The 72,089-nt window shown below is 39.9% G+C and overlaps 1 protein-coding gene across 1 annotated transcript; it reads right to left on the reverse strand.

Annotated features, from left to right (window-relative positions):
- Window positions 1-7,987: 7,987 nt before the first annotated feature.
- Window positions 7,988-55,220, reverse strand: PKP2 (plakophilin 2). The gene is made up of 13 exons (XM_067307773.1): window positions 54,965-55,220; window positions 47,148-47,260; window positions 44,807-45,501; window positions 38,867-39,005; window positions 35,743-35,950; window positions 29,825-30,002; window positions 21,241-21,358; window positions 19,626-19,787; window positions 17,267-17,440; window positions 14,824-14,977; window positions 13,160-13,349; window positions 12,108-12,195; window positions 7,988-10,560 (listed from the first exon to the last, which is right to left on the reverse strand). The coding sequence occupies exons 1-13, from the start codon at window positions 55,176-55,178 to the stop codon at window positions 10,492-10,494; spliced, it is 2,502 nt and encodes an 833-aa protein (XP_067163874.1). The 5' UTR covers window positions 55,179-55,220; the 3' UTR covers window positions 7,988-10,491.
- Window positions 55,221-72,089: the final 16,869 nt, after the last annotated feature.

Raw genomic sequence — 72,089 nt, forward strand, 5'->3', positions numbered from 1 at the left:
TTTATGGGGACAATGTTTTAAAACATGATGGTGTCTCATATAAGGAGCCTTTGAAAAAATTATCAGACAGGTGCAAAGTGCTGTGTACTGTGCAATACAGGTGTGAGAAAGTTGTTGTATCTCATTACCTGAAGAATTACAAGGATCAGCGGAGGGCTCACAGGTTTGAAAAAGTCATAGCGTTACGAAGCAAGGGGAGAAGAAAACAGCATGTGATGAAGTATTGGGATGGTCTGCTAAACTCAACAGTTGGGGAAGCTGGTGACGGTTAAATGAGCTGCATTCAGGAGAGAATATGAGCATCCAAGATTTTTTGATATTACTTTACCCAGAAATACTGGAGCTGGGATATTCCCACAAGCACTGCCTTAGACATTGTGATACAGTTTCTGAGAAACAGATTTTGGGAAATATGAGATCCCTATGACTAGAACAGTATTACTGAAGACACTTCCTGCCAAAGCTCTTCAGGGAGTAATAAATAGGCATAAGACACTTGCCATGGTGCTTTTTTTTCCCTTCAGAAATTATGATGTTGCATGTAAAGAAAGATGGGTTAGACTTCATCTCCTGATATATATATTTCCAGTGAAGTGGCAGGTTGGAAAGTAATCTTGAGAACCTTTGAAACCTCTGACCACCTATAATGAGCTAACCCTTATTTTAGGGGTATCCCTTACAGAGCCCAAAGTCTTAAATCCCCCGTTGTCATATTGGAGGCTTTGGTTCTTTGTACGTAGAGGCAATGCAAAACACTGATGTGCATGGGGAGCTCTCCTTAAGCCTGCCCACCGGGCAGAGCTGTGCTGCAGCCTGCTTCCTGTTCCTGCGTGCAAGCTTCATATTAACTTTATTGCCCTTGTAATAAAGTTGGACCCAAGCAGATGCTTATCACTGTTTTGGCAAGAAAACTCTCAAGCCACACCTGCAACCTTCTTTGTTTCGGGTGTCTCCCTGCCTTCCACTCTGCCCTTGCTCTTTTATTTCTGGGAATGCACTTTGAAGTATATGGAGTTAAACAATATGTTACTGTAACTTCATTGCAATATTTTACAGGAGGTGGGCCCAACTTTGATTGAGAGCAAAAGTGGGGCTGCTGGATTATTTCCGGTCTGTACTTTGTCAGTGAAATGTCACCTTCAGAGATTGTCCACTAAGCTAGAGTAAAAATGACTGGCTCTGTATAGCATGTGTGCAGTTTTCAGCTGCCAGTTGTACAAATGTTCCCCCAAAAACTTTAAGAGATTTCTCTTGGAGGGGGGAGGTAACCATGTTTTGTTTATTTTAGGAGATGAATCATTGCTATCACCCAGGAAAGAGATAAAACACTGGGGAGATCTCCACAGAAACCCTCTTTTTCTGTTCCTCCTCAATTTACCCCTCTCTCCAAGAAGAGCTATGGTTAAATGGCTCGGATGTAAAAATTAAACTGTCCCCCCGCCAGTAAAGATGCCTCTGCTTAATGGGCAGCAGCACAGGTCAGTATAAACTATGGGTTATCTGCTGCCACTCTCATGAAGACAATGTGTTTAGCTGGCAACATTCAGCTGGGTTGTGCTGGGGCTTCCTTGCAGCCCGTGCTAAATATCCTGGGGACCGCCCAGGGGTGAAGGAATGAAATAGTCATGCCAGAGACTGTGTTGGCGGTCGTGAGGATGCCTTCTTGCCCAAGCCATTGGGTAATGAGCAGTCATTCCTTTAACAAGAATTTTGTTAAAAAAAAGTTCTCTGCTTTGAGGTGCTACTCTCATTTTTAATTTTGTTGAGCAAAATTTGTTGAGAACAAATCCTAGCCAAGCCCCTACAACTAGACTACACAAGTGGAAACTGTGTCAGAGGAAAATATTCACCTGCTTGGTATAAAAGCATGAGAGACCAGGAACTGTTGACTAGGGCTACACTTTATTTACCTTTGTTTTCTCTCCTGGAAGGGAATCAAGTAACTGCTATTTTCTAACTGTAACGGAGAACCTGAGAGCCAACATGCACTTTCCAAGAGTTTTGCCAAGTACAGCTAACACTATTATATCTAGGCTGCTAAGTGCATTTTTCCCAAGGAGTGCTTGTTCCTGGCCCACAGGACAAGCAGAAAGCAGTGGTTTGCACCCGTGCTCCTCAGAGCTCTGCTAGACTGCAAAGCTGAGCCTGTGCTGAATTGTTCAAGGAATCCTTGCCAAAGTGTCCGCTCCCCAGGCCACGCGTCTGCTTGCTCACTGGCCCCGACGTGCTCTCCCACAGGCCAAATAGCTCTTGGCTGAAGCCCCCACGCAGGTCTCCACTGTGGTGTTGAGGCTGCTTGGTGGCCTGCCCACGCGCTGTTGCAGTAGACGCCAGAAGGGAGCAAGCCTGGTGTGCGGCGTCTTGCTAGCCACCTTCCTGAGACCATCGGTTTTGCACTGGCAGCAGAAAAAAATAAAAAAGAAGGGACCTATTCACGACCATACACCCATGAGTGGAGCCTTGCATGGCTCAGAGCCATGTTTGAGGTGCTCCCTGTGAGCTGGGTGCCTCTCTGGCTCTGCTGGGGAAGGGGATGGGGCTGGCAAAGCTTGGCGCTGCTGGTCTACCACCTACTGGCAAATAGCTTCCCCAAAAGGTACTGTGTGGCAGTGCTATAGGAGCCACACAGGTGGCATCTAGCTCTTCCCTGCATGCTGGCTCTAGCCTGGACCTTGCCCTCCACTGCATGAGCCATGCCCTGCCTGGAAAGCCCAGGGTACACTGATGCCGGGCAGGGGAGCATGGCCCTTGTAGAGCTGAGACCAGGAGAAGACCCATTTGCTTGGGAGTGGTTGTGACCTAGGACATATGGGAAGGGTGCTGTGAGGATGCCAGTACCTGCTGCGACACAGACATGGGTCTTTTACCCTGTCCAGCAGGCTGCCCTAAGGGAGAGTAAGTGGTGACAGAGCAGCTGATACGCGCATGCCATTTTGTCGCTGAAGTCACACAATGAAACTTGAATGTCAAACTTGTTCTGCCAAAGCTGCTCCAGTGCTGTGCAACATCTTCTTTGATCAGGCCACCTCATGTTCTCATGCATCTTTTTTTTCTTTTTTCACTGCTTTTAGCAAATCTACATATGTAGACCCTGCAGTAGATGTAAAGGACATGAGGTTGCCTGTAAAACCCAGGCCCATGTCTTTCAGATCTACTAGAAACTTCTTCTTTTATTGGGTGAACATACTGTAGAGTACAGAATTCATTGTGCTCTATTTACTATCCACAGTTACCTTACTATCCACCATATTTTTAATTACAATCCTAAGCAGAAATAATGATGAACCTGTCTGTAGTTCCTCATAACAGTAATAAATAACTGATCCAATTAGAAAAAAAAGTCCTTAGTAGACAGGTAATACACACTGGTTTATTTAGAAGGCACAGCGTTGGTCAGCCTGCAGATGATCTTGTACAAAATGCTAATGACAAACTAGCACTGGTTTCACAAACCCAGTCTGTGCGACCTCAGAAATCTGCAGAACAAAACTTGTTGAAAAAGGCCCAGCCCTAAACCCTAGCAATATCAAATCCAGCTTCTCATTTTCTCTTCTCACATACGTGTTGGGCAGGGAGCTGCGTTCAGCCCTGTCAGGGTTTGCAGTTTGCACTGAGGGGCCCTTAGTGCAGCTGCTGGGGCAGGTAGGGGCTGGAAGCCCCTCTGAGGGACTGCCCACATGGTCTTGTTTCCTGCTGAGCTTCTGAAATTTCTTTTCTACACTGATTGCTTATCCTTTCTCACTTTTTTTCACAGTTTACTGATATCATACTTTTTTGCCAGCGTAGCATTTGCTGCCTGAACCTGTCTGATAACACTTTTCACCAGAGGCTTTCCATTCCTCCCTTGCTCATCAGGCAGAAGCCAGCTCCTTTCCCTCCTCCCAACTTTAACTTCCCTCTGCTCCAACCTTCCCCCGTCCCATTCCTTGCTGAACTGTTCTGGCACTCACAGCTCTTTCAAATGCCTCTGCTTTTATCCTTTGGACCAGAAGACAATTTTTCTTCCATCTCTGTGTGTCATTTATGCTGTGCAAAAACTTTTGCAATAGCACTGGCAATCACATTATTGCTATCTAAAGCATGAATTAACGTTGTCCAGGTTTTATGTATTTTCAAGTTAAGAAGCAATAACTGAAAAAAAAGTACAATTTGCTTGCAAATTGTAGATTTGCCTTTTAATCAGCATGTGGATTATCAGGCCTCTCTTCACAACCTTCCTTTGTTTTAAAAAGGAAATCTAATCTTCTTCCATATGCTTTACAAACAACAAATACATGCTTATTAACAAAACGTTATTTCAGGGCTGTATCTAGCACAAGTTTAGAGCGGATTTTTCCTAGTGTCATGAAGGAACAACTTAAGGATCTTTATTTTCATTTTCAAAAAGAAACACGAAAAGTCCTATAATCCCAGCCTTCCAGGGTTTTAGGCATGAAAGCAGAACCTGGCTAACATGCCTAAACCCAGCGTGCTGGTGAACAGGGAGCCCTGCCAGCCCGCGAGGACCGCCTATCCCTCCGCAGGGATAAAGGTCAGCTTTGAAAGCCTCCATTGTTCCCCGCTGCAGCATCCTGTGTGCGTTGCCTTGTCTTAATTGCAGTGCAAACGCAATGGTAACCACAGCACAAACACATACCATAGGACTGTCTCCTCCCCTGCCAAAAACACTTTTATTGCACAGGAAAAGTTTTACATAAAAAAGGCATTTTTTCCCCCTCTTTTTCACTATTTCCTGATTTTTTGCTAACAGCATTTTTTTCCTACAGGGTGTATTTTAACCTCTGCTACAAAGCATTCAGCCTGCATGCTGCATCCAAGGTTATCCAGCCTTGAAGAGCTGTGAGGGTTTTAAACTCTTGCACAGCTTTTAATTGGGCCATTCCTAGTGTCAGATGTTTGGAGGTAAATCAGAGTACTCATGTATCTCAAGGTGCAGTGTGCTTTCCAGACAGAGTTCAGCACTGATATTGCAACATTTCTGGTTTATTTTGTTATTATTCCAAGTTAAATACAGCTAGTCTGGCTGCAGCCATTGTTTTACGACCTTCATAGGCTTCAGAAAGTTTTCAAACTTTCTGAAAGACATCACTCTCTTAGCAGCTAAACTCACCCTAAAAAAGCCCCTCTTATCCTTCAACATTTTTCTGTGTTCACCCAGTGGCTCAAGCTCCACTATTTCAATTCCTAATGAACATCTGTAGGATGACGGTACCTCCATGGCAGCCTTTTGGTGTCTTCTGCAGGTTGTGGGCTCCATTCTGAGCAAAGCAAACTGAGCCCCATGTCTTCAATGTTAGGGTACCAAGCTCCCCCCATTATCTAGGGTCTCTATAAATGCCTCTTTTGAGGAGACTTCAAGAGAGAAACCTTAGTTATGGTTTTAATTTACCTGTAGCCAGCTCTTACCTCTCTCCAGTCCTGCCACTGTGCCCCTCGTCTATATAGTACCCACTATTTACTTGGCTCTTGTCTGAGGAATCGCCAGCCCCTCAGTGGCACCTCCCCTGGTTCATGCTTACTGAAGAGGGCATCAGCCTCTTGGGGGTTCTGATGTGAGCTGGGAACCTGGTCTTTGGTCTCATCTGGCAGGATGCTGCCAGGTTGAGGCATCCTGAAACAAAGTTGAGCCAGGTGGCTGCTCTGGGCAGGGTGCTGCAGGCCTCACCTTCTCCCACCTCATCCGCTCGCTGAGGTGACCTTTTTTTTTTTGCAGCCCACTGAAGACCCTTGGGGGCAAAGCATTCCCTTCGGGTCTGACAGGGATGGGGTAGGAAGTCATTTCAGCCTTTTGGGGCTAGGTACATCACAGGCAACGCACACAGTGAGGTGTGAGGTGGGCATACATTTTTGGGGGATCACGCAACCTCCCTAAACTTTATAATAGCGAAAGACCTGAAATTTCTTATCCTGAGCTGGTAATCCCTCTGTGTATAGCAAAATCTTTTTGGCTCTGAACATGTGAAATAAGATAAACTGGGTTTATTTCCTTATCATATGCAAACCTATTAAAATATACAAAGTATGACTGGAGAGAAGGGGAAAACCCCACCCTACATATACTATTTGCTAAAAACCTCTTCTTTTTATCTTTGATATATTTGAGCAAATCTCCCTGTTGGATTTTCACTGGGCAGATGCCATGCACCATCAAAACCAATATGCTACATATAGACTCACATGGTCATGTTAAAGCCAAGTTCTTCAAGCCTTGTCCTTGGTGTACTGTGATGTTGAGCTAAAATCTGCATTTTCTCCAGTCTCATTTCTGCCACTCTTTCCAAATCTTTGGCTCACTTTAAGTGGTGTGTTAAGTTCATGTTATCTAGCCCTTCAGCTGGGTCTAGGGCATGAGTCAGGAATGTGAGTTGAGGTTTAATGCAGCAGCTATTAAAGTGAAAAAGACTGGAGGGCAGCTGCTGGAGCTGAAATCAACAAACACCAGTCTAATCACTCTGCATAGCTAGTGTTTAATTCACACTACGACTGAGTTCATTTAGCTATCTCAAATGCAATCATTTGGCACCTGAGCTGTTACAGAGAGGACAAGTCCAGAGTGATACAGGTTTATGGGTCAAAAGATGCCACCTCCCACCTGAAGTCAGAATACAGTTTCCTGTGGCCAGCTACAAAGATGAGCCTTTCAAGTTTGCAGGTGACAGCAGAACAGCAGTACAGCATATTCTTGGTACTGCTGAAGCTTGGGGAGGGGCATACCCCAAATTCCCACCTACCATAGGGAGCAGCACAGGGGGGCAGAACTTGGCACAAGGGGACTTTCCTTGTGTCGATCCCTGTGACTCATCCCTATTTGCCATGAGGATTTCACTGTGAGGAGATGATAGCATCCCCACTTCTGGGAGGGCTGTGAAGTGAAACTATTGGGCTTTTTGGCCCTGAACCCCTAAGACAGGAAAATATAATGCTTTTGGCAAGCTGCAGTCTCAGAGCTAAGCACGGTAGCAAGCAAACAGGCAGTCTGAGATACAGTCCCTCAGCTTTAATGAGCTGCCTTTTGAAGACCTACTGCCAGGCTGAACAGCAGCTTGGGAAAAGGCTGGGATTCTTGTTTCATGGCTCATGGTGGTGTCAGCTCATCTCACCTGCAGAGTTTTGTATGGGCCCAGAAAGGAGGGTTGAACCTTTCTTCATATATAGCATGTTTCTACTCAAAAAAGCACCAATAACCCAAACCCTATGTCTGTGCACAGTCTAATGTAGTATTTTACAAAGAGTTTAATTTTATTTGGCCAGGGAGGGAGAAGAAAGAGCACTAATATTTAGCAGTAATGACATCAGAAAAAAGGTAGGAAGATGAAATGAAGAACAGAATGACTAATAACTTGGTAATGAATTAATCCCTATATTTTGTGGTATCTAGTACAACATTATCCATATTAATTAAAAGTTTCCACTAAAACAATCCAGTGAAAGGTAGCTCTATTTTGCTACTGGTTAAGACACTATCTCAAGATAGGAGAACCTTGGGTCAATTCCTGTTTCAGCCAAAGAATTGCTGGATGCCACTGAATAGGTTTAAATTCTGTGTCTCAAATCTTCTCTCTATAAAAGAGGAAGTGGGGAGTTTTTATTTCCCAGCTCCAAGGCTATTGTAAGGATAATTCTACTAATGTTTGGGAACTAACGTGGTGATGTGGCCCATGGCAAAGCTTACTGGTAAAGACCAGTTAAAGACTAGTGAAGACAAAGAATGGCAGATGCTTTGATATGTCAGTAATACTAGACAGAAAGATGTAACAGATCTTATAAGTGCAAACAAATTATTTGCAGGAGCACTCTGATACAATCAGTCAGGAACATTACACAACTTCCCCTCAGTAGCACTCTCCTGTTACAGAAAAGTCTATGTCTCTGTACCTAGATTTAATTTAAAAATCACTTTGTCCTTTTTATGGAATGGATAAGGGATAAAATGTTTGCTGCATCCCAGCAAGTAGTTTCACTAATAACAACAAAGACAAAAGACAGATTTTCTTCCATTAGAAAGAATGTTTTATTATTTCTCTCATTAACATTCTTGCTTTCTTTGGAGTCCCGCTGAAATGTTTTTGACTGCATACAAATAGGAGATCAGCTGTAATAAGGTGTGTCCTTGTCTCTCACCCATTTATAACCTTTCGACTGTTGGCAGGTCTGACATTCCTCTTTATGATTTTTGAACATCGTTGTGATTTTAAAGGGACACTAACAATAAAAACATCCCCGAAAGTTAGCATCTTATTCTTAATTACACCCGACTGGCAGTTAGGCATACTAAGTAGGACATCTAAAAATGCCCAGCATTGATCTTTCTCTTTTTTTTAAACAGACTGAGTTTCACAGACCAATGCTTGAGTATTTCTGAAAGCCTCCTTCCTGATCTTTAGATTGCAGTTCTCCATTCCTGTGCTACTCTGTCTTTAGGTTTACTCTTTGTATACTAATTTTGCCTACAACTGCTTTTTGGGCAGTAGAAGTAGACTAGTCCAGGTCTCCTGGTGTTTATTCATTTATGGTATATGCAGTGTTATTTGGGTTAACACATTAAAAGAAAAGCTTAGATTTTGTTTGTTTTCTGTAACATTTTAAAAAAAGCAAAACAAAACACTTTCCTCCACATGAGGTGCTGTAAGCTCCCTTCCCCTGTGTTGTTTTTGGACCTGGAGTATTTTGAAAATGACCTCTAAAAAAACAATAGTATTTTTAGAACCTCCTACTGGAATGCATTTGATATGAGTTATTCAAAGCAAATGAAAAGGAGTAACAAACCTACGAAAACGATCTGTGATGGCAAAACAGGGTTGTTTGTTTAACTTTCCAGGACATGTTCTGTTCTGGATGCACTTATGTGACCTCCTGGGAAGTCAATAAGAACTATGTGCATCTACAAGCAGAATTTAGCTCCCTGATAACCAGAGATACATTTGGGCATGGTGCAATGTCATAATCTGCTGGTGGTACATTTCTGGTGGGAGCTAAAACTTTGGTCAAGAGTGTTAAAATGAACAGGCCTGATGCTCTCCTCTTTGAGGTCCTTGCTCTAAGGATTATGTATCCCCTTCTGGATGAGAACAGCTGTAATAGCTCCTGTACCAGCAATTCGGAGTCGGGGTACAGTACAGTTTTGCGGGAAGGCTTGTAAATACATATGCCAAAATCTTGGTTGCCATGGATGTAGCTTAGTTCCCCTGACTTCATCAGAGTAATGTCAGATCATGTCAGCTCATAATCCAGCTTTATATATTTATGTCCAGTGGGTTTAATGGACAATTTAATGGCTGGTTCATTGAGATAATTCTCGCTTACAAAAGGTATCAGATGCATGTTTTTGTGCTTCTCTTCTCTTCCTCTCCTAGGATCCATGGGAACAGTGTTCAGGTGCCTAGGAATTTGTCTCCTCCTGTTACCTATTCCCACATGTGCAAACATACTCCTTCAGTTATCACATTGCAGGCAATCGCTGTAGGGAGGATCATGATTTCAAGTGAGAGAATATGAAGCAGGATCAGATGAACTCCTTAAGCAACCACGATCCTAATCTTGTGTGTGTGTGTGTGTGTGTGTGTGTGTGTGTATGTGTGTGTGTGTGTGTGTGCATCTCTCTCTTCAACAATAAAGACAAGACTCCACTCCCTTTACTATATATAGATATCAACAGAATTATTTAGAAAATGCATTTTTCTTAAAATAATCACTGAATCGCTAGCAACTACCTCTTCCACCAGTTAACAAAGAATGATGGATTTAAGTTCAGCCCAAAGTGTCTGACAGACACTGGTTCTATTTAAAACCTTTTCTGGACACAGTTATCAATTCCAACAGCTGTGTGAGGGAGGATGGGAGGAGCAAGGCATGATGAGACCTATGTAAAATCTATCAGTTTTTTTGCTGTTGCTGATAAAATCTCAAAGCAAAGAGGCTTAAGAACCAGTAAGCGCATGAATACAAGCAATACAAAAATAATCATTTTAACTTCCTTGGTGCTTTCATAATCCATGTAGTGAAACAGCTTCTTGTATATACTCACAAAGTCTGGAGATGCTTATTTAACATGTGTGAAGAAACAAAAAGGTGAAAAATTACTATGTCCTGAGCAGCACACTTGATGCTTACCCACTGTAGAATTCTATCTATATAAAGCAGTGTAAAGAATTTGCTGCCAATCAGCATTTCAAACCTCTCTGAATAAATGCCTGTTAGACTAAAAGCAGTCATGTGAAGCTCTGATTAGTGGTAAACCTGGACGAAACTTTGCCTCAGACATCCTGAAGAATCCGTCTTTGGTTATTCATGTATTGATATATACAAGTGACAACAATGTGATTCAGATAAAAAAGGTAGAACAGCTATCCTCTGGTCACTCAAGTCTTATATAAAATCAGCCTCTTTTTTCTGAGATACTTCCTGGTTTGTGGAGGAAACACCAATTGTGTGAAGACAGTTATATTAACTGACGTATCATCTCATTCCTCTTCAGTGGTGTTATGATCAGATTCAATCTTTTAGAGAGTTATAGGCTTTTGTGGTCCTGTTATTGACGAAATCTGTCTTCTTAAAGTCGGCCTTTGGAAAGAAAGAAATAAAAGCATTCATGATCTCCAGTGACAATTCTGCAAGGGAAGGAAAGGTTCACCTGTGTAAAAGCTAGGTCTCTAGCCACGTTAGGGGGGTAGGCAGGCTCATTTGCAGTCAACAAAAACAGAACAGCCATCTCGCTAGAGCGGTAGATAGGTGAGACAGCCACAGGTAGGTGAGATGAATCATTGTTAGTTGAAGATAGGTGAGATGAATCATTGTTTGGAGTTGCTTAAATCTCTCTACTGACTGTAGGGAGCCTACTCTTCTAGCTTAGCTCTGCCTCAGGATTGTATCAATATCTCATTTGATTAACTGATTTCTGTTGCTTGTTAGACTGACTTTGCAAAAATGACTAGACATTAAGGGGGCTGCAGTTTTCAATGCCCTACTTGATACCTCTAAGGGACCTGATTTACAGAGGAACAGCAAGTAATCAGAATTTCCTATTATATGCACACCCAAAGTAACATTGACTTCAGAAAACTCATGCCATCAGGGTTATTGCAGTACAGTAAAGTCAAGAATGTAGCTGCAAAAAAACAGAGACAATTAAATCTAGTTAAAGGTTATTTGGTTACAGCACTCTTACTCCTGAATACAGATTTCTGTTTTTTGGGCAGTATACTGCTGAGTATGATGCAAGACTGTTAAAGGTACTACTCTAAGTAACTTCTCTTGGGCAAATTTCAACAAAAAGATCTGTAGTTCTTACTCATTTTTAAATCTGGTAGCCTGCAGATGCATTGTTCCTTTTCTAAGAAACAAGCTAGCTAATAAATTTTAAAGGCTAGAGTTTGAAAAATGGAATAGTTTTAGTTTATAGGGAATTTTAGATGATAGAAGTTCTAAGCAGCAGGAAAATATGGAATGAAAATAGTTTAAAATGCAGAGTTCCACCAGCATTAAACAGGTTGAAGTCATCCGAGTTGTGGGTTCAAAAAGCAGTCAAAGAGCCTTGAAAGGAAAGAAACAATCTAGTTTGTTGGCCAATTTATGCTGGTCATTATTTGTTTGATTTTGACTCTGGCAGTTAACATTTGCCAACACCCTTCCCTGGCTCTACCTTTTTGTTTGTCTATAACTAACGCCTGGCCTTAAAGACCATACAAACAACAAGGAGAACAAAACTGCTCTGATTTTAAAGCAAGAAGCTGCCTCGCCCTTCCTTTGCTTTTGCTGGCACCTTCTTCCCCTTGCACCAGGTTGGTTCAGTCAGTGGAGGACGGACACCTACTGTGCATCACTTCTCACTATCTGACAGTTCTGGCAGGCAACATCTGTTTTTTTCACAAACTTTGCCAGTGCATATAAAAGAGAGAGAGAATAGGAGCACTGATGAGCAGGAATTAAGTGCATGCATTATTTGTGCAGGAATACGCACAAGTAATAGAAACACCGGTTTGGAGGCCGCTTAAACTCCTATCATGGGTTGGCTCCTAACAATGCAGAAATGCTGTGTCTCAGAGGACAAAGGAAAGGGTTCTCGGATTGAAAGGACAGATTAAATGTCTTTGCAACAACCCACATCTTACCTTTTTGTAAGCACTATGGAGATCAGTATGTGACCACAAGGAGTAGAGGAGGAGGGAAGCAGCCCTGCTAGCTTTGCTGAACTTGTTACTGCAATTTTATAAAAATGAAATGTTTAAAATCCCACTTCACAATCACAGTGCATATGCAGACTTCATCAAATGTAACCTCTTAGCATTCATTCTGTCTGTTCCCTCCTAGATGCTGTTTTATTGCTCTTCAGGTATCCAAGCACATTTCACACTGTCCTGACTATCACACCTAATGCAAGAAACATAACTTCCTGATTTACTTATTTTCAAAAATTAGAGAGAAATGAAGTACTCTGTAGCCTTCATTTTCAACAGCTGTTCATATTCAGTTGAGTAAAATATACCTCAGCATAACAAGCATTCAGAAGCATCTTTCCAGCAGGTATAATCTCTGTTTAGCTATGTAGGGTTTATACTATTCAGGGCCTCGTTAGGCCTCCTTTAATGAGATGAATTTCCTCTTTAAGAAGGCTCTTTCATTTTGTAAAAGAGAGGAAGGCAAACAGAATAATTATTCATATTCAAAAAGCATTAAGTATTCTCTTTCATTAAATATTGGTTGCATTTGATTAAATATTAAAGGATGATTAAAGAAGATTCAAAATGATCTAAAATGCCACTTTATAAATAGTTTTTAAGTATAGTTCTATCAATTCTATAAAACACATCCCTGCACTTTATTGTTGGAGATTATCATGGCTGTATTATGAAGAACAGGAAATACAGAAACTTTTTTGGGGTAGATATGATCTGCTGATCAGCCACTCTATAAGTTTATAGATAATATAGTGCTGTCATCCTCTGAGGAGCTATTTAAAATGCTGTAACATGGCCAATTTACCTGTGGATGGAACAGTTGTAAGAGATTTTTCTGTATGAGTAATTCTTTTCACGGCACAATTACTTAAGCTGTCTACTCCTTTAAGATACAGTGTCCCCCTCTCCCCCAAGTGGCAGATGTTGCAGTTTCCTTTTTTCCCTAGGGAAAGAAGGGGGAGGGAAAGACTTCTCACACATCTTACCTGTCATTCATGCTGATAGTAATAATCTTTGGTAGGCCACCAGTGTTCAGGAGAAGCCGTGCATTGTGGGAGCTGCTCTGTGTCAAATTGTACAAGGTGTAACAGATGGAAACTGTGGTTTCATAAACAATATCAGACTCTAAGACAGAATCAGGAAGTATCGAGACCAAATCAGGCAAAACTTCTCTAGCTAGAAGTAAAAAGAGAGACAAACAATTCCATTACTAACAGGTGCATTTTTATTTGAGTACCTACAAGAGCTTAGTCCTGCCGTTATCTTTTTTTCTTTCCATTGGTAAACCAAGTAAGGCAATTTTCAGAAAATCCACATTTGACAGTATCTTGAAAATGTCATTTCAGAACAAATGTTATTTTTTTTAGGTAAAACAGAAAATTTTGTGTTTTTTTCAATCATTTTATTTGTAGAAATGTTTTAAATTAAATTTGTCTCAATTTGATATCAAAGGTTCATTTTGCTTTATGAATAGAGACATTTTTGTCCAGGAAACATTTTACTCTTTCAAATGTTTGGTGAAAATAAACCTTTGGCCAAAATTACTTGGAGAATTTGACCTGAATCCACACATTTTTAGTCAACCAAAACCAACTCATTTTCATAGATAAAGAGTTTACCAGAAAAATTTCCTCAAGTTTTCTCTGCCATGGGTAAAGCAAGAAGAACATTGGGAAGGTACAAGATGAAGAACCTTTCTCAGAGCTTCAAGCTTTTCTTTCTTTCCCACATTCTTTTATAGATTATTTTTCCTGATGAAATGCTTACTTCTTCCTCTCAGGTCAATTCCTACTCTTTCTGTGGGATTCACCACTTGTAATTTTTGACACCACATGGATTATGTCTTTGAAATCAGGCCAGTGACATATTACAATATTTTTATCAATGGGGAATGTTTTCTAAGGATTAAACAGTGCCCAGGAGACAATTCGGTAGAATTCTGCAAGTTAATCTGTCACATGAAGCAGCTGTTTGCCTGTAATTTCCCTTACTCCCTTCTGCAGGAACATAGAAAAGGACAACAAATGAAGTGAATTTACTTTGTCGTATCAGTAGGAAAAATATTCAAATATATTTTAAATTGAAATAAAAATACTCAGAATAGAAATGGCTTCCAATGTGAAACTAATTAAAACATTTTAGAAATAAGGTCCTCCAAAAAGACTAAACTATTTTCTCTACAGCATGTTCTAGCTTCCTTTCTCAAAAAACTCATGCAGGCCAACTGTGAAAGATGCAAGCTTCCAAAACTTTGTATTTAAAAGAAGAAAACACAACGTTTGCTAGAAAAACTACAGATGTTCTATGATTTCTCCCAAAGGATTACATAGCTATGGCAGCAGAGAACTCAGCACTCCCCTTCCTTTACCCTGTTTTAAGCAGAAGAAAAATATTCTTCTCCAAATCTGTGTATATTTTACTTTCGTTAAGTATTTTTTGAAGTAACATCAATGGAAGTATCTGATAAGGCACGCACAATCTAGGGAAAACTCTTACTTTCAACCTTATATAAGGACTGCATATATCTGACCTAAAAATCTACTAAATCCATATAACAAGGTTTTTGCTTGTTTCTTTTTTGAAGAAGGAAAGCTTAAGGTGAAGAGAGCAGCAAAAGAAAGGCCGAGAGTCAATGTTAGCCTTTGCTTACCTATATCACTTTGCAGAGAGGTGTTGCGAGATAAGTTCCTGAGCAATGAGACCGCTGTTTTCCTTACTGTTGGGTTGCTTACATGCAGCATATTTCGAATGTTTGGAAGGCCATTTGCCTTCCGAACTACAGTCTGAGCCACCGCAAATGGCATCTGTTATAAGGCATACAACAATGATGTGTCTTTACCATGAATGTACAGACTCATAAATAACTGCAGTAGGTTCTCTACATCATTTTAAAGAATGTTTAAAATAGTTTTAATCCAGAGCTACATGTAAGTTGCAACAGGAAAGTAAGGTGATATAAAGGAAACATCAAGTCCCCTTTCTCCCACATGCTCTTTGGCCAATTCCTCAGCCAAAACATGACAGAGGTCATCAGTTTCTCCACCGTGAAATTGATCCATCATGGTGCCAAAGTGTTTCTCTCCCCATGGGACTTACCGGGAATGATTATGTTCCACAAAACCACTTTTTCATTCCTCTACCATTTACTCATCCCTCCACTGTGCAATGAATTAGGAAACTACACACATATCACAGAATCACAGAGTGATTGAGGTTGGAAGGGCCCTCTGGAGATCATCTAGTCCAACCCCCCTGCTCAAGCAGGGTCACCTAGAGCACATTGCACAGGATTGCATCCAGGTGGGTTTTGAATATCTCCAGAGAAGGAGACTCCACTACCTCTCTGGGCAACCTGTTCCAGTGCTCTGTCACCCTCACAGTGAAAAAGTATTTCCTCATGTTAAGATGGAACTGTCTGTGTTTCAGTTTGTGCCCGTTGCCTCGCGTCCTGTCGCTGGGCACCACTGAAAAGAGTCTGGCTCCATCCTCTTGACACCCTCCCTTTAGATATTTGTATACATTGATAAGATCCCCTCTCAGCCTTCTCTTCTCCAAGCTAAACAGGCCCAGCTCTCTCAGCCTTTCCTCATAAGAGAGATGTTCCAGTCCCCTAATCATCTTTGTGGCCCTTTGCTGGACTTGCTCCAGTAGTGCCACATCCCTCTTGTACTGGGGAGCCCAGAACTGGACGCAGTACTCCAGATGTGGCCTCACCAGGGCTGAGTAGAGGGGGAGGATCACCCCCCTCGACCTGCTGGCAGCACTCTTCCTGATGCAGCCCAGGATACCATTGGCCTTCTTGGCCACAAGGGCACATTGCTGCCTCATGCTTAACTTGGTGTCCACCAGCACTCCCAGGTCCTTCTCGGCAGAGCTGCTTTCCAGCAGGTCAACCCCCAACCTGTACTGGTGCATGGGGTTATTCCTCCCTAGGTGCAGGACCCTGCACTTGCCTTTGTTGAACTTCATGAGGTTCCTCTCCGCCCACCTCTCCAGCCTGTCCAGGTCTCTCTGAATGGCAGCACAGCCCTCTGGTGTATCCGCCACTCCTCCCAGTTTTGTATCGTCAGCAAACTTGCTGAGGGTGCACTCTGTGTCTTCATCCAGGTCATTGATGAAGAAGCTGAACAAGACTGGACCCAGTACTGACCCCTGGGGGACACCGCTAACTACAGGCCTCCTACTAAACTGCGCTGCTGATCACAACCCTTTGAGCTCTGCCATTCAGCCAGTTCTCAATCCACCTCACTGTCCACTCATCTAGCCCACACTTCCTGAGCTTGTCTATGAGGATGTTATGGGAGACAGTGTCAAAAGCCTTGCTGAAGTCTAGGCAGACAACATCCACTGCTCTCCCCTCATCTACTCAGCCAGTCATTCCATCATAGAAGGCTATCAGATTGCTTAAGCATGATTTCACCTTGGTGAATCCATGCTGACTACTCCTGATCACCTTCTTTTCCTCCACATGCTTAGAGATGACATCCAGGATGAGCTATTCCATCACCTTTCCAGGGATGGAGATGAGGCTGACTGGCCTGTAGTTCCCTGGGCCCTTCTTGCCCTTTTTGAAGACTGGAGTGACACTGGCTTTCTTCCAGTCCTCAGGCACCTCTCCTGTTCTCCAGGACCTTTCAAAGATGATGGAGAGTGGCTTAGCAATGACATCCGCCAGCTCCCTCAGCACTCGTGGGTGCATCCCATCGGGGCCCATGGATTTGAGGGTGTTAAGTTTGCCTAAATGATCTCTAACCCGATCCTCCTCGACCAAAAGAAAATCTTCTTTTCTCCAGACTTTCTCTCTTGTCTCCAGGGTCTGGAATTCCTGAGGGCTGGCCTTAGCAGTAACATGGAGATGCAGACACATGGTGAGAGAAGTAGCAGTCCCTATATTTGCCAAGCAAGAAATATCTGCAATGCTAGCTATGACTTTCCCTTTCAGTATTCTTAGATTTCCCTGACCATGTGTGTGAGCCAGTGACTTCTCAGTGGTTATCTGAGCTCAGCGCTGTCAGCATGTTGCACTGCAGCCCTTACCTCCACGCATCTAAATTCAGAAAGAAAGGATAACAAATAGAAAAAAGCTGACTTACTGGTCCAGTGCCAGCTGTGAGGTTCTGAAGTGCTCCCAGGGATGCTTCCTGGGTATAGTTTCTGGTACTCTTTGCTATTAAGGAAAGATATATCCTAATCAGTGTGGAATGCCAGAGTGATTCTACACCTCTGGGATTGCTCTTTTCCTCCGGTAGTGGGGTGTCCTGTTGCTTCTAAACATATAAACAGATCAAGCCTTTAGAACCAGTGACCTTATATAATGTAATGCATCACAATCTAAACTAGCTATTCTGTAACTCTCTAGGTATAGAATATTTTGCAGAGCTGAACACAGATTAATTTCTTCATGTGAACGAAACTGAATATGAAAGTAAGATAGAAATTTATCATCTCATTGTCACTCCTGTTTTAACAATTGAAGCATCTAAAAAACCTCAAATGAATTAAAGCTGATTGATGTTCTTTTTCCAAGATAAATATTTCTCTTTGTGGATTCATCACCCTTCCCTGTTAGCTGAATAGGGGAGTGCAATTGAAGGTAAAGAATACTAAAATCCTGTACTCATTTTTATCATTTATATGTTGGAATTATTAAATTAAAAGTTAAAAAGTGCCCACCAACTATCTCAAGTTCTATTATCAATCACATGAGTCAAAATACGGCAGTTAGACAATCAAGGTGCTACATGACAGCGTAGATAGTTGGACAATCATGTCAGAAGAAGAATTCTCACCAATGGGCTCATGTGAGAGAACATTTCAGGTATGTGATGTTTTATGTAAAGAACCTGAAGTAATCAAATAAACAGAAACAGGGATGCATTTTTCAGGAGAGAAGATCCTGGTATTTAGTACCATATAGCCAAGAATGCTCACTCCCACAGTCTTGCTGTTGTTATACTGCCATATGTTGAAATAAGAATATATTTAGGGGAAGACTAGCAGACTATTGTGAGATAATATTTTATCCTGCTCTTGACTTCCCCTCTTTAACTGAGAATGTCTGTGAGGTTTATTAGGTTCAGGTATTAAAACCAGATATTACAGGTAAGCTGCTGAGAAGGCCTTTCAGCAAGAAGTGAGCAAACTGGCAGGAAGTTAGACTGTCCAGTCAAAATCACTGTATATACCAAACAATTTTGGGTTTGATGACTCAGCATTGTCCAATGGAAAGAAATTCTTCTGAGCAGACTTTAGATCAAAATGAGCTATAAAGCACAAAACAGCATATGCTTATGCTCTGTATACTGGGATCCCTTTGAAAAAGTATGCATCAGTCAAATAACCCCCCAAATGTATAGGCCCTTATTTACCTTCTTAGTATATCTCAGAAAATAGAGCTCATTGGCGTTATAAAATAATAATAAAAAATTGAGAATGCAATCTAAACAATTCCATGATGTTCTTGGCATCAAAGAACCATAATTTTATGGAATATCCATAGGAATACCTCAGTAAAACCAGAAATGTTTGAGGATGTATTACATATTGTGCAATGTGTTTAATATGCAATAACTATATTCTTCCAAACTTTCATAGGCTAGGAACAGGCCTGATTTTGCTTCACTTTTACTAACTGAAATCAACATTATAGCAATTGATGACCACAACAAGATCAGTTTGGTGTTCACGCTTTAAGCTTCCTGGCAAATAATATCAAGTTATGTATGCAAATAACTTTCAAAATTTAAATATTTGATTATACTGACCATTCCATCTAAAAAGAGGAGATAGGTATGGGGGAAGCTGCTTCTCCTCATTTCTCAGCTACTGACACTGGGGGCCAAGGCTAATGGACACCGAAATGGGGAGAAGGAGGAACAGACACCAGCAAAACTAATGGATGGGAATTGGGCATCTATGCTTTTTTTCCCCCCATCCTCCTCTCCTGACACCTGCTTTTCTCTCCAACAGTCCCCAGTAGCCAGAATATCTGAGATCTGCACCATGTGGCATAAAAAGAAGAGGTCCTGAGATAGCCCAAAGGCCAGCAATCCATGGAAGTGGCAAGTCACCTTGCGATGGTTTCAGTGAAGTTCCATGTTGCTGACCATGGATCAGTACAGCACTTCCATAGTTGCTATACATGATATATATACCACATGTTTTTTCACAAGATGCATCAGTGGGGATGAAACTGTGTGGCAGTACTCCTTAAAAACTGTGACTTGCCTTAGAAACTTAGAATTACTATGTCACTTTCGTCATCAGCAACTTGAACAAGATAATGGGTATTAGGAAAGGCTATTGATATATTTGCATTTTTGGGGTATAAGAGTGTCACACTACTAGATATATAACTAAGAGAGAAGCAGCCTAAATATATCATATGCCTTATTCTCCAGATGTTGCTATAACCGATTAACAAAATGAGATATAACTAAACATGCGCTTTACCTCTTTCACTTTTCTGCTCCGTGTTCCAAAACAGCCTGGTGTTTTATCATTGGTAGAAATATTTCTTCTTCGCATATAGATGCTTTGGACATAGCTGTCAGGGAGCTCTAACTCTAGTTGGTAGGAGAGATTGTGAAGAATGCACACACAATTCTCTGTGGCCTAAAATAACAAAAGAAAACAAATCTTTAAAGCTCTTGCATGTGTTGAATGGACATGTATAGACATGGGAAGAACGTTCATTTTTGCATCTTAAGTAACTAACTGCAGAGCTTAAAGAAGAGCTAGTCTTCATGCCAGTGATCCAAAAGACTGCATTTACACTGAGAAGTTAAACATGCCCTGGGATGTTCCTGAGCACTGAGGCCAGCTGGCACAGAAGGGCTTGCATTCAGAGTGGGGTGCATGCCTGTTGGAAATGGTCCTGGGACATTATAATTCCCAAACTGTGCCTGGGAATTGTTTGGGCGAGTGCTATTTGACACAGACCAGAAGTGTGTCAGGGAATGTTTTAGAGCTTAAGAGGAAAGATGATCACGTACACACCTAGTCATAGTGTCAGCAATAGGAAAGCTTTGTATCTTTCTGAAGGAAGAAATATTTTTCTGTGATAAAAGTGCTCTTTCTGATTTGATCTGCCCTTCTGAGGGCAGCCAAGGTCAGGCCTGCAGTTTCTGAGTGATGAGTCTAGTGGCAAATAGTTATTACCAGTTCCTCCTGTTCTGAAAATGAAAAAGGAATGAGTGGCTTTAACACAAAATGCAGCAGGGAGCTATTGGCACAAGTGTTATTTGTTGTTATTCTCCCTGAAGCTAATAGCAATGAATGTAGGGAGTTGGAGAAACTCAAGTAACTAATCCTAGAAAAGAACTGTAAATGTACAGTAATTACTGCTACACTGCACATGTTAGAGCAGGCAGGTTAGAAGTGCTTCACAGGCTACAGCTAACCTTCTCATAAAGTGACTGCTGGTCTTCTCACCTAACTTCACCGGGCTAGAAGACAAGTCTCTAGTCTGAGCAATATGTCCAGAGTTCATCTGCAGTCAGTGAAGAGAGGAAGGGAGAATGTTGCTATTGGCTACTGGCTTCTGGCAGTGTCCCTTTCTTTACATTATCTGTAGTTACTAGCTTGGCCAGAATGTATGACTTCTAAAAAAGTTAGGTAAACTCCTTGGTTAAACTGCCACCCAAAGAGATTTAGGTTCTTCATTTCCTTAGGGGGTATTTATCACTAAAGATGCAGGAAGTGCCCCGATTAAATCTTTAAAGCTCCTATCTATCTAGCTCCTGTAGACAACTAAAAGTGGGTACCAACCTCTCTAGGTGTTCCAGTATCTCTGAAAGCTGTGACTTTATATCACTTTTAAAAATGGGACAGAAGTTTCTAGCTCTCTCTGGTGATTCTGAAAATGTTATCCTAAAGCTAAAGTATGTTGTTCTTTAAGTCAGAAGTTCTTTCTGAACTTTCATCATTGGTAGCAGTTCTAAAAGCCTTGGAAATGAATATAAGTTTGCAGTTTCATCACAGTTGTTTCTGAATATTGGCTTCTAAACAAACAAATTGTTCTCTTGGTGATTCTCTCTAGGAAAAAACCTTTCATCCTGAAGAATACCTTGTCATTAGGCTCATGATCTGCGATAGCTCCTTGAATATAATATACAAGAGAATCAATCAATCCGTCACATTCTCTCATCTTTTTCCTTCCTTCTGGGCCGGCAGAGCTCATGTTCCTGTGCAGGAAGGAATTGGTAAGAAAAGATTTAGTCACACATATTTCTTTTTGCCCCTCCAACGAACTTTTACAGCTAAATCTTAAAGATACTGAAGTTAAGGATGACCAATTCCTTTCTTTAAGGTTGATAATGTAAATATGAGCCTCTGTTAAGTAAAATTTCACTTTAGAGCACTCCCAGGCAGTAACAAATACTCCAGGAAAAAAAACAAGTTGTTTTATTTGGATGGGCAAAATAAGACCTGACTCAAACATTTACTTCAAAACTGAATGAATCCTTTTTAAACAGTCAAACAAACTAGACTTTTTCCCATTATTTCACTTTTAATTACCTTTTTTATATTTGGAATAGTCACTATATCAAAGTATCAGAGGAAAAATAACTGTAAAGATGCACACAAATCTCCTTTAGCCTAAACCAACACATTCTGAGATGTTCAGCACTATTTGTAGATTAGCTGTAAAACTCTGGAAAATGGAGAAAAGCTTTTTATATCCTAACCTCACTCTTCTGTTTCAAAACTAACCACAAAATAAATCCACCTTTTTTCACTTGATGATAACTGATCTTAGCTACAGGGCTGAATTCATGTGGTAACATTTTGGGAAATTCTCAAGAGCAGTGCTAATGGGGCTGAGGGAATGGGAAGGCAGCCTGCTCTGCACATGACAGCAGCAGTCCTGCCCCACCTGCAAGTGGGAGGCTGAGGCGATGACTTGCAATGCAGCGGCTGCCGCAAGCCTTGCCAAAGGAGCAGCATGAAAGCACCAAAGCTTTTGCTACAGCCAGCTGGGAAGATTCCCTTATCTAGTTTCCCCCCCTCCGCCTCAGTGCTCTAAGGATGGACCAAAAGGTGGCTGAGTACTTTTCCTTGCTTAGTTTGCTCTTTTGCCATTCTCCCTCATGGTCCTGCGGTGACCAGTAGGCCCATTACCTCATGGGCTATAAAAGTTGGCTTCCCCCAGCCTTGCAGAAAAAGATGCGTGAGGGATGAAGAAGGGAATGTCTTCTGTACTGTTTCTCATGAACAGCAGCTGACTGTGCCAAACACTTCTTTGCGCTTTTCTGTTGAGATATGGGGTGTTTCTGGCAGTTGAATGGCTTCCCTGCTCCACTGAATGCCCTCTCAATGCAAGGCTTTCAAGCTGTCAAGGCAGTTCTCAGAGCTTTTCACTGTCTGACATGTGGGAAATGTGTTGGGACAAGGAAGAGGAAAGAATGTGGCCAGAATATACTGTGCAATGTTGATTCCCAGCTTCCCAGGTGGCAGGCATTTAAGTAGGAAAAAGCTGAAGACACCAGAAAATGCTCACGGCCTGGGAGAGGGAAATGCCAGAGCAGATGCCTTCTGCTGTTCTACCATAGGGGCTCTGATGCTGCTGTGCATACTTTTTGCTCTCTCCTAGATCAAAAGGAAGCCACTATTTGCCCTGCTTTCAAATAATATTTTGTGTGCTTTGTGGTAAGTGGAATACAACTTTAAAATGAATTATGAAAGTGATTTAAAAGCTCTTAAAAAGCCAAACACACACTTCCAGCTTGAAGTTTGCATGTAAATAAGCTACTGATTATCAGGGAAGTAACAACATTTACAATTCTGAGGTATAATTATTTACAATGGAATGAGCTCTGAATAATGGAATGCTGGAATTACACATTTAGGCCTCATTATTTAGGACTCCAGCAGTTCTGCTGGCCAGAAGACTGCATGCCGTATCACATTTCGGGTTCTTTGTTTGCAATGATATTAAATACAGTCCAATATAAGAATCCATCATAAACAAAGAGGGAAATGTTCCTTTAGAAATTTTCAGGGTGTTTATTTTACACACTCATGGTATGGAGTGGAAATTACAATGTTTTAGAATTTTATTAATGACAAAGCCAGTAAGTTACAGCTTTCAACTTTCCTGTGGTTTATGATTGTAAAATTCATGCAGTAATTTTATAAACTGCCAATGCAGTTCTTCTGTGTCTCCCCCAGGGAAGTACATATTCCGATTAAATACTAATGCATTGCAATTACGGTTTTATTTTAGGTCATGCTGTTACTGATGTCCCTATTTATGAGTTCAGTTTTTCTCTCATGGATTTATATATAACAGAATTAATATTATGCTTCCTCAATATGGCCTATGACAGGCATTACTTTGGAATCTAATTTTACCTATATATGACACGTTTGAGAGATGTTATCCTTTCACCAGTTTATGGTTACACTGGCAGAACATGTTACAGCCTTTGTAGTGCATGGCAAAAATAGTTTCTGAAGGACACAGACTAAAAATACCGTTAAAAGATAAGTGCAGAATTTCCCTCACCAGAGACACTTCAGCTGATACAGCATTTCGTTTTGTCACAGTACATTACTTTAAAAATCAATGAACTTTTGACAACTATAATCATGCTGAGTGGTTGTGCAAGGAAAGGCCATCATTTATCCTTGTTAACTAGCCCAATATGTTGCAGACAGTTTTATAAATCAGGAAGCAGAGAAGAGCATGACTCAGAGGCGCTGTTCTGCTCTGCAGAAGAAATGAATTAGTGAACTTTGTTTTGTTAAGCAGCTTATGCTCTACTCTTTATCCAGTCAGACAGGAATGTGTGCATGTGACTGCTTATCCATTCAGAGACAGAAATGTGTGTTTGTGAGTGCATGCACACGCATGAGTGCGTGTGTTTGTGTACACATATGGCCACTCTATTCTCCATCTTTCTCTGTTTCCTCATTACCACAATTGGATAGGGAAGGAAAGGGCTCCTAGTCTCCTACCCGTCCAGTTACATCCATAACCACTTCACTCTGAAGAGGGTAGGGTGGGAGCTGGTTTGAAGGTGGAGAAGAACACTTCAGGCAAAACCTTGGGGCAATGGGTTGGCAGTCAGAAGTTTGCCTTCTAATTAAAGTTGTGGGAAATTCCAGGAAAAATGTTATTAGATTTGGAAAAAAGAAATAGAAATGTTTCTGAGAAGTCTCACAGAAGAGTTAATCTCTTTCTCTCAAAAAAACCATTAATTTTGAAATAATAGCAACATTTTGCTTAGAAAATTGCAAAACTAACTTGATCGTGGCTTCACAAGATTTGAGGCTGCTGACAACTGGAACACCTCCCTCTAAGCTCAGAAGCTGGACTCCCTTATAGTGGAGTTCCTGGGGCCTTGAAGTATCCAGCATTTGGGTGATTGCTCTGGTTGGGCTGCCCCACAATTGTGGCTCCTGCAAATGCCATAGTGAGACTTCAGGGCTACCTAGAAACCTTCAAGCATGCTGTGTTTTACTTACATTTCATCAGAAGCTCACTGACACAAATACATCTGTGGAAAAGAGAATCAGCTGGAGTCAAGATCAAGAGTTTTCTTATAGAAAAACTCTTTTGCTAGACAGTTCCTGATATCTCTAACATGCATTGGTACTGAATGGTTGGGAGAATCCAGCATTAGGGAGATTGTTGCTTGTAGGGATGCTTTCCTTTGAATGACTCAGAACTTAAGTTTTCAGATCCTGTAGCCAGTAAAAATCTAAATTCTGGCATACCCAAAGATGCTAACCCTGGTGACATGCCCAAACTATAGTGCATGCTAATGTGGATGTACTGTACCAGTCTACGTGCCTCATTTATCTCACCCAATACTTGTTTCTTCTATTCTTTCTTGCACACATGCACAGTGTAACTACATCTGTAACTGATGTAGCCCCTTGCCTATCTGCCAGTCAGGTTTATGGAGGCTCAGCTAATTCCCTATTGGAAAATATTTTATGGTCCAGAGATGTAAGGTGGACATAAGGAAAAAGAATTGTAACATAGTAAAATAAATTGTCATTTTGAAAGAAACAGAATGATATCATTCAGTTATCGTTCAATAATATTACAGATTGAATCAAATGAAAGGGATACTTCCTTCAAGCCCACATTGAGTCATGCACTAGGCAGGCTATGTTGGGAAAGGATTTTGGACAGCCACAAGGGATCCACACTACTGAGAAGAAGAGGACTTTTGCTCCTAGGACTCATTCTGCCAAAACTGGTGATTTGAATTTAACTTAAATTATGAGACTATTTCCCGAAGCAGTTCAGGAAACTTTATTTCCTTCATGCCTTACACAGTTTAAAAATACAACAGAGAGGGAAAGGAATCCAGGGATCTACTTAGTAACTACAGGCACCAGCCTGCAAGCTGCTCGCTGGAAATAACAAAATTCCTTTCAGGAATTGGGGGAGTAGATAAGCTGAAGAGGAGATAAGAAAAGATAAGAATGAATGGAAATAAACCTAAAGGAATGGCAATAGTATGTAAATGGCCTTGGTTCAAAGAGTTGTTATCATCAGTCATTTGTTTTACAGTCTCATCTAGAAGCTTCCACCACAAACTCGAGCTGCCATTATACTTTTCAACACAGTGAGAGTTTTGGCTTTACTTGTCAAGTGGAACTACTTGCTGAAACTACAGCTTTCCACAGGCTTTATGGGTCAGCGCCTAATTTACAAAGAGCTTACAAGGGAGCTGGGAAAGACAAAGGGTGAAAAATAATAAAAAAAAGGAAGTTTGATTGCTATTCTGCTGGTTGGGGAACAATGCACAGAGAGGTTAGCTGACTTTTCTGAAGGCAGTTGCCTAAAATGTTCTGCAGAGTTAGGATACATAGGGCCACAGGATGCTCCAGTTAGTTACAGAACAGTTTAAAAGGAAGACACAATAATGAAACACAGGAGTTGTGATCTTTAGCTTTAACACTCTTAAATGCAAAGTTCTTCAGCAGGAAGTGTGACCAGTAAAAGTAGGGCTGAACTTTCCAAAACTTATAAAGCAACACCCAGGATAATTTCCCCTCAGCAGAACAGTCACATTCTGCCCCTGAAGAACAGAAACCCCTTGCATTACAGAACTTTTGGGAACAGGTAGTTCAAGCTAAAAATGGAACAAGATCATTATCAGCATTCAAGGTATAATACAGACAACCAGGTATTAAGTCTTCCTTTTATTTCAAAGGAAGAGTCATGCCAGAAACGCACTACATATAAATAACATTTAAACCCATATATTCTGCATGCTGTTGGCATCTTACCCTTTCAGACTGGGAGGATATTTAGCCAATCCATTTCTATTGGAATTGGAGACAAAATTATGAAGTGTAGTACTTTCAGGCCAAGAAAAAGTGACTTTACCTCTAAAATCCAACAAGAGTTGTCTTGTCTGCAAAAAGTCTGCAATACTCCTCTATAGAGTTCATTATGCCAATTTTACCTATTTGTCTGGTTGTCAGGCAACCAGTGTACTCTTTTGATTTGGCTTACTTTGCCTCCTTGGGGCACAGTGCTTTTAATCATGTTCCAGCAGTGAACAATACCATTATTTATTCTAACTGCTAATGCAAAATTGTGTGGTGTACACAGCTGCATTTTATTATATTAAGTTTATTATTTTAAGTTTTTTGACCTGCCGGTCCTGCATAATGCACTGAAAGCAAAACTTCAAGACTGATTACAAATCTAGAGCAGCAAAAGGGGATTAGCAAATCCTTCTGAAACCAGACTTCCTTATCACTCTGACTGCATACATAGACACAGGCATCTTAAGCTCAGGATTCCAAAATATTTCTTGCAATAATTGATTAGCAGAACTGTGAGCGTTCTTGTCATTCACGCATTCCAGTGTTAGTATTTGCAATACTAGCAGCTGGATGTGGATATGCTTTCCCTCTTGCAGCTCTGTCAAAGAGGATGAGGAGAGCTTTAGTTTACTAGCTGGTAATTGTGTGGCACAATGCATACGCCCATGACAGTGTTAGATTTGGACTGTGGGTGTCCCTGTCAGTCAATGGTTGTATGTAAATTTTTGAAAAGCAGTTTTGGCATTCTCCCATAACTAAGTACGGTACTATGCATAATGTATTGCACTTCAAAGTACTACTTTTACCCTGTAATAGAAGCTGCAGGCTATAGACTTTATTAACACGCACAACAAATATGTTAGTATTACAAAAGGAAAGACTAATTACAGATTTATATTCTGGCAAATATATATACTCTTTGGTAACATAATTCCCTGAATGCACAGTTTTTCATTTTTGTGATGTGCTGTTCTTTTCGTTTTAAGCATTTCTTTGTGGAGGAATTTTTTAAAAGAATTAATACATAAGAAAGGAATACTTCTACTGACCTAATATGGGAGGTGTGTTAATTTCCAATGAAGAAAAGGAAACTGATTCATCTTAAAAATGTTGGGTAGATGGTCTGTACAAATACAGTAAGTCTCATTAAAAACTATTCTTTGCTTTGCTAGAAAGTATGTTGGCAATCCTGCAGATCAACTTTACCTGTGAATTTTCAAGTCCTTTTTGTTCTCCTCTCAATTATAATTTATAGTGCTTAAGCTCTTTAAGGGGAGAAGAACTATAATATGGACATCATATTTTAAAAATATATAACTTTTAAAGGTAATAAATTTTTAAAGGTAATCTTTGGGCCTCTAGGTAAGGTCAGTTTGAGAGACTTTTTATTAAGGCTGCAGAGCTAACTGCAGCTTGAGAGCGGCCACAGTCACTGACTTTCTGTTCAGAGTAAGGTATATTCAGAATCTACTTTTATTTGATCCAAAAGCCCCCCAGCTTCTGTTACTCCTCATTTGTCACATATCGAGTTGTGTCAAGTCACTACAACAAGCTCTGAAAGAGTAATACCATGCTAAAACTGTGAATAATTCTCTGCCCTCACATGCTGGCTCATTGAGAAGAGACTTCCAGAATCCAAATACAAGAGCAGGTAATGAATCGCACCTAATGCCACCTTAAAGTGGTGCAGCTGAGTCATACTGTTTTCTACGCAAATGCAGCTCAAGCTAACCGATATGAAAAAAGACAACCTTCCTCATTTCATAGACAATACCACTAGTGTCAGCTATGGAAATTTTATCATGGTAGTTAATGTTTCTCTGTATTCATTTTTGAGCCATCAGAGTAAATAAAAGGTAATTATTACTTAGAGCTGAAGTTAATTATTAGTTAGTGGGCTGACAGGTGTTTCTCCAGAAGAAGATGCTTTATTGTTGAGTATTTCATACAGCTATCACTTCATTTGTGCTCTGAAACCACTTATGAGTCAGATACAGAGCTATTTACATTGTAAAACCTCATGCAATACAGATACAACTACTCCGCTATGGGACACGTCAGCAAACAGTTATCTGTAAGGTAAAACATTCAAAATTCAAAATTAAAATTTCAATTTTAATTTCTTTGACTTTAGTAAGAAGAGTCTAAAACTCAAGTCATGCCTTTGCGCTCATATAATTGCTTATAAATTATTTCAATCTATGTCCTTTCATGCATTTTTGAATGCATGAATGCCCTGAAACAGCTATATGTGAATATAGTGTATTTTCTTTACTCTTAGTAGAAGGCCAATTTCTAGTCAGGGAAATTGTTAATATGTCACTTCTTTGCATAGGATCAAATTCTCTAAATGGGTGTATGTGATGATACAAAGAGCTTTTACTGTCTCTAACAGTGTTTCATTTCAGCATAAATAAGAAACTGTGTTTTAAAAAAATAAACCTTACTGATTTACCTGTTATAGTCTAGACCTCTTCACTTGGTTTTGCTCTGTTACTTTTCAACAAACGCAATCATAAACCTGCTCTGCCAATCAGAAGTACAGACACATACTCAAGCTATGTGTAAGAGTTTTAAGTATTTTGGGTTTGTAGAACAGGAAGGAAAAAAACAAACAAACATATTTTTGTGCAGTTCCAATGGATAGTCACTTATGCTCCATATAGTTTACAAAGGAAAATGAAGCAAGAATTGTTTCCAAAAGAACAAGGAGGTTGTAAGCAATACATATATGATTCAAAGAACTTGATTATCCTATGAAAGTGTCACTTACTGTATTTGTATCAGTACATCATACAGCTCTAGTTTTGAAGACATAGACCTTGAAAGTCACCATGCTAAATATCTGCTAAAGTCTTAAAATAACTTTAAAAGGCTTTCAGAGGTTTAAAGTTTCTTTTAAGTTACTGTTAGCTCTTCTCCAATGCTGATTGAAAATACTATTCCTATGACTATTTTAAAAAGCTGTGTTAGTGTTACTATCATCATCAGTCAGGGGCTAATCTTTTACCCCATACCCACAACTGTTATTCAGTGAAGGATCTCTTTGGCTTCAGTGCAACCATGCACTACAAATAGGCTTTTGATTATTATCTTCAGTAATGGATATATTTAGCCTGTGGAGTATCCATCAGAGGAAGTTACAGGAGCTTTATAAAGAAGAGTTGTTTTTATTATACTGACCAGTAGTTCTTCTGGTCTGATACACAGTACTCGATGCATTTGAAAATATGATCTGTATGCATACTCTTCTCTCAGAGACATCGAAGTTCAAAGAAAGCAAGAAAATAAGAAGTATGCAGGCTTATCTTATTATCAGGATTGTTTTGGGTACTTATAGACTGAATGCTCACCTCAGGCATCCTGTGGCATTGTAGAAGATATCAGCGTCAGGTAAGACACTTGACTTTGGGTAATCTCTATCTGGCCAGCCGGAGTACGGAATGAGAACAGTTTCTGTCAGCGTCTGTAGGGCTTCTCTAATCAACAGGTGCTTCAGCTGGTCATTGGAGGACAAATTCCACAACAAACCTGCAATATCCAAAATTAAATCAGAGTGGCCAAAAAACTTCCCCACAGTTTGAAAGACCTAATTTCAAACCCCTTGAAGTTAATGAGTGAAGGAGCCTGTCACCACAGGACATCACACCACACGTGATTGCACATGAGTTCTGGAGGCTTTTTTCTTGCTTTCTCTAATGAGATTAGCATTTTGGCATTCAGTCATATCTGGACTAAATGAACAATACTGCTCTTCCTTATCCTGAGCTACTTAATTAGCTGAAAAAGTAGGTCAAAAGGGTGCTAAACTGACAGTCAAAAGGATCTGAGCCCACTGTGGAGTTTCTATGCCTGAAAGTGGGTCAGAGGTAGAACTTCCTGTATCAAACATCACAGAAGTTTGAAATAGACACCTGTTGATTCATATATCTTCCTGCAAGGGAAAAGGAAAAAGGAGAAAAATGAAGCATGTGCATAAGGAACTTGTTTCCTGTGTCTTCCCTCATGGCTCCCATTGATACTGTGGGTAAATGACAGAGCCTTTGGACACACTTTTGTGACTGGAAGGCACAGTACAGGGTGGATCTTAACACTGAAAAGAGAAACAAATAGCTTTGAATGTTCACTATTGCATCGTTTATTATTGTCATTTTGACCACATGTCCTTCAGCTGTCACAGCTTCACAAAGAAAGTATTTCCTAACCAAAACCTCCCACTGCTGAGGATGCAGTTGGTTGTTTGACACAGGGAGATGCGTCTCTACATTCACTCCAGTGCGTTGCAACTCTGTGAGTGACTTTTTCCTGCATGACAGGACTTTGAGCTGAGGATGTGGAAATGGGGCAAAAAAGCATGCACCTACCCATGTACTTAAAGTCAGATCTCTGTCAGTGTAATGCCCTACTATCAAGTGCAGTCTCCTATAGCTCTGCACGTGCATTGCCAACTTGCAGTTTTGCAGCAATCACCTTCTCAATTACCAAAGTAATGCAGGTTAAACAGAGCTAAGAACACTTGATGCTGGTGATCATTCAACACATTTACAGGGATGAATTCACCCCTTCTAGATACCCGTCAGGACTATTTGCACGTTCAGGTACCAAGTAAAGACCAATGTGCTGGAGAATAAACTTGCATGCAAAGAGCGATAGATGGGAGGTTTAGAGAGTGAATTTAAAAGTCTTTGGAAATCTGCAGGAAGATAAGAGATGCCCACTACCAGGTTTCTCTAACACTTGATAGCAAAATTCCTCATAGGAGTGAAAAAAATGTAATCACTGGTAGGCTGTTATTGTCCAGCTATTTGTGAATACATAAATCATTAAGGGGAGACACTACATACCTTGTCTGCTCACAGTCTCAAAACATTTAAACAAATTTCAAATATAATCTTGTATAATTGAGTAGCTTTGCTTGTGCTCTGTTTCAACAGATGACATAAATCTTTTAAAGGGCCTTGCCCTGGCAAAAGACATGTATTTCTGCCTTTCACGATAAAGGCATTTATTGTTTCCCCAGCTTGCTGCTCTAAGTTTCACAGACCTCCTCCTCCAGACTCTAGCAGAGTATGTGTGAATGTTCCTTTCATCAGTTCACAACAAAAATGTTTCTTTTGCATCTCCTTACCCTTTGAATTTAATTACTGCTGTTGTGAGCAATAGTAAAATCAAAACAAAAGTCAGCCAAAAGAAGCCTATTTATTCTTCTGGGAGCAGCTCCATAATCTCTGAATTATGGGAAAAAAGGAAAAATGTACTGTCCTGAAGGATAAGTAAGGCTTATAGGGAATCAGAAACACTGGTAAGGGAAACATGTTATGACAGAACAGCACAAATGCATGGGCACAAAGAAACCAAGTGCATTTTGAGTTACAGAGAGATACCTAGAATAGAAGTCAGAATTGTCAAGACAGAATTTGAAATGTTGCATATGTTATAGATTTTCCCACATAAATCCTAATTTTACCCATGAGCACAGTCACACTGGGGTCATAAGGATTCTCTCAGTGGCATTGTGTGTGTGAAAAGATTTGTTCACATTAAAAAATGTCTTTAGGAGTGGGGTCTTTCCTTGTGGCGATAGACTATAATGTATTTATAGTGGCCTTTTATTTCCCTGAAATGGTTATTTGTGAAAATGGGTGTGGTCTCCTTAAAAATTTACATTTATTTTTATGACAGTTCTGTCTGTTTGTGCTGTAATCTTCCCTGCAGGAAGAATTTTCTTTTATTTCTCAGATTTATGCTGCATGATAACAAGATCAAGAGATTAGATATTCCCTGGAGGCTCATCTGGTTTACTTTCAAAGGCTAATCTTTTTTTGTTTTTTTTTTCCATGCTGCAGCCATTTTACTTTCTGCTCCTTAGTGTGCTCACTAAACACTAGAAAATGCTATTCCTGTCTTGGCTCCTACACTGTCTCAAAGTGACATTCTCTCTTATGGTTCAGGAGTATCCCCATTCCTTTCCTAAAAAGATTTGCAAGAAGTTTGTTTGCATGTCAAACAAAGGACAGAGCCTATGGTTCCTTTTCTTTAGCTGTATCAATGATTTTATGAAGCTAGCAAATGCAGTCAATGTGATCTTGAAGAGGTTTTAACCACACTAAGAACAGGTCATACAAGCACAGAAATTGCACAGAGAAACCTGACAGCTGTTTTCTGAATGTGAGGATTAGATAAACTGGTCCATGGCAGCTTTCAAACCACAGTACTAAGCACACAGACACTTTAGTGGTGGTACTGGTTTGGTGCTTTTTGTGTGCTCTCCTGGGATGCACAGACTGTGTGGCAGGAAACAGCACTGGCTATAATTAGTGTTTATCTCCATACTTTTTCATTGCTTTTACTCCTTTCATAGAAGGATACAAGGCACTGCATGGTGGTGCTCAGATTGTATTCCTTATCTTCATGTATTTTTCTCAGGTAGAATACTTGGTACTATGCCTCCTACACAGCAGTAGAAACAAAATGCTTGCCTCTGTTGGGCTTAAATATCTTTCTTAAGGAGTATCACATGCTTTTGACCCCTAGACGGACGTCTCTCACTTTCACAGTAATTCAGTGTAGCGTTATCAGGTGCGAATATTATTTTACTGACCCCTTCTGGGGAAAGACATTCAGCTAATTATCATATCACACATCTGGAAATTTCTAATTTACAGTCATAAAGTAGGCAAACAGTAAGTATGATGTAGTAAGACAGATGGGCTTCTCATGCTGAAGAGGTGAAATTCCTAAGATTCTGCATTAAACCTTTCCTAGAAATGTATTGTTACAACACTACAATGCAATTATGTGCATAGCTATGATGATATTCCACTAGTCCTGTAGGAAGCTAAAGGTAATGAAAAAAAAAAGGAAAAAAACCTTGTAGGTGAGCCATCAATCATCCAGGGAAACTGATGCAACAGGTCTGCCATGTGGGATGGAAATAATACACCACTCATCTACAAACAGATTGGACTCCAGCTCAGCGCAGTCCAACCATCTTAGCAGAGGCACACAGAGGTTTGCACTGTGCTTGGAAAGGCCTTATGCCACAGTTCTTCTCTGGCTACATCCAGTCAATCTGCCCATAGCAGTAATTCCAGGGGTTCCCAGATATCACTGTGCATGGCAAGATCATCTGGAAATACTGACCTTAGTAAGCTTATGCTGTATAGTGACTGTCTATTTCTTGTCTGCAGCCTGCTCCTTGCCTGTCTTTGAAGCATCACTGAGAAAGAAAGTGGCTGGAAGCAAGGTTAATATTTTCAGAGAAATTCATTCAGCCCAGCTGTCCTCTGCCCTCTGGGCTCCTTGCAGCTTGCTAGGGAGCTGGAAGGATTCCTCGGGTGCTGGCAAACATCTTTCCTAGTACCATTTTCACCAAGGGATTAGCGTACTTCTTGACTGCACATTTGATCTTGAACAAAGTGCAATACTTTTCTTTTCTTGTATTTTTAAAGCCATCCCTTGCAGCTGACAGCTCTGAAAGTATATCAGAATATTTTGTTTTATGCAAATGAAAACATACTATTCATTATTGTTTATATATTTTGTCGGTGTGTTGTATGTTTCTGAAGCGAATATTCATGTTCAATGACACCAGCAACTGCAGAAAGAAGGTGTCCTTGCATCCACTTTCAGGCTGGTGAAGGAGAACACAGTTATAATCACAATACCCATCTGTACAAGCTCTTCTCCTGAAGCCATCAAAGCTCTTGTCAGAAATGATGAAACTGCTAGCAAGGGCAGAGGCTTTTTGGCCACCATGCCACTGTTTTCACTGCTTCTGTCACTTATGTGTAAATGCACTGAGAGAGAACACACTATACAATAAATTATCAAATGACCCAATTCTGCATCTGCTGAATGTGAAAAACTTTAAGACATTTTAATGTTACAGGGCTGCTAAACTGAGCCAAAAGAGTCAACAATACAAAGCTTTGTTCCCCAGCCTAGGAAGCACAGTATTTCAAATACTTAAAAGAATGCAGAATTACAGAAGGTCTCAACATGGCTCTGCTTTAAGGCAAGGCTGCTTGACACCTATATCTTTTAAAGCACTGTTATTTTAATCTGATGTCTTTAAAGACCGCTTGAAATAAATCCCCATTCATTTACTCATTATGTTTTCTTCAGTTTGTGAAATATAAGCCTGCTCTTCCTCTGCATGCTAACTAAAATAAATACGGGTCACTGATGGTTGACTTCCTAGAGATGCACTATGGCCAAACAGAAGCACAGGGAAGAAGGGGCTGGCACACTCTTTTGTTGCCTGCTGCAAAGCCAACAGGGCAGTAATCACAGGTTTCTTTGTAATAAATGGTGTCCATTTCCTCCCACCCTTCCTTCTGCTAGACTGATGTACAACAAGAGGCATAATATAGGGCTTCTGATCCAAAGGCTCTTCCCTCAAAATCACAATGGGCCATACTCATTTTAACCATTCTACCTCAGGGAAACTGGAGCAAAAAGTGTGAGAATGTAACCTCTGCAAAGATTTAATCAAGAATACAGGTTGCACCACTGATATGATCTTTATAATCAAGTGCCATATGATCTTTATAATCAAGTGGATGTCCTCACAGGACCCCCCTCCCTTGCACACAGAAAGGAAGCATGGTGTTCTTGCTGCAGTGTTTTCTGCTTGTCACAGATCTGGGAAGGTAGATTCTGGGATGTAAAGAGCTAAGAGTTAGAGGACTCAAAGTAGACATTTGTGGCTGTAGGGTTTGTTGAGGGTATGTCACCTACTTTCCATCCCCAGCATCTGAAAGTTCTTGGGGACAGACACAATGCAGTCTCCAACAAGAGCTATCAGCAGCACAACTCCACTGGCAACATAGTGTCAAAAAGTGAGGGCTGAGCTACTGTGGAAGTAGTGGGCATTACTTGCAGTCCCAGGCACCTCTGGGACTGCCCAGATCAGTGCTCATCTCAATGGTTCTAAAGGATTTGCTATTTGGACCCTCAGTTTCTCTTCTGGAATATCAAGGACTTTAAGCTCCCTGCAAACACGTGCACACGTCATTTCTGAAAAAGCTTTAAGAGGGGAAGTTGCAATTCCTAGTCCCTTCTTGCTGTCTTAAAAACAGATTGGAAGGACCTTGAAATTTCACCTAAGGGAAGAGCTTAAAATAGGTAACAAAATAGGTAACAGTGTCCTTTTAAGTCATTGTTCTTAGTCACTAAACACTGGCCTCAGTAAACAATCAGGCACCTCACACAGAAAGCCTGTGCACTACCTGGAGCACTTCATGCTTGCAAGCACAGAAAACACTACCTGTTATCTGTTTTTTAGTCTCTACATCCCTGGTGTATCGGAGTACATGGAGCAAGAGGGGGATCCCTTTCTGCTCTGACACTTCCAGCTTGTTGTCATTGTCTTCAAACACCAGGTTTCTCAGAGCACCGCATGCTGCCCGCTGAATGTCCTCATTCTGAATGTCAAGAAGCTGTAAAAGTTTGGGGATACCACCAAGTGAGAAAACCTGTGAGGAAGCAAAACAGAGCAGAGAATAGTTAGATATTGAAAATGACAAACTTCCAAAAAAACCACCCCAAAACAAAACCCAAAACCTTAGCCCAAACCTGCAGGGACTTTTTTCATTTGCTCCTATTTGAAAAACTTGAAACACAGATCATTAATCTGACATGATTGTAACTTCTGGGCTTTCATATGAGTCACAGTTAAAATCCACAACTAAGGAAAGCATCATATTTTAATAATTAATGTGAGGGAATGAAACTAGATCTCTTACAGCTCTGTCACAGATTTGAACCCTCTGATGAGACATTCAATTGCTCTGTGTTTTAGCGTCTATGTTGGTAAAATGGACAGGATAGTAACGGTGCACCTCTGGTGATACTTGAGATTTAACTCTGCAACATTTATAAGCTGCTTTGAGATTTATGGATGTAAAGTGTTCCTGATATGCCAAGCTGTTACTTCTTCTTAGCATCTGGTCTGATGGAAAGGTGGTATTTTTCTTCGTTAACTTCTGTGCATGTGTTGAATGTGTGTTAAAAAAGAATACATTTTAGTCAGTACTTCTTATCTGTAGCATACTGAGAAAAGTCTAGTAAATGTATACTTCAAAATATAGACCATTATACACTGTAAAATAGTTAACTACTGAACCACCCACATCTAACAAAGACAGTACTTTTCAGTGTCTAATTCTTTAGAAAACAAGGTTTTGGCCCCAAATGAATGAAGAATTAAAAGGACTTTTTATTTCACAGCAGCTGTGGGGAAACAGTTTCCAAGTTCTACACGTTGGGGCAAATGATGAATCCCATACAAGCTGTGATGTGGTATAAATAAGACTTAGCTTCTTTAGGACTGAGTTTACTATAGAAATTAACTTACATTCATGTACAGTTGAGGTTGATTTCCTCCAGCATATCAAAATGCCATATGGTTTTGTGGACAAATTCATCCTTGTATAGAATTGATAGTACATGAAAGACTTAGAAATGTGATACAGCTGTTTTGAGCAGTCCAGAGTTTAATGATAAAAAGAATTTAATCTGGCCAACAGGTGTGGGGAAAAGGAAGAAATGAAATGCAACAAAACCTTTTGCCCTTCATGCCATGTCAAATTACACTTCCTGCCTGTCTTTCCTCTGATTCAGTCGAATAAAAGGTAGAGTTTCTTGCTACTACACTGCTGACTTGATTCCTCCTGCTTTCAACAATCATCTAGATTCTATCAGAATGAACTACAGAAATGTATGTCTTACAGTAAATGGAACATAGAACACTCTGAAGGCACATTGACCTATTTTGTTACAGTAGATACACCCTTTTGATACTGCTTCCTTATTTTTTTTCCTTTAAACATTTATGCAGGTTTTCTGTTGGTAATTTTAAGTATAAGTGATCTTCTGTAGGTAATTTTAAGTTTAAGTGATCTATAGCTCTTGTAAAACAAAGTGGTGCTATTTGGAGTCCACATGCTCAGAATTTACAAAAGCTATCGGTCTAAATTCTCCTCGGCAGACAAAATCTGCCAAAACACTGTAAGACCACATGGTCACAAGAAAAAGTCACTAGAACCACAGAGTATCAGGTAACAGGGAATAAAGCATTAGGAGACACAGACAGGAATGCATGTTGAAAGGCTATACAGGGGAACAAGACAATGCCAACATGAAAAAATCTGATAGGCACTGAATAGAGAAACTTAGCTAGGATGTGTGGGATGGACAGGAAAATAGCAGATGGCTTCAGGCTGACTGGTCCAGTTTGAACTCTTTTACTCATCCACCTGTTTTTCAGGGAAGCTGTCTGAGAGATGTTTGAATAATTGATGTTGGGCTGTCACTTAACTGGACTGCATATGGAGAAAAGGCTGAGATCATATATAAGTAATATAGGGTAAGTTATGAAACAAAGCAAATGTAAGAAACTTTTAAAATTGGTTAAACTAAAATAAACAACCAGCTCACGTACCAATATACAGAATATATATACAGAATATATATATACAGTATATATATACATATATATATACAATACAGTATATATACAATATATACAGAACTGCCCAGCAAGAGTACCATAATTTTGTCCCATACTGAGATTTAAAGGAAAGGGAAAAGAGAGTATTTCTGATATGCCCTTTTGAGAAAACTATGAGACTTACCAGTTTTGTTAATCCATACTCTGTATTAATGCATTTGTGCAGTCCTAGCAAGCCCTGAAGCTTGGATAACTTTGCACTGTATTCCTAGAGCTTTCCCTTATTTCTGTACTAGTGGTGCCAGCATGCCAGTCACAAATGAGAGAGGGGAGCAATTAAACTGATAAGACTTCAGTTCAGACTACATGACTTATGTATAAAGGCAGAAAAAACTTTGTTTAGCCTAGAAAAGAACAGGCTAAGTGGATATACACTTAGTAGCCCTAAAGCATATGAAAAACCATTATAAGGAGAACAGAAACAGAGACATTTTTCACCATGGTCATCAAGGTAGGACAGAAACTAACTAACTTAGATTACAAAAGGAAGACTTAAGTTATACTTTATTGGTCAGCGTATTAAAGTTCCTTGACTGTCTTGTGGGATCCTAATCAATGTGGTTTTTAAAAAGCTTCTCAGAAACATCTGTAATTACAGATGGTCTGGAGGACCTCTGGATTTTCCTTCTTATCCTACATGTCCATGCTTCCTATTACAAAATGCTAAAGACCAACCTTTTGCTGGCATAGATCAGTGTTATTCCACTGATTTAAACGAATCTGCAGCAAAAAGCATCATCACAACCTAGAGAAAATATTCGACATTGGTATCCTTCAAGGTTTCTTAAAATATCTTTTTTCATGTTGGCATGCAGTGCCATACAATATGGAAAGTTATTTGCTCTACCTGATTGAAACTGGCATAAAAATAATTACTTACTTTTCTTCTGGCTTCTGCTTTCTGGAAACACTCATGCTGTATGAAAGTTACTGCAGCAAGAACCCTGGATGATGACTGTGTATTTTCACTCTTCAATATGCTCACTGCATGCTCCAAAGTCATCTCGCCTTCTGGGCTCCTAAAAGTACAGACACACAAGATACAGTGAAGCAAGACTGCAAAAAAATCATCATTTAGCTTGTGAAATTTCTTGTAATAGAAGGCTGTTCATAATTTTCAAGGAGCTTTAGTTTTACTTAGAAAATTATTCCCTTCCCAGTAGCAGAAAATATTAAGAAAGCTTTGAGAAGTACTAAGTTTCCAGGGGAAAAGAAAATTATAAATGGAATTTTTGCAACAACAAGAGGTTCAGGATAAAGTAAGTCATGCTTGAAATTATAAAAACAAAATGGAAGACATCAGCAGATGAAGGACTAAGACCCAAAGAAGGCCAAAGCAAAATTAAAATATCTTTTACTGATGATGAGGATACCCTGATTTTTTCTCACTAAGGTGATGGTAGCTTTGCTGTATTTGTTTTCATGTCTTTCTTCAGTTTCTGTGTTCTGGACTCAGTAGAGCTGAGTCTTTGCTTTTTTGAGCTTATAAAATTTGCCTCAGTTTGAAATGGGCAAAGCTTTTTCATGGTGGGACAAAATGAAAGTGCCATACACTAAATCAGATATGTACATTGCCTATGGCAGGATTAAAGATATATTCAGTCATCTTCCCCCTAGCTGCCAACACTTTTGCTTGAATGGTAATTGTATTAGACAACCATGTCAAAAATTGGAAAGAAGAGTCACCAGACCCATTTTTTTGGGAACATAAAGCAACTCATGGCACAATTGGGTAGATTATTCAGGATGCAGTAGCTCTGGGATATATGGTTATGTTCCCCAGGTTGTCTACTCAACTTTTCCTTCAAACAATCCCCACCCAGAAAAAATAAAAAGTGTTCTAGTTTTTGGCTGAAACCAAATAATTTTGTAGAATCAGATCACAGACTGCCCAGACAGGGACCAGAGGGCAGTTTGTGAAAGACAGCGAAACAACAGTCATGGGCAATAACTCCCTGCTTCAGAGCTACAAGATTCAGAACATTTATTTGAAAATCATCTCAGTAAATGCATCTAAGATTAGAAATCTCACCACAGTTACCTTCTATGGTAAAACAGGTGCTTGGGATATAAATTTGCTTAAATTCAAATGCCGAGCTTTTGGATTTTTTTTTTTACTTTTAACTAAGACAAAGGTTAGAAAATAAATGATATTCAGAAAAAAGAAATATGAAATATTTTGATACTGATTCAGCAGAGACATTTCTAAAGCATGTGCTTGTGGACTGCACTAAGAGTTACTAGGTTATTCAGCTCTGAGACTATCTCAATACGGACTGCCAGGAACTAATGAGCCTAGAAGTTCAGGTTTGCCCAGGCTGTGGTTGAGCAAGGTAGACAAACTAGGAGAAAATCAGGCAGATTTCTCATACACAGCCTTGCTACAAATGCACTGAAATCAGACTGTTTTACCCAAAATATTTGTGATGAACTCACAGGCTCTGAGACAAAAAAGAATTTTGTTAGAATTTGCCTTGCCAGCTTCCACTGTAAATCAACATTTACTATTAGCAGAGTTTGATCGTAAGGCAAAAGATAATTAGTATGGCTACAAGGACAATAAAGAAAAGAAAAGCAATATCTATGCTCATGTTGCAAATGAAATTATACTCTGGTACCCTGAGGTTTCCACATGCCTTTATATTTCCATTTGTTATAAATCATGTTATTTCCTGTCTTCTCTCCTCTTCTGAGTTAGTGTTTTGAGCAAATACGCTGTATGTACAGGTGCTGAGGCAGGCTTGTGCAAGACAAAGATGAAAGATGAAATGAAGGGGACAGTGTGTTGAGGATGTCAATGGAAAGGTTAAATCAAAGTGAAATTAAATACAATTGTTAATATCTCTAGTACCCTGGGCTCTGGTTTGGCAACGCTTACAGCTTCCAGATTTTCAGGACTTATTTCAGCCCTGACCTAAAACAAAGTAGTTACTAAGTTGCTCCACGTTGCAATTCTGATATATTGATTGGAAACCTACTTAAAGATCTTAAAGTAATGGAAAGAAGCCAGATCATCTTTCTTGTTCTTATTCTTTTAAGTGGAACAGAAAAACAAGCTCTTCAAGCTTGGTTTTTAGCCAGGTTTCCTAAATCAACAAGTTTTTTGTGACCATGGTCTTTATGTGCCCATGTGAGCATGTCTGCCTGCCTGTTAGTCACTGCAGTAAATTTGAAAGCCTTGGGTCTGTCTCAGTCACCTTTTACAGAGAGGCAGAGATCTCAGATGTATGAAATAGTAAGTCACTTCAATGACTAACGAGGAGAGAGGCTCTATCCACGCACCTTCTAAGGTCAAGACTGCTGCATGAGATGATGATCCCTCACGGGACACCAGAGAATCTGTGTGAGAACTCAGCGTCAGGACAGCAGGCATGCCCTGCAGCTGTAAAGGCGCATCAGCAGTCACCAGCCTGTGAGGCTGAGATAAATGGATGTATGGCCAGACAGCAAATTTCTAAGGGCTGTATGTGTAGACCTGCACTGAGACTGAAATTCACCAGAATTGTCCCTTCATGGCTGATACTCTTTCATGTGTGGTAGCCAAAATCTTACTCTCTTGTGCACTGTCATACTAGGATTGCTCTTCATTGGGTAAGAATAATATTTACATTCACTAAAGTGAATAGTAATAATAAATACAAAGATGCAATATATCCTTTGACCCTCAGTGGCACTCACAAAAGTTAGAGCACCCTAACTTTTGTCAAAAGAGAATTTCATGCAACGATTCCATCCTATCCTCAAAAAAACGTACAGGCAAACTAATAGCCACATAGCAAATCAACAAGCGTAATGACAACAAATGGACTTTCAAACAATGGTTGTCAAACAAAGTAATAGTTTGACAAATGGTGACTTTATCTTAATTACCAGAGTAGACCACTTTTGAGATACACCATGTTGTCTGATCATTTTGTCACAGCTCGCAGGTCTGATTCTGTAAGCAGTTGTTTCCCAGCTTCAGGCTGGAGTCCTCTCTTTCCTAAGCCTTTGATATGAGGTTGCTTTTAACTGCTTCATTCTACCAGCAGATGCAAAGATAGCATTTCTATAGTCTGATTTCTCTACACTGATATCATAGCATGAGCTAAGTATTGTATACAAAGTTTGAAAATGCACGTATGTACATTTTAAATTCTATACACAGCTAGTCTGCTACTTCTCTTCAGCCTTACACAACTATTTTATAACCTCTCAGTTAACCTTGGAAAGATCTAAATTGTAAATTGTGTAAAAATGTACAGATTTCTGGAAAAATCAAATGATTTGGAACATGGGATTATCTTTTTTCCCTTCCATTATTAGGGGAACAACAATTAGTATCAGATAATGCAAGCTTAAAATCAAAGAGAAGGGGTAGTGATAAGAAATATGGAAGTTCTTACTAACACCTTAGACTGAGAAGTCTCGTGTGAAGAAGTTGTTGTACTGACAGAAGAATGACAGACTTAACTGAAATACATCTGGTTTAACAGCAGGGTACCCAAAGGCAAAATGTAATCTATCAGGTTTTAAATACTTAATTCTACATTGAACTGTGCAGTAGTTAGACATGGATGAACCAGAATGTGCTACAACCAAAACAGGATTTAAACATCAAGTCCTTCCAGTGATGAGAATTACAAGTGGACTTACCAAACATGTATTTTTAGACATCATATATGTGGATATCATACATATGTTATTACCTAAGCATATGTAACAAATACTGACTTCATTCAGCTAAAATGGCTATGGTTTCTTTCTTACTATTTAAGAATTTAGTGATACAAATCCTTTCAGGGAATTATCTTTTATATACAACTCTTCACCAGCCTCTCATTAATATAAGCTATTATATTTTACATATATATATTTATATTTTCAATCTATATTTTTAAACTTTGGGTAAAATAAGGAGCCCTTCATTCTCCCCCCAAAACAGCTACGAATCCAAACTACAAACTAGGATATTTGAAAATACTGAGATAAATGAAACCTGTAAACTTTTGCCTCCAATTGTTTTCCTCTGTAGTTTCCAGCAAAAGCTGAACTGAAAAACTGGCACTTAAGAAGCTACGCTGTTCAAAAGGTTTCCACTGGGTCACAGTTCTTCCACCTGGAATTCAGCATGGTCTCAAGCAAGCCACATGCACAATGACAGAAGATGAATGTTTATTTACACAGTGGAAGTATGAAAAGCACTTTGGTTGACATCTCTGTGGTGAGACAACTAAATTTCAGTGTCTGCACCTGCAGAACAAGAACCAAAAGTGCTCCTACACAAAATTAAAGTAGCTGGTTGTGGCTTAAATGCACTCAAGAATGTACTTCAAGTTAAGTAAATGATTGAATCAATGTGTTATACGACTGTTTGTAAGTCGTCTTCTTGAGAAACAAAGTCCTCCCGGGTACCTGTTTTCAACACCAGTACTGCCGAGTCTTTAGCTGTTGCCAGCTCCCAGTCATCTTTTCTGAATTTGCTTGCTGTAAAGACTGAATACTTAGGGCCAAATCATTAATACCAGATCTCTGAACTCCTGGATCAGGAAGCAGTAAAAATTTTGATCCAGATTAGATGTGGGCACAAGATTATATATTTGTAAAACTAATCACAACAAACAATACATAGTTTAAGACAGACAATATCTGATCTGTACACAGCAGCGATATTGGCTTATGCCTAACCTGATATAGTAGCAAACTTAGAAAGAGAAGAAAGGCTGCCTTTGGAAAAATGAACTTAACAGCCATGCAACTGTGGAAAAAAGGGACATATCTTAATTACATTGTTAGTAATAACACCACAATTAACATACATAACAAACTTTGGGATCCTCTTGGAATTATGAAACAACAACGGAAACTGCAGTAAACACTAAGTAATGATCTTCTGTTTACCCTGTGGTTTGTTCTGCCCATTGAAACTTAGAGCTCTCAAAACATTCAGATTTTTCTTAAATGAAAGAAGTATTCACTTCTTAGGGGAATTTCACCACTGATGGATAAGTTTGCTTTTCTGAAAGTGGAACAAGTGTTAGAAATTCTGAAATTTTCTCTTAAAAGAAAATTCAGGAAAAAAAGTCATTTAAAAAAAATCTGAATGTTTCTAACATTTTAAATAATTTTCCTGAAGTCTGGGGGCAGCTCTGGGAATTCCTGCCAGAAAGCTAAGAGAGCCTCAGTTTAAGATAGTGTCCTCAGAGCTTGTAGATTCTTGTGGTAGTGAGAAGCTTTGGGGTCCTGAAATTTAGAGCAATCTGTGTTCATTGTAGGGATGGTGCTACAGGCTAGCAGAGCTATGAGAAATTTCTGCCTGTGTTTTAACTGAAGTTTGTCAAAATCAAAAAGTTCCCTTGAAATGATGAAGGACTTTTAACTGGAAATTGTCGATCTGCCAAATCTGCCAAAAGCTGTTTCATTGGTAGATTTCTGACATATTCTAGTGAGAATAAGAGTTGAAATCATCTGGTTTCTTATGAGCACAAATTCTGTCAATACATTAGCGTGTATTGTGATCTAGGTTGTAAATTACTCAAGATCTATTATATATCCCCTTATAAACTTCATTAAGTCTTGTCAAGAGAGATCAAACAGGAGCTGTGGACCCTGCAGCATGAGCATATACATATATTTTTTCTCTCTTTCCTTTGTTGCATTGGAAGTAGATTTTTAAAAGCAAATCTACTTTTGTGTCCTCTGCACTGACATTTTATACACCGTGCTGGCTAGTCAACCAATAGCTGGCAGTCTATCTTCTGTTTTTAAACAAATAGAATATTTTCAACTGTGAACCCCCCCAGGTAACTGTGAACCAGAGCAGATTCTGCGTCATGCTTACCCTAGCTGAGTTCCATTAATGGTGACTTGTTCACTCTGCAGGAGACCATTTCTCCCTGCTGCTGCCATAGCAGCTGTCAATGGCATCCTCTTCCCATCTGTTTCTGCAGCAACACTGGTTATTGAAGCTTGGTTAGAAGCTTCCCTCCTGGTCTGTGTGCTTCTGAAAGTAGTTTGGTTCCAGCAGGACCTTAAAGATTGCCTGTTCTGAGACCCAATATAGGAAGCAACTGGTGATTTGACTTGTCCTGTTGCACTGCCTGAGGTCAGGTAGTTCTCTTTCTCCAAAAGATTGGTCATACTGCGACTGTTGCCTACTTGCTGGCACAGAGGTACAGTGGGGCTGGGGAGGACACCATCAAAGACTGTATCATTAGCAGCTCCCATGTGGGACTGCCTTTTAAAAGAGCGTCCCCTGTTCACCGAATCCTGAAGAGTGTAACCAATAATCTCAGATCGAGCATATCTTGGTGGGACAGTCATGTTGGATCTCCTGCTATCTCCATGCCTCATAGAGAATCCGGCTTGAATCCCTCTGTCATAGTGAAAATCATCGGACACATATGCCAATCTCTCAGGGCCTCGTTGGGGAGAAATCTCTAATCTCTTCAGAGGTTGCCTTTGAGATCTCTCTTCCATTGACTTGTATGTGGTTCTAGTCCCCCAGCCATTTGTATAAGAAGTTGGTGAAGCCACCTGTTCAAGGATGCATAAAAGAACAGGAGTCACAGCAAGATCACAGCATTTAAGATTAACAGCAAAGAAAACAAACCAAAAAGTAAAGCTAAAAATTGTGAGGTCTGTTACTAGAACAGAAAAATCAAATGTGAACCTCACCAAAATTGTATATGAAAAGGGATTCTGCTACACTTCTTTGTATCTGCCTAATGAAGGTAGAAACAAATATAGTTTAACCATTAGCAGACAAAGTCTAAGGATACAGGCTTCTACTGCCAACTTGAAATATGTGTGTAAGTCAATTATGCTTGGATAAGACCAAATCTGCGTGGCCAGACTGAAAACCCTTACTTTCACTGTGGAAGAGCTACTGATGGGGATAATGGACTCACAAAAAGAGTACAGGTTACCAAATCTAGTAAGTACAGGATCAGATCATTGGATAGCTTTGTTTATTATACAGGAGCTATGCAAGGATATCTTATGCTACTGCCAGTTATCCATTGTTGCTCTCTTCTAAAAAGAACAGATTCACATTAAATATTTTGGACTGGATGGCAGGTGAGAACAGGGAGGACAGAGAAGGAAATGTAGTCAAGTAAGCGGTTCTACCTCTAGCCATACAGAGCCAGAGATGCTTAATTAACTGGTCAGCAGCTGGGCTATTTTCTTTAATGAGAATAAGCACAGAATCATTCTTGCCTCTGAGCTGAGAGAGAATTGGACCTTCCATATACAGCTACTGTACTGATGGACTCTATTTAAATATTCCCATTCCCAAGCTGAATTGCTTTCAGTTTACTAATGTTGATCATGCAGCAGCATTGCTATTGAGCTATGTGTTGATTTTCAAGTCATGTGGTTGCCCCTGCAACTGGGTTCATACCAGTTATGACCAGAGTCATGAACCCTGCAGAAAATCAATTATTTATCTTAGCAGTTAGGTCACGAACCCAAGAAAAGTGTGGTCACCATAAGAAGTGAAGCTGTAATTTGACAAAAATTTAGATACACTATTATATTACAAGGACTCTCGCACTGAAATTCTTGTAATGCTTAAACAGGTTACAACAGGATTATTTAAAATGATAAGGAGCACTCCACCTGTCATGGTGAAACAAATGCAATCTGTTTTCCTATGGTTTTGGATGCTTAATTCCCTAACCTCTTTCATCATACTCCCAGCTCCAACCCATGTGCCCAACATGCCGTCATTCTTCACCCCACAGGACCCCTGAGCTCCCTCAAGCAACTGCTGACTCTTTGGCTGGGTAAGTGGCAGCACAGCCTGTTGCCACTTTGAGCTATATATGTGCTGGCTGATACGCAGCCTGTTGGGATGGATAAAGATCTGGTGTGTAACAGCCTTTGCCTCAGTGGGGTGTTAATATGGTTTTTCATTTTCTACCCCAATGTCAATTCTCACAAAATCGACAGAAGTGCAAGAAGCCTGTCTGTCAAACTGAGTTGAATTTAGATGTTGGGATCAGAAGTCACCAGAAGGGGGAAGAAATGTTAACAGACAGGTATCACAGTAATTAAAACCTCCTTTAAACAGTAAACAAGTAAGCAAACAATCTAACCTTGCAACACCATTTAACAAAATGAGTAAACTATTCACGTGATATTATATTTATTTCTATTCATTGCCTTCTTCTCCTCACCTGGTTTGATTGATAATATGAGAAACCATATTGAGCTCTTGGTACAAAATCACTTTCAGTAATCCCCATGTTATAAACATGTTCTGGAACACTGGAAGCACGGTGTAAACTGCCTGTAATAAAGACTAAGATTAGTAAGATTTTAATAAAACATTATATTACTACAAAGGATGATTTACAGTACTAGGGAAATGACCCAGTCCACAATGTTAGTAATATATACTAGCTGAAAAGCAGAGGGGGAAAGGATGGAAAGATGTTTGTTTATGGCTAAGCAAATCTTTCTGAAGACATCAGGCCTTTTTCAGTTTCTTATTTATTTTAGATAATGCGAGATATTTTTAACTCTTAGAAGTCTTATGATCTATACAAATAATTAAGAAACATGGGTTTATATCTCTGTTACTGTACACCCTAGAGATGCACTTTTTACAATGCACCATTGCAAATAAATAGCAGACACTGAATATAAACCATTTTCTTCATAGTTGCCTACCTCTGCTGCTGATGTTTCTTCTTCCTTAGGCTCTACCTTAATGATAATATATTGGAGCAAGCAACACTTTATTAATCTTCTCAGTGCTTCACCCAAAGAACACAAAGGGTCCATGACCAGGCTCTACAGTTTATGGATATGTATGACACATGAAGCTGAAAAAGTTGGGGGGAGTTTAATGACACTTTAAATCTATATCTGAAAGGTTCGCTAATCCCACAAACAGTGTAGAACACCCACAGTACATCCGCTCTATTTGTTTTTTTTTCCATGACCCACCTTTGAAAATAAAACAGTGCATTGCGATTATTTTTTTCTTAAAACTTCATTCTTTTCTTAATTAAAAAAACAATTATCAGGCTTTTTTTTTTTTCACTGATACCATGCATCTTTAAAGGAAAGTGCTTCCATTAATACAAAATAATTTTTAAAGCTTTGTAACAGATACTGCTGAAATTTTTTTTTTATGAGATTCCCCTGTTATGAGAATCTGCCTACAGGTATATAAAAACCACCAAGATGATTAAAGAGGTGAAACAGAAATCAAAAGCTGAAGGCAAGACATACCCCAAATCTGTCACAAATGGGGCCAGTGTGTGATGAAGAAGTTTAGGTAACAGTGGTTAACAAAGAAGTTAGACACACTGACTGGCCATGAATTTTCCAAATAGCAGACACTGCCTGAACTACTACAGAAAATAGAGAACCAAATCATTAACTTGGTCAAAACTGATGAAGTTTCCACTTCTAAAAATATTAGGAGTCATACGCACAATGGTGCCAAAAACAAGCAGGTAAATGCCTAGTGGGATTTCTGAAAGCACCTTGTGTTTATATGCCAAATAGCTGAGGCTTTCAGCTTATGCCGTTAGGCTCCTGACTTTATTAGGTGCATATGGGTTTCCTTAGGGACTTACATAATCTTATATCTTTGATCTTTAGTTACTGTAGTTGGTAAAGGGCCTGACAAGAATGAAACTACACAATAGAATAAGAATAATTTTTCACTAGCATGTGTCCACCTGGCTGAGATCAAATCTGTGCATAATAAAAATCAGTGTTTAACAATTTGAGGTCCAGTTCAATCATACTTTCCAGTTAATTTTGCTTATTTAATCACACTTTCCTGCTCTTTTGCTTTGGCCACAAAACACAGATTTAAACATGCATTAGTTGATTTGTTAAGACACATTCATTTCAACTTTGCGTCATGAGACTGGAATAGTACAGCTTGGTCAAATTAATGATTTGGACTGTAAGAATTCCTACATGACATTAAAAGTTTGTGTGTTTCAACAAAGCCCAGGGGTTACACAAATAACAACAAAGCAGTAGTAGGAGAGTGACTTGTTTTACACTGCAAAAGTTTCCTGCTTAGCTCTGCCAATGTACACTGACAACAAAAATCTGCACATTCATATAATCTGTGTGATATAATTCTCATATCAATGTACAGTTTCAAGTGGCCTATAAGACTCCATCTTAGTCTGTTGCCTATGCCTGCTTTTTAAAGATTCACTTTATTCATTGCTACCCATGAAAATACTCTCATATAAGCAGTCTTTAAATATGCACAAACACACACACATATTAACAATGTATCTGTTTCTTTATAGTTAGTATTTTTGTCCAGTTCACTTTAATTAGTGAGAAATAATTCTCTGTTACTTATCTACTTAGAACATAAAGATCCTTAGAGCAAGGCATTTCTTTATGTTTTAGAAAGCTCTGAACTCTGTCTTTACTAAACAAATAATAAAATAATGAGGATTATAAAGCTGCCCATGAACTAGTTTAGGATAAACTACATATCTAACAGTTGCCCTGTTCGCAAAAGCAAAATACAGTCAATTAGAAATCACAACACGCAGGTATCTTTACTAAACAGTAGCTTTAAGCAGTTCTCTTTTTTAACCTTCAGTCTTTCTGTGAACTATCCATCAGCAAAACAAAACATTTTTCTCTCTCAGAGGTAAACACAGCAGACATTAGCTTGTGGAATTTCACTTTGCATGTACACTATCTAGTGTTTGCTCTTACCATATCAGTAAAATATTTTGTGAGTATTTTACCTAAGATTTATTAGCTACATAAAATGTAGTTTGTAAGATCGGCTGTTTACTCATGCCAAAAGCCAGTGTGCTAAAGGAAAAAGTGATAACTAAAATGCTGTGACTTCAGTAGTTATTAGATGCATAACAGGTGATCTGATCAAGACTTGCTTCTCTCAGTGAGACTACCTCCAGCTTTTCTTTCACCACAGTACAAAACACCTTTCAGTGTTACATACATTCAAAAATCGTTAGGCAGCCCTTGTACACTCAGTGCATTGATTTAAAAGAAAGCAAGCCATGAAGGATTTTCTTAATGTATTATGGGTTCTTTTACTGTTACAATTAATATTTTCTAACTGTGAGACCACTGTGAGTGGTCTAAGTCTCACAGAAACTCTCTTCAAAAACTATAAACTTGATTCAGTTACTCACCCATAGGCATCCAAAACTATATGACATGCCATAAAGATAGCTCACTTGATTTCCAGCTGCCAGTCAAGAAAAGGACAGGTTTCCTATAGGCTCTGTGTCACATCTGTCAAGCCATGTGGGTATTCTGGAAACGGTGGGCATCTCAAATAGCAGCTGACACCCATGCGCAGGCAACTGAACTGAACCTTTTATCTCAGTCTCCTCTCTTTCCTGCCAATATGTAACCAAAGAAGTTCAGGAACACTGGCTTTTTAGACGTGGTAAAGTGGTGGAGGAAAACTAAAACCTCTTCACTCTTCCTCATAACCCACAATAAAAGCCATACAAAAATCACCTAATCTCACAACAATTATGATAAAATTCTGAGACCTGACAAAATAGTTACACTATAAGGAAGGAGACTAAAGAGATGACAGAAGAAAAAATCCTATCTATTGTCACAGTGGCTCTTCTCAAACCTCCTTTGTTCCCTTGGATGTGATATGTTGAGTGTGTCTAGAGGCCTTGAAAGCTCCTCTCCAGTGATTACTGGCCATACTAGCCACCATTGCAGACATATCAATCCCCTGTGCGATGGGCCTTTAAAAATCACAATGACACTACGTGTGTCTAAGTTACATGATATATGAAGAAAACAATTAGTCTCTATTAAGGAGTTAGGTGTATCAGATTCCTTTTAAATCCTGTATACTGTTATCCACTTATGAGTCCTTTTCAGCAATTTTATATTTAAATGGTTACCACGAAAATCAAATTTTGGCTTTAAACCCCATGCTGCAGGCATCAACATAATTGTACCCCGTATATAAAGGTCTATGAAAGATTGTGGTATTTTCATGTATCCCAAGTGCCCACCTGTTGAATATCTATTGTCCACGCTTGTTCAGAGGGGTAATAATATCCTCAGCAGAAACTCACTGTGTTCCGCGTTCCTGGTTTGCAATCTTTTAATTCTTTTTCATACACCACCACTCGTGGACTGAGATGGTGGCATTTTAACAATGGCTTATCAAAAACTTCACTGAGTCACTTAATCTAGAGATGAACAAGCCTCCTTTCTGGTCATTCCTCTCCACTGCTCTTCCAGTGCAACTCAAAGGACTTTTTTCTAACATTTTGTACTTTGCACTGCTCAGTACCCATTTAAACAAGTGCTTACAATGAAAGAAAAAGATCTCTTCTGGCTCAGGAAGCAGAGGCGAGGAATTTAATGACACCAACGAGAAGTCCAAGTCACCAACAAGTAATCTTTTTCTACTTTCTTTTTCTACAAAGATACAACAAGAAAACTACTATGAAGCAGTAAGCCTCATCAAAAAATCTATGAAATGGAAGACTCAGGATAGGAAACCCCTAAGAACCCCTAAAACCAGTTTAAGAAAAACACTATTAAGAATTGTAAAAATGAAGCAATATAAGGAAGAAATAAGGCTCTGATTGTAACCGCCTTATATCTAATACTGTTGATTGGAAACCTCTTAAGTTTTAGTTGTTTTTCATAAACACAAACCTGGGTCAGAGAAAGTATCTCTACACAGACAGCAGTTCACCTGGCTGTTTGGTTTTGTAAAACATATTACTAAATTCTGCCCTCATTTTCTGCGGTAAAACTGAGAATGTTGCACAGGGAGGAAGACTTTGTTCCAGGGATTACACTAAAGAAACAGAAATATCACAAAGAAATTTAAAAGCCAATCAAAACTCAGAGAGAACAAGATCAGGGGCAAGTGGAACCAGAAACCTAAAATGGTTTCATCAACTCTTAAATTATACATGAAATAATCAATGTTAAATATGTGAGCTAAAAACCACTGGTCATTAACGTATATGGTTCTAAATGCCATTTTTCTGAACTATATACCATTTCATTGCTATCTTTAAACAGCATTCAGAAATTTCATATGGCTGCTTTAGTGGCTCACATTTACTTCCAGGTGGCATAATCTTTACCTTATAAAGATATAGCAACTGATGAAGTGGAGAAGTTGCAGCTCTTGGCAAACTACTGCTTGAAAAAGCTCTGACAAAGTTTTAAAAAGATTTGAGGCAGCACATGATTTTAATCATTTTGCAGCTGGAGGAATCCTCAAAGCACAAATCTGAGGATGACCTGAATTTCCATTATAAAAAGAAAGAAGGAAGACACCTTCAAAAAACAAAAAAGGGAGAAAAGCAAGCAACATGGGTGAAGGAGGCAAAAAGGTTCCTTCCCATTTGAAGGTAATTTTTAAGGCTAAGCAGTCACCTTTAATTCGAAACTTTAAGGAGAAATTATGCTGCCTGATGGTGTACTCCTTGTGCTTCAAAACTCCCAGTACTGTCTGTGGAAGCTGGGTGTGCACAGTGTAGTGCGTAAGACCTTTATTACCACTGATTTTTTTTTACCCAGGGGTTATGTGCTTGCCTAATTTTAGGCATGTATGTGAATACTCTAGTTAGGTATGTGCTAAGTACCTTGCTGAACAGGGTCTGAAATACTTCTACTGATAGGACAGTTGTATTGCAGGGACCTGCTACTTTTAAATCTTTATATAGTTTTCCACGTGACTTCAAACACTACAGGTTAAGACGCTTGGTGAATATATCTAGAAAATCATTATAATTTAGTGAAGTGGTATTTTTTGCATGTAAAATAGGGCATATTTTTTAAGAGTAGCTTATATACAAAAATTCTTTTTTTTCCAAAGAATAGTCAAATTCTGAGCAAGTCTTCTATGGAAAAGCACATTTGGATTCACATACATATATACATACTTTTTTCAGGGAAGTCAGCATGTTGAACACATTAGAGGCATTTGACACATATTATAGATATTTGAGATACAGACAGATAGATATATAGACATATCTATATACTGTGTGTATATAAATAAATACATTTATTTAAGGAATACATTCCAGTTCCATTTTTTTTGAGTTTTGCAGTAGGACTAAAAATGTATGATGAATTGGACACAAGCATATGTTTGAAAGAAGAAAAATAGGAAGTCCTTTTATGCATGAATAATGCATGTAACAGACATGGATTTGCCACTCCTGTTTCTGAAGCACAGAAGTACTGGTGTCTCAGAAATGCAAAGTGCCCAAATACTTGACCTTCAGAAAAAAAAAAGCTAACTAAGACAACTATCCCCTTATCCATCAGTTTTGTTAATGTGTTCCATAGAAGGTAAGGGGAGCTAGGAGGACTGGAACTTCTCTTCATAGATTTTTATGCATGGTTTAGAGACAGTGTTTCAACTTCATGACACCATCTCATTTGTTAACTATTGTTCAAAAAGTATTTTCCAGAGAACTCCTCTCTAGTATCAGAAAAACTAATGAAGTTACTCTAAAAATGTTTAGGAACCTTATTCAAATAAGAGCTTCCAGCCTGAGGACTTGCATGTGTACCTACACACTGCTGAGCTGTGTATACTTATTTATGTGATTCATGTTCCTAATTTTTCTGAGTAGAATATGTCTGTGTCTGCATTGTATTCATTTTTAGTCATGAGGTGTTTTTCTGATGGAAGCCAGCTGAAGTACAAGGAAACATTTTTCTGCCTGACAAGACAGATGAGCGAAATATATTTATAAATGTGAAACCCTTTCACTCATTTTTTTTGAAAACAAAAGGTGACAGCTTCCATAATGACAACTGAGCAACACGGTGTAATAACCTGTAAGTCAGTCATATCGTCCTATTTAAAAACAGGAGCAAAGTTTTCAGGATAATTATGCATAATTCATGCATAATTATGATAATATAATTTATGTTTTCAGATTTTTTCTGGACTTACTTTAAAAACAACACATCTCTTCCCTATTAATACTTAAGACAACCCCCCCCTCCCCCCGCCCCCAGCAGCTTGCCTGAAACCCTCGGCACCTGGCAAAGCTACCCCATCAGGGCCTGACACCGCAACTGGATCTCCGTTGCATGACAGGTGCCACTGCACAGTGGACCCTAAAAGGATCGGGCCTGCTGACTGCAAGAGCTTGAAAGCAACTGACTTCAATTTGTATTGCGCACAGCAATGAACGGGGTAAATAAAGAGTTTAGCAACATTAGCATTCGGTTTCCTATTTACGCCTTTCCCAGGGTTATTTTGCCAAACCTCCTTTCAGTTCATTTTCTTCTACTTCACAGTAAAATAAGGAAAACCATTTCCGACACTTCTTTCCATTTTATTCAGCAAAGAGGGCCAGTGGGTAAAACTAAGTTATTAAAATAAGCACATTAAAACGGTTACGGGATTCGGAGAATTTAGCCTCAAGTCTTCTCTCAGGCAGCAGTGAAGTTGGAGTGGCTGGGAGGGAGAAACACCTAATTCGCTTAATCAGAAAGGAGAAAGAAGGAAAAAGTGTGACACAGCTCAGATTTTTTATTACAGATGCTGCGAAGGGAAACGACTTGTATGAAGCCCGTACCAAGCAAGCGCTTCCTCTCCGGGCCCGCGCAGATTACGCGGCACGAAGGGGCCATTCCGGTACAGCTCTGCTTTTACTCACAAGTCACCTCCGCACAAACCTCGCCGCGTAGCGGCTGATGTGGCGGCTGACCACCACCACCGCCTTCACGCGACAGCCGGCTCCGCTCCGGCGTCAAACCCACCAAAACCGATAATAAACTAAGTAAAAAACCTCAGGAGAGGTGTGTGTGGCGGGGGGGGGGGGGGGGGGGGGCGGGCCCGCGACCACACGGCTGCGGTGGCCCCGGAGCTGTTGGGAGCCGTTGGGAGCCACGGGGCACGCGAGCCGCGGGCGGTTCATTCCGGCGGGGGCGGGGGGGGGGAGCCGGAGGGCGGTAGCAGCCTCAGGGCAGCAGCCGGCCGGGCCGGGCGGACACTCACCGTTCACCAGCGAGCCCCTGCTCTTCCTGGCCAGCGTCTGCTGGACCTGCCGGTGGAGCCGCAGCGTCTTCTCCTCGCCGGCTCGGCCGCCCGTGAGCTTGAGCCGGGCGTCGGAGGGCAGCGCCAGGCTGGAGCTGTCCAGCTCCGGCAGGATCTGCTGGCCCAGCACGGTGCGGATGTAGCCCTGCTCGGCGGCGGGGCCGCGGGCCGCCATGGGCGCCGGTGGTCGCGGCGCGCGGTTACCTGTTGCGCCGCCGCCGCCTGCTCAGCGCCGCGCTCGACCGCGGAGGGCGCCGAGCTGGGCCCCGCCCGCCGCGCAGGTGCCAGGCACGGCCCGCGCCGCGCCGCGCTCCGCCCCCGCCGCGGCGAGACGCGAGGGCAGCGCCGCCCGCTCCCTTCCCCTCCCTTCCGCCAGGGCCCCGAGCCGCCGCCCGGCCCGGCCCGGCCCGGCCTGGCCGCCTCCGGCAGCGGCGGAGCGGGGCCGCCCCGCTCCAAGGGGGGTCCCTGCCCCAACCTGGGGGGGGGCCCGGAGAGAAGTTTTGCTGCGTCTGTCCCTCACCCCCGTTGGCACTGAGGGAGGCTTCAAAGAACAGAAACAGCCCAGGCAGAAGATATTTACTGTGTATTTATACGCATCCCCCCCCCCATATGTACACCCCGCAGAAACCTATAGATATGTGTGTGTGTGTGTGTGTGTATGTATATGTATGTATATGTATGTATATATATACACCCCCCCCACACACACATATACATACACCTTTTTAAAATGTAACTCATTCATTTGTCCTGATTTCATACGTGCGTATGTAATTTTCGACCTAAAAACATAAGGTGTGAGACTGTGCTTTAAATACAGTGGTCCCTTGTTGTGAAGGTTAAACTCTTCCAGGTGGGACTGTGGTAGGCAGGTGGGCACAGGGCTGCTGGTTTGGGGGGGGGGGGGGGGGGCCGTCATGCTGTCTGAGGTTTTCACTCTGTGTTGAGGGTTTGCAGAGAGAGGTGAAGTGAAGCTGCCTTCTCTCCATTTCATTTAAAGGAGATAGTGGTGCAATTGCACAATTAAATGCTGAAAAAGCCCAACCGGGTCTGCTCCTGCAGCTGTTTGTGCATGCATTTTCTGTCATAAATAGCCTCTTATGCATTGAAATAAAGCTCGGTAAATGGGGACAGGATGAAGACTTAAGTTCTCATGTTACCTCAGAACAGGACTTTGACTTAATGTTTAAACAAACGCTAAGGAGGAGGAAAATGAAACATGCAGTGTATTGTGGATAGGAAAGTGCAGACTTTCATGTTTGCTTTAGAAAAAGACGATGGTCCAGGGTTGCACAGTTCCAAAAAATCCCTGACAAACTAAACACAGGTATTTTAATAGAGAAGCTGATGTTTCTTAAAAACAAGTGAAAAATGTATATGGCTTTTAACCTAATTTGTGGCTACTTCAGAGAGACAGTGGGACTCAAAATGAGCTGGTGTAACTTATTTTTAACAGTACTTTAGACATGACAGTGAGAGCACAGAGTAGTTCCAGGAAACCTGGGGAAAAACTGTGACTGGGACCATCCTTGTCTCAAGTTATATCGTAAAGTAAGAAACTGGGGCACTTTATTTCCTGAAAACTCAGGACTCCAGGAAATTGCCTCCTGCTTACTGACACACATTGTGGCAGCAGAATCCTTCTGGCTCTGTGCTGATTTATGCTTTGTCTATCTTCTCTTTTTCTTTAGGAGGGGGAGGGAGCTCTGGCCTTTCCTGTGCCTTGGTCTGGCTAATGTCATCCCCTTTTGCTGTAATGTGGCATATCACAGGAGAGGTCACGTTAATGACTATGTATGATACGTGAAAATAGCTTCAGTGATTAAGAGAGATGGAGTGACGCACTTCTTCCTAATAAACGTGGAAGAAAGATTACTCATGGGAACAGAAAGGTTGGAGATAAGCTGTGGGGTACTGCCTGGGAAAGAGGATCAGGGATTTGTGGAGAGGAGGGAGCTGGAGGTATGTGGTAAAACTGTGATGAGCAGGCAGAAAAATGTAACAGAAAAGTGGAAGCATAGGATGGGCAGGATAAGGCAGGGAAAACAATGGGGAAGACACATCACAGCTAGGCAGGAATGTAAACTATGTTAGAAACTATGCTAGAACCTTCTACTGAAACACAGATAAGTCACAAAAGCATTTCCAGTAAACAATAGATACTACATTCTCTCTGGACATCAAGAATGGACAGGCATGTATGAGTGAGGAGTGCTGAGGAGATTAGAAAATAGTGTAAAAAATGTGAAACATTTCCCCCCCTCCTCCTCTTCCCTGCCCTCTCCTCCATTCCTGATCTCCAGCACAGACATGAATTCTGATTAGTCTTTATAGTTGCAACCAATTTGGTTTCACACACAAAATACATCTGAAATGGATTCAGGATTTAGAAAATACTCTTGTAGAGGGTGTCCTCAAATGCCACTGACACACCTACATTTACAAATTCTTAGCACATTAGCACTGAGCATGTTGGAAGAAATGTTGAGTTGTTACTATCTTGCGAGTATGTGTATGTGTGTTTGTGTGTGCTTGTGAGATCTGTGGCAAAAGGAATAGCAGTTTGCTCTGGGTCTTAAGCTCTTTCATGAGATTTCTGAGGCAGATTTCCTTGCTTGTAACTAGGAATACTAACTGGAAAGTTTGGGGTAGAGAGGAGAAAGAATTTTGCCTGCACAGCATTTCTGACAATGCTTAGTCAAGTTCTGAAATATAAATGAAATAAGACATTTTCTTACACAAAGAAAAGATCATGTAACTGATTGCTCCGTCAATAGAAATTGATGATCTGCAAATTCCAAATTGCAAAAATTGCAAAAACTTTTTGACTGAATTGCAAAATTCGGTCATCTGCAAAAACTGAGTTTTTCTAGAGGCAAATAGTTTACCAGTGCCAATTTTAGACTGAAAGAGATGCAGTTGGGATTATCCCTGAATGGATAGCAACTTGTGATGGATGTTTTGCTCATTAGATTTTTGAAAAAGAGATTTAATTTTGATGCATTTACTGACTGAGAGATGAGGAATCACATACAAGAACATTATCTGTCCAATATCTGATGGATTCAAGCAGCTCACCAGAAATTCATTTTACAACTTGTTTGTTGTTCTCTCCAGGTGTGCTTTGCCTAAACTGTGCAACCTTTTCTTCATCAGAAGTCCCACTCAAGTAATATATTAGAGTTGTAATATTTGGTTCTTTTACCCTCCTTCCCTTCCCTTCCCCTTCCCCTTCCCCTTCCCCTTCCCCTTCCCCTTCCCCTTCCCCTTCCCCTTCCCCTTCCCCTTCCCCTTCCCCTTCCCCTTCCCCTTCCCCTTCCCCTTCCCCTTCCCCTTCCCCTTCCCCTCCCCTCCCCTTCCCTTCCCCTTCCCCTTCCCTTCCCCTTCCCCTTCCCTTCCCTTCCCCTCTCTCTCTGTTATGACTTAGATTGAACAAGCTGTTTTTGATGATATGCTGGACACAGATTATTTTCATCTTCAAGGAGCTTAGAGGGAACTGGAATATGTATGAACATTGCAGTGTTTAGTTTAGATGTGAAACAACCCACCAACAAGGGCTTCCTCTAAAATGCACACAATTATTCATATTTGTTTCTCTAGGAAGACATAGAAAATGAAGTGTCATTCATTTTTTTGCTTTTATTTATACAGAGTTTGGATAACGTGATTGAAAGTGTTATATGCAAGTGTAGGATAGCCAGGAATAAGTGGATTATGTCTACATCTGACCTATTTTATTTTTATTTGAATAACAGGGCAGAGAGAAAGTGAATTCTACGCTGTCGGTAAAACCCCACTGAAGACAAAGAAGCCACACTGCCACCGCGTGTCTACTTTTCAGAACAGCACTTCCAAGCCTAATCAGTATTTCTGCCTTTCCTTTCTAGAGTACATCCTGCAAAGCTTTCCCTTTCTGTAAAATGTCTGGATTTGTAGTGTACCAAGGAATGAGTTAACTGCTTGCTTAAAGTCTGAGATCAGTGTTGTATTGCAATTAATTTGTCACAGGAAATGGAAGTGAAGTTCAATACAGCTATTTTTTGCACTAGGCACTGATATCCTCCTATGCTCTTTTACAGAAACATATCCAGCTTTTTAATTTCAGCATCATTTTTGGAAGCAGAGAAACAGAAAAACATTTAATTTTAGTCCTGTAGGATCATTTAAAATAAAGATTTTTTCAGAACCACCTAGGGGGAAAGTGTTGTTTTTTGCATTAGTAAAAAGTGTGATAGAAGTTCTCTGCCTGACAAAGATGTGATAATAACAACGTTAAGAGCCATGATGGGGACTTTCTACCTTAGCTAGAGGAGCAGCAGATCACTTGAGGGAGGAAACACACCCCCACAAAAGATAACAATAATCTGCGGCTAGATCTAACAACATCATAAACCTTCACTCGCTCTTCACTTTGATGAAATGATTGCGCAAGTGCTGGGCTTGGAAAGCCAGGCCTTAGCCTTGAGGGGGCTGAACCTCCTGACTTTATAAATGTCATATCAAAACCATATCCAAACCAAACCAAAACCATATCATATGGCCAAGAGCCGTGCTTTATGTTTCAAGAGAGCCAAGAACTGCCAGAATTCAGGGAGGTCCTGAAGATGGAGACAGCAGGCATGTTCCTTTTCTATTGTGTAGGACTAATTTGCATTGTGACCCAGGGTGTTGAGGCAATGCTGATTTCAGCAGTCTTTCTCAATTTGTTTCCTCCTAGAGCTGTGTTGCCACTGCAACAGAGGTGTTGATTATCTAGCCCACCTACACCAGGATGGCAGCTGATGTTGGTCACGTGTTGTCAGCCCCCACTGTCACTTGGAGCTTGCTCAGGTATGAATGAGATGCCGCTGCTAGAGGTCTACATTGAGATACATTCAATCAGGAGATATTTATAGATGTTATGCCCAGCACAAGTTGTAGGGTTAGATTGTACTCTGATGCATGAAGAACAGTTTGCCAAGAGAAAGGAGTGCCCATCTGTGTTTATGTTTGTGTGTGTGTTTATAGCTGCCATTATATACCACGACATCCTTGTTTGTGACCTTATAAAAAGGATGTGACCGAATGGATGAGACAGCAGGAACAAAGAGACTTGAGATAAGATTTTTAACAGGCCCAAGAATCATCTTTGTGGAGTTTCCCCAGTAAGGACTTTGGTCTGTTTTACTTGCTTGCGGGCTCCTCTCTGCACTGTGCTTAGGTGAGACCCTGGCTGCACAACTCTCTTTGGGTGATGTTTTCAGTGAGCAAGAGAGTAGGAGAGAGAGCTAAGCCTGGATTTTCCATCTCCCTGCAGATTCCTCGTGCCCTGGGGCAAGATCAGCTGCACACTGTGAACTAGAGTGGGGCAGTGAGTTTTGGGGGAAGGTGGTAACACTCCTTCTAACCTATCCAACGCTTATCAATGTCTTGTGTATAATGTTCACTTGACCACTCTCTTCTTCCACAATATACTGGCTCAAGGCTTGCTAGCAAAGGAGGCAAAAGAGAGCGGCAGGGAAGAATTGATAATGCTCCTTTTAAGCACTGATGAAGTAGGCAGCATGGCCTGTATATTGGACTGTTTGCTGCCTTGACCTGCTGCCCTAGGCAACTGCCTGTGCCTAAGGCTTGCCCTCCTGTCCTCACTTCTTTTCTTTCCAGTTCCATGTACCTTTTTTTTATCCCTTGACTCATGGTCTCCTTTAATAATCAAGTGAAGCAGTATAAAACAGTGGGGTTTTTTTTCTTTTTAGGCTCAGAGATGCACGTAACCAGTTATCGGAACAAGGACAGTGCTCTGCATCTGTCAGTTCTTGAATGATCTGGGCACTGGGGAGACAGCTAGGAAACATGCAGGAAGACATATTCAAATGATCTTATCAGATGCTGTGCTAAAAAGAGCAACAGTGTGATGTGACTCGCGTACAAGGTTGGGAATGAAAGGAATGAAGTAGAGCTAATTTCAGTAATCTGCAGTCAGTGCTCTGAGTAACGCATTTATTCAGTTGTCTCAGGTGGTAGTTGTTTTTCCATGTATTAGCATTTTGTTCACTGTATTAAAAGACCACGTTGTGTATGTAGCTGGAGGCGTGAATACTCTTAAACTGTTGATGCAGGAGCACAGTACTAATTTTTATTGGAGTTGTTATTACGTGCAATATCACCCAGAGGATCTGAGTTTTATCAAGTTCCTGTTTTGCAAGGTGCTGCATATAATGAGAGGTCTTTGTCTTCATCTTGAGATGTAAGTAAACAATACATCCAAATGACTGCTGTATCATCTTCATCTACAAGTCAGGGATAGAGGAATTACAAACTATTCCTAAAGAAAAATGGGCACACAGAAATTGAAAAACATTTTTATGTTTTGGCTGCTAATTTTGAGGTGTATGAGATGGTTATTGTAGGACATGGTAGAGCAGCATTTCAAAACAATCTTTTTTGTAGTGTTAATGTAGTTTTTATTGGTGATATTTTCCCCAATTAAAGCATCTTTTGAGCTAAAACTAAAATTTTGTGGAAATTTATTTTAAAATAACAGCTCTGAAGAAATCCTGCAAAATTAAAGTTATTCGCTTCCTTAAAACATCCTAATTTCTTACTTTTCCTATTAGATTTACTAAAGTTGTGGAAAACAGGGCAGAAGAGACCTGAGGAGCACATCCACTCCATTTCCTGCTGTAAAGCAGGATTAGCTAGATTTAAAACACCACAGATATCTATCTAATTTTCTTTTAATGTGTTATTTACTACATGATGGGAGACTATTTCTATATAATAATGCTTTTCCACAACCTTAGGATACAGACATTGAAGATCTTTTGTTATACTAGATACTCATTTGCATAATGCCAGATTAATGCATCCAGATCAGTCACCTTAAGAAAATGACAGAATAAACTAATATATGAAGGAGATTAAGTTGGAAGAAAACCAAAATGTACATGCATATTCATTTTGGGTTGGTTCCATAACTCTTCTTCAGCAGTCACAAAGCTGACTGGCCTGTTTCCTCAGGAAAGGAAAGTCTCAGATGACCCCTAGTTGCCAGAATAGCTTATAAGTGATCTCTGTGTAAGACCAGCAGGTCTGTCATAGTTCCAGGTGTCCAGCAGGAACTGCCATTGAGAGCTTCTCTATGAACAGAGTCATTTTTCAATAGATTTGTTTTATTGTTTTTTCCCATAAGTTGTCAGACTCATTAACTTTTTTACAGGCACATTTTTTATAATAATTTTTCCTGGGTGAACCAGATCAGGAAAGGTACAGTTCAATCTATTCCTGGCTCAAAATAAATGCAACCAGTTCTGAAAGATAAATAACTGCCTTGTTTCCTACACTTTTCAGTTTCTATGAATCTTTCTCTTTTTGGGGGTTTTGTTGTTAGCGTAGACAGAGGTGGGTGTTATACATCAAAAGTTTATATTCTAGGCATTTCCAATAAAGTTTAGGGACATAAGAACAGAAAAATATCTGTCCTGGATCAGACCAAAGATCTTGCTAGCCTACTATGCTGTCATAGTGGCCAATAGTGGACGCCCAGCACAAAACCAGAACAAACATAGAATGATTCTCCCTTAGGACACTTCTGCAGCTTCCAGCAATGTGCAGTTCAGGGATATCTTTAGTTAGACGCAGTACCTTTGCATTTAATTGTCTTTAATGATTTTCCCCCTATGAATTTGAATATGTCTTTTTGAATCCATGTAAGCTTTGGCACAGCTCTAACCCTTTGTAATGGGCTACACAGCTTAATTATGAGCTATGAGAAGATATATTTCCTTTTGGCTTTTTGGAACATTCCAGATGATAATTTTACTTGATGTCATCTTTTTTTGGTATTACGAAAAAGAGAGAATAAGAGTTCCCTATTCATCCTCTCTGTGCTACTGATTTTAGAGTTCACAGTTATATTGCTCTGCAATTGCTCTTCCAGGCTGAAGAGTCCTAACCTTTTAATTGTCTTTATTTTACAACTTTTCTTTTTCTAGCTCAACTCTATCTTTTGAGATAGAGCTGCACCAGAACGGCACACAGTGTTTAAGATGCTGAGACACCTTGGATTTATATGGGGGCATATTCATTATTTCCTGTTTTGTTCTCTATTCTGCACCTAGTAATTTCTAACACTCAGTTAGCTTTTTTGTCTGCTCCTAGAATGACATTTTGAGGTTCAACACTGGTGCAGAGTATTCTTTATTTGGCCTTTATGCTTTCTGCGAGAATGTTGAATATAAATGCATTCCAGTTATTATCACAGATTGAATCCTTGGTAGTAACATTGTGACACAGGCCAAAAATACATCTCAGAAGAAAGTCAAAACCTGATTCTCCCCTTTGAGTTCCCTGACTAGCTTATCCATGAAACAGTCATTTACAGAGTCTAAAAATACCCCAGTGTGACATTTAAATCTACATGGGAGCAATTAAATTCTCCTATTATTATGGTGTTTCCAGTCCTGACACACTCTCTGAATTTGATTTTTCCTAGCTTGTCACAATTGTTATCCATCATTGTCTTGTCCGTGATTGGCGGTAATGTATATACTTTGCCTTAGGAGTTGATTACTAGATATCAACTTTTTTAAAAAAGCTAATTTTAAAACCTGGCACTTCTGTATATGATTTGAGTTTTGTAATTGGACATCCAACCAGGGCTGTAGTTTTGGTGGTCTCACAAGGTGTCTCATGATGCAGTATAATATATTTCAGATTGAACTGGGAAAGTCAAATGTATAAACACATCACCTTCATCTGTGAAAAAAAAGCCATGGGTCAAAAGGAAGTAAAACAGAATATTTATGAGAAACACAGTTCTTACCAGTAGAGAGCGAATTTTGAAAGAAATCCAAGTACCACTAGCTAATCTCAATTGTTTTGAAATTTCTACCAGGTTGTATCTTAGCACATATATTTTAGTGATATAAAAATTACTCAAGATAAAGTTAGTCTGTATTGTTTCTTGACTGAAAATATCTTAATGAGCAAACACCTGGTATGGTAATAATAACTTGTGTGATTGTATTCTAATAATAATAGTATGCTTGTTTACATTTCTTTTTTCCAAACATTGCAAGGTGTTTTACACACATATACATGAAATAAGCTTGACAACATTACCAAATCCAGAATAATTGGCAACTAGTTCCCTACCCAGGGCCATCTGCAAAATGAAATGAAACTTTGGGGATTTTTCTACTAACATGCTCTAACTGTGGCTTGATCAATATGCTCAAGCACTTTTAAACCCTCTCGCCCTTTGCTCCTTTGTTGCATAATAAATTCATGTATATTTATCTGCACTGCAGCATTTGCCATCTGCTAATCCAGGTGCTAGATTTAAATGGTAGAAGTTCTCTGTGCTAGTGGATTGTTCCTTGCTATGTATTATGTCTCTGAATTTAAGTATCATTTTAATATCAACAGCAGATTTAGGTGTTGTTGCCTCCTTTGCCAGTTTGTGGAATCCTTTAAACAAACAGTACAAATGTGTGCAACCCCATTTTGGTCTCAGTAGTATCCTGTAGTTTCTCTGTAGTCTATGTGGTTTCATTTTTAGCTTACTGAAAATGCAACTATAGGAATTTCCTTCTGTCATACACTTTAGATTACTCTGAATATACTGTGCCAGCAACCACTGTATTTCATACCTCTTTGTCTACTCTCAACAATAACTCCAGATGAGATATGGGAGTTTTGTAAAGCACTTCCTGGAAATCTATAGAAATCCAGCCAAATGTATCCCTCATGTGAAGCCACTGTGATAATGGAAATACAGCAAGAATGAATGTTGCCTTGGTGCCCACTAAATCTGTTTCATTTAGTTTTGGCAAAACATTTATGATTTTTTTCTAATGAATTAGTCAGTCTCTCAATAATCTCAGTTCAGGATGGCTATTCTTGTTCAAGCAGTGCTTTCTCTGACGTTGACTAGACTTAATGGATCCCTAGATATGCTGCTGGTGATAACTTATTTACAGCTGCTGCAAGAAGCTTGTATCTTAGTAGGCAATTTAAACTGGAATATTCATTCAGCTGAAGAGCAGGCTAAGCAGACAAGGACATTTTTCATCTAAGTCTTAGCTGGAAGAAAAGACTGCACGAAGTTGAGCAGCATCTGCTAGTTCCTGGGAATTCAGTGGCCAGTAATTTAACTGGAAAGGCCATTGTGGGCATCTTCCATTACTGACAGGTCTCCTGCCAGCCTCTCTAAAAGCCCTGCTCATAGTTTCCCTTGCTGGACCCGGAATTAACTGCAGCCAGGAACTGGAATTTCTTCCCCCAACTCTATCTTTTAAATGAACACAGAAAGGACATCAAAGGCTTCCAATCTTTAAATCAATGCTCTGTTTAGAATAGAAAATAATAAATTACTATATGATAATATTTGCTGCTGAATTGCTTCTGCGGTTTCTTTTTTGTTGGCTGTGGCAATACTTTGGTTGCAGGGTAATTAGGCTTAACTTGCCACTGATGGAAAACTAGTAATTTTTTTTGCTGGGTTAGTTTTCTCTGAGATAGGCAGCTGAAGGAGCAGGATTAACTCCTCTGGCAATTGCAGGCAGGTAACTTGAAACTGCAGCCTGAGGTTTGGCTATGGCTCTGCTCCCTCTTGCAGGCTGTCCTCTCACTTCTCTTAGAAGTCTCACAGTCTCTATTACTGCTTTATGCTTTTTCCTCAGGGTATTTCTCCTTTCCCGTCTGCCTCTGCGCTTCAGAAGGTTCCCTTAAGCACAGCTTAAGGCTCACTTGCTTTGAGGAAAAGGAGAACATCTCTGTTTCTCCCTCTCTCCAAAGGGATCAGTCGAATTCAGAGAATGATAGCCCAGAGGAGACAGACCTTGCTTTCCTGCAAGCAGCCATGTCTGTAACATAATGGAATGCACAGTACTGGAAACAAGTTAAGTAGTTTCATCAAAAAATATATAGGCATACATATATGTAAACTACACACATATACTGTATTAATAAAGGGTGAAAATTAGTGTTGGTGTAGAACCTGCAGACACTTGGAAAACCTGTGTGAGTTACCTTCCATTAGCTTTTCTCTCTCTACTGGGATCCATCACCAGCAGCTCATTTGGCCCTCCTGCCTGGAGTCATTTAGCCACTGTTTTCTCCATCATAAGGAGATCTTTGAAAAAAGGTTCTGGCTTGACAGGATCTGTACTATTTTCTGCAACTCTAAAACAAAATCTCGGCTATATTTCAGATCAAGAAAGTTACATTCTGTGTATCTAGATCTCTAGTGCTATATCCGTTTTCTAGGATTATTTTTTCTTTGCTTCCTCTCCTATCCCATTGTGCAAACTGCTCTGAGCTTTTTGAGCTACTGCCGAGTGCTGTGCTATGTTCTGCTTTGAGGTATGGCTGTATGTTAGTAACTGGCAACATGATTCTTCTTCCTTGTGTATGAGCACACATAGATATGCACAGACATGCACAGAACAATTCTCTCATTCTTCTGTCCAGGTGAGTTCACTGGGGAGGCAGAAACTCTGGATTTCTTGTCTACTCATAGCTGTGGAACAGGATTGTAAATACAGTTTTCCAGACACATCGAGCTTTTAATCTGTTGCTATTCTACATGGACAAAAGACCAAAGAGTGAATAATTTATCAGGTGAAGAATTTAGATTTATGCATTCACTAGATGTATGTGGCAACAAAGGATTCATTTAGACCAGCAGAGAAGTTTAACCCTTTGTTATTAATGTACCTCCCAAACTGTAGCAGCATTGTGCTCAGTGTTAGCCTTCTCATACGTTGCTGTTTACACTGGAGGTGAGGAGCAAAAATGTCTTGGGATGCTCTCTGGTGTCCTGGTGCCCCGATCATTCAATGAGGGAATTTGGCCACCATATAACAGGGCTGCACAATATAACATTTGGATTTGTGTGTCCACACTTCCTTCCTATGAAAGCCAAGGTGTGAGGAGAGGTGTGAAAAAGTAGTAGGGCTACCGTGGTTTGCATCTTTGTATGGACTAGGATTTGGCCAGGACACAGTCTATATCCACCTCGGCACAGGACCTCAGAAACCCTCTGGAGTCCCTTGGTTTAGAAATGGTCACAGTAGGCCAGCCCAATAGACAGGGCAGTGAACAGCTATTTTATGACTCCCGGCTTGCCAGTTAGAAAATGGAGAGAATGGAAATCTCCAAGAGATCTCCTGCTTGCCTAAAGTCATACAGTTTTGGAACCCTGAGCTCCAGTCCAGGGCTTCAGCCTTTCAGCAGACAATTCATTTATTGTAATTATGAATTTCCATGACTCTTCAAGCCATTCCTGTTATATTTATCACCAAATGGCCCTTTATCTTGTAGCAATAATGCTCTTCACCTAAGTAAGAGGATCTTCTATCCCTATTTTGGACTCTTACAGAATGAGAAGTACTAGAGAAGATAGATAAATAATATCTTGAATATTATAATAGATAGCTGTATATATTGTGACAAGCTTCAATGTGAAAGAAATGTGATTAACAGAACTAAAGAATGTATGCATCAAACATTAAATACTAATACTTATACAACTACGATTGCCAAACAGAAGATTGTGTCTATGTTCTCTCTCCCCAACTGGCTTACAAATGCTGCCATTATTTCTTGATGATTACTGTATATGGAAGAGAAGTGTGATTGTGTTTATCAGCCACTTTTCCCATGCAATGATATTCCTTTGCAGAAATGATACAACCTTGTAGCCTACTGAGAAGTAAATTAAAAAAGCACTGAGATTTATTCCCTGAATGAAATCTCTGATTAAAGTTGCGATTGCTCAAAATATTGTCTATTTTCCTTTTCCAAACTTAGGAAAAGGCTAGTTAGACTGTGGCTAATGATATTTTGCTAGAGTTAAGATAAAGTGCTCATATAATACTTTATTTTAAATTCACGTGGAAACACTCACTGCAGTTAAGCTCTGTGAGACTGACTTTACTCCAGTATGTTTCCTTATATATAGATTTGAGACCTCAGTCTCCTTCCACACATACATAATTCCACTGAAGCAAGCGGAGCTGCACTGATATGTTACTGTTGTCAGAAGAAATAGCAGAAAAATGTGGGTGGAGACTGAATACCCTGTGAAATTTCTGGTAAAGACAAAGTAGAATTCTGCTGGTGAGATGCCAGCAGAAAAAATTATCAGTGGAGACACAGTAGAAAGAGAAGAATTGACTCATGGTTGGCACCATTTATTCTTTATATCAGCTGCAGCTGTCATTCCCTGCAGCATTGATGAGACAGAAAAGGACCTAATTAACAAGAGCACAACTGAGGATTAAAAGTTATCACAAAAATATCAGTCAATAGGAATTTATTACTTTGCTATGAGGAATATGCTTCCTGACATCTGAAGTCCAGTTAAAGTAAATGCGGTACATGCAGTAAATGCAGTAAATGCTACTTGGACAGCAGAATAAAAGGAAAAACCACAGTAAGTGTAATGGATGGCTTTCACATTGCTGGATGGAAACCATATGGAAATAACTGATAGCAATAAAGAAAGGTTGTATATGTTTAGAGATGTCTTGGGGAATCCTGACTGAGAACCAAAGAGAAGAGCTATCAAGGCAGTCCCGAGAAAGGAAAAGGAAAAAGCTTCTTTGGCACTTCAGTGATGTCCAGGATTCAAGGGATTCTGCACTTCTGTTTGTTCTGGAAGGGGATAGTTTGGATTTGATGTCCTCTTTTTAGGTAGAAAGTGTGTCAACTCTTTGACTTCAAACAGGCAGTGGTTGTTAGACATGACCAAAGACTGGGAGGTAAGGAGAAGAGAAGCTATGGCTTAACTTCAGCAAGGCAGAATCTGTTTCCAGCATATAGTTTGTGAAAAAGTGACATTTTCTGTTTTCAAAAAGGAAAAAAAAAAGTCTGGTAAAAAAGGGAAGAAAGAATAGTAAAAAGAAATGGGAAGAGGGAGTTAGCTTTCATTCGCACTGAAAATAAAGCCTTCCTGTACTGTGTAACACTTGCAAGAAAACAATGTATGTAAAATACTTGAACTTGGGGTCGAGTTGGTCTGCTCCAAAATTTAATGAACCTTGAATTGTGCCTTTGTGTTGTTAAGGTGTCTCTAAAGTTGGGAAAAATTGGAAATACAGAAAAGTTATATATTACAATAAACACAGTAATGAAACTATAAATATACTAAACTGTTGTAATAAGCATAAATCTGAAAATGTAAAATAAGTTTCTGAAAGTAGAAGTGTATTGACATATCATATAATGTCTCATTAAAAGTTCAGCTACTTTATTTTCAGATTTCCGTTTCTGTCTTTTTTTATGAGACAAACAGTAAACAAAAATGAAAAGTTCTGCTTCCTCATACAGGCCTATAAACTTTTTTAGAAAGTTGTTTTATATAAGAAAGAATGAAGAGTAGCTTGAAGCAGCTACACCATATACTGAAATGGAGATTCATAAAGTACCAATGAATTTTCATGTTCCATAAAAAAGCTGACAGAAAAACCCAAAGCAATTTCATGGAAAATAGTGTCAGCTAAATAAGTCTGTTCCAAATATTTAAAAAGAGATTATAATTTAAAATATATTTTTTAGAGATCCATCAATATTTTATGGTACTTGGTCTTTACTAAAGAAAAAAAAGCAGTCACACACGTCCATTTTCTGGAAACATCTTTGAGAATTTTGAAAATGTTCATGTATAGCCACTATATTGTATGCTCCAGAAATAGGAGGTTACATTGTGGGGTCTTCCGTTCTGATGAGGCCCAAAGGATACAGACACAGTTTATGTAAGGAACTGCAGGTTTACCTGCAGATACATGCTATGGGGCTGAGCCCTAAAGAGCATATAAATTGCAGTATCCTATAAATATGGTATAGAAGGAAAAATCAGTTTTTGGTAGTTGTAATTAACAGTGCTAAACAAATGATTATTCTAATCATAACTACTAATGAGATTATATTTGAAAATGGAAATGTGTTCCTGAATATCAAGGAAAACCCTTCACAGTGAGTTATCTTGAGTGTGGATTTTTAAGTAGCTCTGCTTGGGATCTAGCCTGAACACTGCAGTAGGTAATATTTCAGAGAAAATAATTCTATACTGATAGTCGTACACTCACACTTCTTCAATATGTGGGTTCTTAATTCCTCTTGAATCACATTTCTGAACACTCTGCAATTCAAGATGAGTAAGAACCAACCCTCCTTTATCTTCAAATCTGAAGTTAGACTTGTAAGGGGCCAAAGTCTCCTTTTTATCATCCTCACACTGGATGATTTGTCTTCTACATAGCTTAGTTTAGCATCCCCCATGGTCTTAAAATGTCTTGAACTATACCAGGCCCAGGCACCACAGGCCGTAAAATGCAGCCAATGGGCTAAAAATGTCATTCAGCACTGAATAGCAATATACATCTTCTCAGCTGAAAATGACAATTAATTGCACTTAAAGATTTTATAAGCCATCTACGAACTTACAGCCCTAGAAAGGGATTTTAACATAAGCACAACACTTCAGTAGAAACAAGGATAAAATACGATGGCTATTAAGAAATGACTGTATAGTGTGACTTGGAGACCACTGAAGGTGGAAAAATTGCTGCATGATTTATTTTGAGCAGAAATGCTTCTTTTTTACATCAAAATATCAGTGATAAGTCATGGTTGAAATAAAGACATTTCTTGCATGTCAAACAGAAAAATGGGTTGAAAGGTGTGAGCTTTAGCTATAACCATCAGGAGAGCTTTTGGTTTTAAATTTATCATCCATGAGATGCATGTGAGATAAGGTAATCATGAATGGTTTAAAAGCTCTCACAAAGGTAGGTGATTTCTACAGAGAAAAATGAAAGGGTCACTTTAGCTATTCATCTACCAGAGCTGCCTCAGTTTGCAGAAAGACTCTGTACTGTGACAGAAGCAGGATGAACTGAGCTTAGTCCACAGTACCTTTCAAGCTTATATCATCTTGCTTGAAATACTGATTTGAAATATGGATAGCAGCAACTCAATAATTATATAATTCCTTAAAAATAATCCCCAAATAGGCTTCCATTGGATGCAAGCACTGGACAGTAAAGATGATACAAAGGATAGGTAGGAAATAGTAACATTATTGTTATCTAGTAACTGCTTTTGTTACACTGTTGGAGGCAAGCTAAAATGATAGTAAGGTAAAGAGTGGGGTTCATTCTTCATTCTTCCTTTCAATTGCTTTAAATCAGGAGCCACTGGAGTAAAAATGAAACCTTCATTTTGACTGTCTTTCAAATAAGAGGAACTATTCCAGTAGTGTCAAATGAACAACAAATGTTACGATGAATCAGGTGAAGTCATTGCTTAGAGGTTCAAACCCATGCTAATAGTGTTATGTACACTGCCCTTCCTCCTGCAATTTGTCTTTCTAGTCTACTGCTCTTTGTTCTTCCTACGTCAGCATATAGTGCCTGGGTGATTTTCCTCACCCTTTTGGGTCTTTATGAAACATGGGGTGACTTATTTCTCTGGGAGTGGCTGGCTAGTCATCTTTTATTGTATTTTACTCTGCAGTCTGTACAAAGTCTGCAACAGAATGGCATTAGCCTGAACTGCCCAATAAAGCAAAGTATGACAGCAAGTTCTTGCAGGCTTTCTGTGCATAATATGGTTGACATGAATCTGGCGTAGTTTGCATGTGACTCTTCAGCCTTTGCAGGTCTATATTAAACTACGGGTTGACAAAGCCCCAAGGCTAGGATGCAGAGATTTTGAAGGTTTTATTTTGGAAGAGGAGGGCTAGCATGGATTAGAAGCTCCAAAGGGACCAGGGGAATTACTGAGACCATGAGGAATGGCTGGTTGGGCACATGTATTAGTGTTCATTAGCTCTGCATAGGCCATCTGCTAAAGGAAACAAAGCAGCAAGGAACCAGTCATGCTGGGTGGAAGGGATGTGAGAGAAGTGATACAGCCGGCCTAGACTGCTCAGTAGAAAAAGAAAGAGACAAATCAGGATGAAAGTGCAGAGGGAGAGGAGGACAAGGAGGAGGAGGAGGAGGAGGAGGAGGAGATCTGGCTCTGTGAAAACAAAATGCTTATCAGAGCACTGCAAACTTCTGATATTTGTTTTTTTCTGACTTTGATACTGAGGAAT

Source organism: Apteryx mantelli, chromosome 1 (genome assembly GCF_036417845.1).
Source record: "Apteryx mantelli isolate bAptMan1 chromosome 1, bAptMan1.hap1, whole genome shotgun sequence".
Classification (NCBI taxonomy): domain Eukaryota; kingdom Metazoa; phylum Chordata; class Aves; order Apterygiformes; family Apterygidae; genus Apteryx; species Apteryx mantelli.

What these genes read in the sequence shown, in the direction of transcription:
- PKP2 (XM_067307773.1), bottom strand. Translation starts at nt 55,178, where the DNA reads ATGGCGGCCCGCGGCCCCGCCGCCGAGCAGGGCTACATCCGCACCGTG. An exon ending in AATGCCACAGGATGCCTGAG is followed by an intron (nt 21,359 to 29,824) that starts GTGAGCATTCAG and finishes CTTCCTGCACAG; the next exon opens with GAACATGAGCTCTGCCGGCC. An exon ending in ACTATCAGCATGAATGACAG is followed by an intron (nt 12,196 to 13,159) that starts GTAAGATGTGTG and finishes ATAAAATTGCAG; the next exon opens with TAACAAGTTCAGCAAAGCTA.